Raw genomic sequence first — 72,089 nt, forward strand, 5'->3', positions numbered from 1 at the left:
ATTGATCGTCTTTGCTTCCACTACCCTTGTGGGCGGCGAGTTCCAGGTCATTACCACCTGCTGCATAAAAAACTATTTCCTCATATTCCCTCTGCATCTTTTGCCCAAAACTTGCAATCTGTGTCACCTAGTCCTTGTACCATTTGTTAATGGGAACAGCTTTTCCTTGTCTAACTTATCTATGCCTGTCATAATCTTGTACACTTCCTATAAAATCTCCTCTTAATCTCCTTTGTTCTAAGGAGAACAACCCCAGCTTTTCCAACCTTACCCTGTAACTAAAATCCTACATAACTGGAATCATTCTGGTAAATCCCCTCAGTACCTTCTCATATCCTTCCTGAAGTGTGGTAACTAAAACTGGATGTAATTCTGCAACTGGGGTCTAACCAGGTCTTTATAAAGTTTCAGCATAACTTCCCTGCTTTTGTACTCAATGCCTCAATGTGGATGGAGTCACATGGATGAAGTTTAATCTGGAAGAGAGAGTGCGTGTGAGTGTGGGGGTTAAAACCGGGAAAATGTCAGCGCATCGGAAAACCGGCTCCAACATGTTGACTTCTGATTTGACTTGAGCGTGTGCAATGTCCTCAGGAGAGGTGAGTTGCCAATTGCCATATGATAATTGGCTAGTTAGAGAAATATTAACACATACTTTTGACTTTAATGTCAGGTCTAGGGGTTTTTTGAGATTCCTAAAACTTGTCAGTGAAAACAAGCTGAGTACATGGTGGCAATTGAGGGTAGTGATTCAATATCAGGGAAATATGCCAATACAACTCAGTACTCACAGCTGCTTTCTTACCTTTTGTGGAGAAGGGTTTGTTCATCTTTTTGCTGAAAGGTTACTTTCTGCACTTTGGAGGGTTACTCTATCACATCAGGATGTGCCGCTTATGCTGCCTTAGGTTGGACCTCAGATGAGGATCAAGGTGACCAGCACCCAGACTTGCAGCTCTACAGGAAAGAGGGCAGCAGCAGAGAGCAACCAGCGAGGGGTGCAGCTTGCAGGAGTGAAAAGGCACAAAACAGGGTGTACAGGTAGAAGCTGAGTTGCCTTGACTTGCAACATTTCAGACGTCAGTTTGTGTCAAACATCTTTATCCTCCAAAAAGAAGGCTGGCTGCTTGCTGGACCTGGTGGCCACATGTTACTAGTGGCTGTCAAAGTCACCACCACCCATAACATTCTGCCTCTGGATCCTTCCAGCAATTTGCCACAGACGTATCCAGGATCTGCCAATCAGCTGCCCACAAATGCATAAAACAGGTGACTGATGGGTAGTTTGCCAGGGTTGACAATTGTATCAACTTTGCCAACAATGATGTCAGTCAGGATGAACGAACACTCGGTTTTGCAGCTCTGGCTGGCTTCCCACAGGTGCAAGGCACCATAGACTGCACACGCAATCCAGGGACCTCCAGAACCACCAAGAGTATTCATCAAATGCAAGGACTTCCACTCCATAAATGTGCAGCTGGTGTGCAACCACAAAAAGATCTTTATGCAGGTGCTTGCAATATTCCCAGGGAGCTACCAGGATGCTTTCATCTTGCTGCAGTTCAAGCCCCCGACCTCTTTGTAAGGGGTGGTTGCGATGTGACAAAGGACATCCACTGCAGACCTAAGTTGTGACATACGTCAGAAACCCAACCACTGAAAGCCTACAGCGTGACAGTAGTCAGGAATTGTGGAGGCAGTAAGGCTCCCAACACCAGGCTGAAAAGGTGAGGGGTGGGAGGTGGGGGGGGGGATTCCCCACCTCATCATGCTTGCAGGACTGGCAGCTCAGTAGTATTGGCAGCATCACCAGGAGCAGTAGGTGAGCTGGGGTCACCAGGGCCAGTCCAGAAAGCCCCTGGTGACGCTGCCGATACTGCTGAGCTGCCAGCCCTGCGAGCATGGTGAGGTGGTGTGGGATGGTGGACACGAAGTCCAGGGCGAGGGGGTCCACAGAGGTGGAGGTTTTGCCTGCAGGGGTTATCCATGGAAACAGATTGTCCACGGAGGAGGGACACCCCCACAGTCCCCAAACCTGCAGGGAGTGCCCCTCATTTTACAAGGCATCCTCCCCACATGACGGAGGCACCCCCCACCCCCCCACGCCCCAGCGCTGGTAAGATCCCAGCTGTGGCGGGTAGAGGCCCTTCAGTGGTCAGCCTATCCCATCCCCAGCAAAATTGCTTGGTGATGGGATGGCAATGGGCCCTTGACCCCCCACCACCCATCGCAATTCTATGGCTCCCCTGCCTCTCACCTCGCCTCCGAGGGGCCCATAAAATCCAACGCATTGAAGGCCATATCACCGCCAGATGTGTGATTGAAGATGTGCTTCAGGTGCCTGGACAAATCTGGAGGTGCCCTTCAGTACAGACCAGCCCGGGTGTCCAGAATGGCCGCAGTTTACCGTGCTCTTCTCAACATTGTGCAACAGAGAGAATTGGATCAGCAGGAGGAGCAAGGCAAAGAGTTCAGATACTCCACGGGAAACCTAGAGGAGGAAGAAGAGGAGGAGGAAGGTGCTGAGGGCAATGCATCTCCTTCAGCTGCTCATGTTTCTGCCTGGGATGTCAGGGATGCCCTTGTTAATGCAAGGTTCATTTATGATGCAACACTGGACCCATATCACAAGGAAATGCAAACGTCACTCTTCCTGTAATCACCAGCATACCACCTCTCCCCCCACCACACCATGCTACTGACACAAAGCAGTCCTGCAACCAGCCAACCCCCCTTCAACATCCCCCCATTGATCCCATCAATTCATGTCCTCACATTCATCATCAAACATGTTAGATGACAACTTATCAGCCAGAATTCAAGAATGGATGAGATGGGAACACGGTGAAAAAGAATATTTATATAAATTAAAGAACAGAAATTCATCAAAACAATATTTTCTCAGGCACCCATTTTCAGACCCTTGTACAACTACAAAGCCTTACTATTCTTTTTTTTGCTACTCCTATATGGTGCACACCCTGTGGCTTCAGCAGACGTAGAGGCAGGCTGTTCACATCCCTTCTCTGACTGCTGAATTGTTCTTGGCCAATGTTCTCTGGGTTTTGGAGCCTGTGAGTGCCCTGTCTAAGACTGCTCCATCTGTTTCTGTGCAGGGTAGACTCAGCCATCAGGAAAAGAGGCAGCATGTAGGCTACTGGCTGAGAGGTGACGCTGTGGGTGAGAGGTAAAAGCGCTTTGAGTGGAGACCCCACTTCCATGACCTCTTTCACCATCGTCCCTCTCATGACTCAGCTGCTATTCACTGCGACCATTGTGCTGGAGAACACTGGGTGGAGATCATCGCAGCCCTGTAAGGCTAAGATATATGTCAGTCTATTTAAGATGACAAACTTCTTGGCATGAGTCTGCATGATGGTGTTGAAGACATACATGGACTCATTTGACTGGGGCATATAATAAAAGAAAGACTTGCCTTTCATGGCCACCTTGACAGCCAATAAAATACTTTTGAAGTATAGTCACTGTTGTAATGTAGGAACCATGGCAGCTAATTTGCACAAGGTAAGCTCCCACAAACAGCAATGTGATAATGACAAGATAACCTGTTTTTGTGATGTTGATTGAGATATAAATACTGGCCAGGACACCAGCAGTGATACCCCTGCTCTTCTTTCAAATAGTGCTATAGGATTTTTTGCCTCTTCCAGAGAGGACAGGCAGGACCTCAGTTTAACACCACCTCTGAAAGACAGCACTTCTAACAGTGCAGCACTCCCTCTGTACTGCACTGGCGTATCAGCTTTCATTTTTTTGTGTTAAACCTGCAAACACATGACTTAGGGGCAAGAATACTACTAACTGAGCCACAACACTAGCTACTCTAGGCCTGCAAAAAGACATTATCTCAGTGGTCTGTGACATCGCCCCCCGCAACCCCCCCCCCCCCCCACCCCATGCTTGAGGTGGACTGCTCCATACTCTCTATATTCATCACATCACATCACTTTGAAGGCCTGTCAATGTATTATGCAGTGTCTGCTGCTCAATGATTCTCTACTTCATCAATGGCCCCGACAGCTTCAATAGGGCTGTGCACTCCAACATGGACTCTCCACTGCTGTCCCTGTTTCCACCATTTGCTCTTTCTCAGTTCTGAAGTGTAAGTCAGCAGGTGAAAATCCAAAGATCTGTCTTATTGGTTCCACAGAAGTGGGAAAACCTGAGCTGGTGCATCCTCAGAAGGACTCAGCTCCTCTGAGGACTCATCACCCGCCATATCCACTGACTCCTGCTGCATGTGTGAAGGCGCTGTGGGAGATGACAGACAGGAATTTGTTCTGGCATGGTAAGAGCATGTTGCAAGTTATCATTATGAAGATGATGATGTTTCATTCACTTTTGAATCCAATTCAACATGACTGAGTGCCATATGACATATGGGTGGCTTTTATTTAATTGCGTCACCAGGTGGCTGGGAACTCCCCATCTCCAATAGCCAGACATGCCTCCATGCCTCCTCCTCTACAGCTGTCAGCTGCATGATCTGTGGAGTCCGCTCCTGTTGTCTCTCTCTCCCTGGTGTTCTCTTGCAAGGAGGGAAAGAAGAGATATATGAGTGAGTGTAAAGGCTTGTGTTCCTCCAATTGATGAAGTGCATTTGATGAGGTTACTCTGAGTGAGAGGCTTGACATTGCATTAAGATGAAGGTGAGTGACAGTGGTGGATGAATGGAAGGGGATGTGTGGAAGTGAATACATAGAGAAGGATGGGTTAAGTTAAGTGTATGAGGAGTGACATAATGGAGCAGGCTTGAGAAGGCAGAGTGAAGAGGTTAGTATGATATGCACATCAGGATGAGGTACTGCAATCACCTGTCCTGCACTGCTTAGGTCATTAAACAGCAATTTACATTGAACCCAGGAGTGCGGCACCATGTTACTCTTCTGATCTTCTTGGCAACCTTCAATCATGGCTTCATTGTCTTAGCAGCAAGCTTTTTCCTCCTGCAGCTAAGGAAGACAATCTTCCTCCTGCTCCTCACAGCCAGCAGCAGCACATCAAAGGAGGTGGCTGTGAAGCGGCGTGCAGCCTTTGTCTGGCTTGACTCCATTGCAACACTTCCAGTTCTCTGACAGCCAACTCCAACTCCTGCAACATGCGTGTCTGGAGTGTCCTCTTAAATATTGGAGTTGAGCTTGCGTCCATATCATGTCCACTGCCACAGATTGGATGGGAAATCTGGAAGGAAAATGATAATGACATGGCTGAACTAAGAAACGAATGACAGACATGCTTACTATATTTCAAGGTTTACCACACGCTATTGTACCCCCACACCCCCCCATTCCCACTCCCAGCACGTCTGTACATAAAATCCACCTCATTGTCTTTGTGATGCAGAGCAACTCTAAATAATAAACCTAATTAGGTACTCGCATGCTCATATGCATACATTCATGCAATAAGAACATAAGAAATAGGAGTATGAGTAGACCAAATAGCCCATTGCACCTGCCTTATCGTTCAATAAAATCATTGCTGATATTCTACATCAAATCCACCTTCCCGCCCTAACCCCATATCCATTGATTCCAAGAATCTATCAATCTCAGTCTTGAATATACTCTATCCCTCTGGGATAGAGAATTTCAAAAATTCACAACCTTGAGCAAAGAAATTTCTCCCTAACACAGTCCTAAATGACCCTCATCCAAGACTATGCACTCTGGTTCTACACTCATCAGCATCTACCCTGCCAAGCCCTGTACGAATGTTTTTTTTATGTTTCAATGAGATCCCCATTCATTCTTCTAAATTCAAGAGAATATGGGCCCATTCCACCCAATCTCTTTTCACAGGACAGTTCTCTCATCCCAGGAATCAATATAATGAACCTCCGTTGCACCCTCTCTTAGGTAAGCATATCCTTCCCTCGGTAAGGAGACTAAAACTGTACCCAGTACTCCCGGTGTGATATATATAAGGGGTATGTGGTCAGATGCAATGCATCTCCTGGGTACAGCAAATATTGGAGGTCAGACAGGTTGGAACATCCATCTGCAATTAAATCTGTCCAACATTTCAATATTCACTGCACTCAGGAGATTCATTCACCCAAACACAGACCCTGTTAAAACTTGCCTATAATGTGCAGCGGGGGCATGATTTAATAAGCCTCGTGACTGTCCAGGCATTTTGAAGATTAGATCTAAAGTGGTCTATCTTTCTCTGAAGGTTCCAGCCCACTCAAATGATTTCAGCAGTGCACCTACATAATTACCCCGAAACAGTAGCTGAGGTTTGAAGGATTGAAATAATTGTCAGCTCAATTCAATGGGAGTTTACCGGCATACACGTGACTCAACAAATGGCGCACACCATGCAACAAATATTGTTATCCTTGAACTTGATAACTAAACCTGTGAGCAAACACTAAGCATCAAAAGCGTTCTGTTAAGAAGTTGGGGGTTTTTTTTTGTTGTTTATAAGCATTCCTTTCCAAACTCTTGAACATGGTTTTGAAACTTATATTTAAAACTTAAAACTTCTTTATTTCATTCTCAGTAGAGCTTTTCTCATAGCCCCAAGGTTTTCTCTTCCAATGTCCATGTTGATTGCACAGATATCTGTAATTATAATAATTTATTTATAATAGTCTTTAGCCTTGAAATTACACCGCCCAGGAACTATCATGTGAGTGCTTAAATGTGATCATCTGAAACTCCTTTCTCCATTAATTTATCAGTGCTGTTAACTCATCTATTTTAAACAGGTTAGTGCCTCCACTGAAATAGCAGGGAGAGGAATTCCAAATGAATACATTAAGAGTTCATAAAACAGTATCCCACAGTGTAATTTCAGGGCACTTGTATATTAGTAAAAGGATTAAGCTGGTGATGATTTGACATGTAGATATTAGGAAGTACAGAGAAGAAGCAGCTTGTTGCCAATTTGTGAGCAAGTGTGCACAATGTATGGGTATAATTGATCTTACCCAGGACTCCGGGGGTCAGAATGGTCCTTTCTCCTTGAAGCATTCTTATTCTGCTATCGGGTTTTTTTCTCTGTTTTTGAAAATACATGTTTTTGTAGTTTTTAGAAGCTGCTCTCGGCAGGGATTGTTTCGATTGAGAAATCTCGGTGAAGGGCCGTACTACACATCCCTGATTTTAATTGCTCCAGTATTGGTGGCTGTGCCTTCAGCTGCCTCAAGGATCTCTTACTGCATCTTTCAGCAGTTTGATTGTTATAGGTAGAATTAACAATTTACTACAGTGTTGCAGATTCTCTTTCACTCTTCATATAATCAGCTCTCTGTTGAAAGGTAACAAGGATGTGAATCTCAGTGAACTGGCTCTTAAAAGAAGCATGTTTTTTTAGCATAAATTTGCTGGTGGAAAATCAAGGAATCAAGAACAGGGGGACATAACCTTCAAGTTAGAGCTAGGCCATTCAGGGGTGATGTCAGGAAACACTTCTTCACACAAAAGGTAGTGGAAATCTGGACATCTTTCCCTCAAAAGACTATGGCTGCTGGGGTAATTGGACATCTCACATCAAAGATCAATAGATTTTGTTGTCAAAGGATTTGGAGCAAAGGCTGGTAAAGGAAGTTGAGATGGAGAGCATCCATAATCTAATTGAATGGTGGAACAGGCTCAATGGGCTGAATGGCCTATTCCAATGGCAATGTTTCTATGATTGATTGCGCACGGCATGAGATTGTACACAGGAGCTCCCATCACATGGCTGCTAGTGCGGAGGATTCCACAACCCGCACGTGGGAGCTTTTGATGCACAACTCTGTAGTCTAGCATGGTCAACTCAGGGTTAATGACAGCAGAGCCTCTAACCTGTGACAAAGACTAGAAAACCAGTAATAGCCTCTCACCGGAATGCTCATTCTGTCACTATGCAGGCCCTAGGTTCTACTCTCTCCTCTCTGTTTTTGACAGTCGAGAAGATTGTACAGTTGGAGCTTCACTCAGCTCATTATTCTCCAAGAATCTGCTCAGTAAGCATTCTGAAGTGGAGCCCAATAAGAGATAGCAGATGTGAAATGGGCATGGGAAATCAATGGAATTAAATTTGGATGGGTTATATAATGGGCAGGCAGTCTGCTCCACCAGCTTACTGCCAGATGGTGACAACCAAAATCTGACGCATATTGCCTCCGTCACTGAATCATTTGTTGCAGCAGCAAGCAAAACAATTTCAGAAAATGTCACGTATTGACCAGGTCCTTTTAAACCTTTTCCATTTGAAATAACCACCTGACTTCACCCAATACTCAGGGCTTGGAGGGTGAATAGGACCTGACATTATATGGACAGAAACATGAAATTATATTGACATCTAAATATCCTATTGATCTTATTGAATGATGGAGCAGACTTATCATAAAAGCAAAATACGGTGGATGCTGAAAACCTGAAATAAAAACAGAAAGTGCTGGAAATGCTCAGCAGGTCTGGCAGGATCTGCAGAGAAACAGATTTGATTTTTGAATCAGGTACAACCCTGCTTTCTGAGGAAGAGTCATATCCGACTTGAAATGTCAACTCTGTCTCTCTCTCCACAGATGCTGCCAGACCCACTGAGAATTTCCAGCACTTTCTGTTTTTATTCCTGCTCCTTATCACTTTGCCATGTATATATATATAAATATATCCATAAAGATCCCTCCTGGTTCAGTTAAGTGCATCTAGAATGGACCATAAAACCTAACAAGTATAGAATGGACATAAATTCAGCAGAACAGATTTCTGCCCTAATGTTGCAGCTCATTGGGTGTAGCAGACATCAAAATCAATCCCACAATCGTCTAGTTGAAAGATAAGAGTGTTACCAATGAAGTCAAATTGGTAAATGAGGCAAGTCAAAGAATTTAATTCATTATTGCACATCCTTAGTTGCCTTGAGAAAGTGATGTGGCTTGTTAGGTGAGGATCATGAAGAGTCCTCCTATTCCAAGGAATTTTAAAATCACTTTCCTCTGAAAGGTATTTGCCATTGTTTAAATACAGGGGACGCACTCAATGTTTTAAAGCATTGAGAATATCCCTTTAGCATTGCTTCAATTTTTCTTAAGTAATCTACCTTTGTTATCACAGCAATGGTAGAAAATTTGCCTAAAGTACCGTGAGTGTATCAGCACATTTCCCATGTGGCATCTTATTATGTTTTTGACATTTTGCTTACTTGTCATGCTTCAAGATTAAAAATAAGAACAGATGGTTTTATAATTGAGTACAATCCGCAAAGCCTGCTTGGTGTCAGAATAATAGCTTAATAAAATGAATAACGTTTGAGTAGTTAACTTTGACAAGCCCTAAACACCATCCACAGGCGGTTGATATAGCTTATAAAACATGCATCAGATGGCAAATAGAATAGATAGCTGAAGATAGGATGCATACCAGATAGGTTTGTAGAATTTCAATGAAAGACAGTCTGGAAAGTAGAAGATAAAGTCGGTAGAAATATTCTTCACATTGCCCACCTGAATGTCTCGTAGTATCAGCTACCTGCTGTTTGATGAGTCAATGGCTGCAGCTATGCTAACTGAATCAAGTTAGGTCTGTTTATTGGAGTCGGTTTTGGCTCTTGGGGCATATGAGGGACTGCCCATTCCAGTGGCACAATACATGATTGTGAGGGCCCGAACCTCATTTGAATTTGGCAGGCAGGCTGCAAGCGCTAAACAGGAATCCCAATACAGGTTGCTTTTCTTCAGCCTCAACAACAAAACAAATGGGCACAAACACAGCTACTTTTTTTCATCTGGGAGCCAATCCTGTGTCATAGCTATGATTTTTTTAATGAATTTAATACTCATAAATTCATTTGGTTTATGCTTAATTTACCACACACCTCATGGGAAAGTATTGAAATCTGATGCACAGAACCCTTGAATAAAGCAGACAAAAAAAATTGTTCAAAATTTCAGGACACAATCACATCACAAGAAAGTAAATGGGAAGTATTTTACCCACTACGTCCTGCTTAGAAAATTTCAGCCTAATGGGCAAATAAATGTTATAAGTTTAAAAGCTCAAGCAATGCAAGACTATAACAGAACTGAATTTAGCACAAAATTATCCAGTTTTATACAAAATAAAAATAATTATGTGAAAAAAAATCTTTTTAAAATAGATAGGTGCACCAATGGTGAAATGATCAACTCAAAAGAGATTAACTCTCACTCCAAAAGCTGCTATTTCCACCAATTATTGATGTCTTAAAGGGTTCTTTGTTACCCTAAAAGAAATGCTGCTGTTGAGAAGCTTCTATTTATCTGCAATCATCTCCGCACGAATTTTGCACATTTGAGTAAATATCTCCAGCAGGAATTTCCTCAGGCATTTCCCCCAATTCAGCAAATGTTCAGCAGAATCTTTGTATATGCAATGCGTCCTTGGTAACTGCTGAAGTTACAGTGACCAATCTGGAGATTCTTCAAGGAAATCCTCAGCACTCATTCTGACACTCTGGGCTGGATTTTCCCAGCCCCACGGAGACGGGTTTGGAGGCAGAGGGGCTGGAAAAATGGTGGGGAGCCACATCGGGTCAGCTCCCCGGCGCACCCGCACCACCAGGACACTGTCCCAGGGACAGGCTGGGAACTGGGGCGGCTCCACGGAGGTGGGCAACAAATTAGTCCAATTAAGGCCTCACTTGGGGGCCATTTTGCACCAGCATCAGCATTTTACCAACATCAGAGTGCCCACACACCCCGCCGTCTGCAAAGGCTGCCAGCGGCAAGCCAGGAGGCCATCAGAACCAGAGACTCCATGCCCTAATGTTGGGGCCATGGGGTTGAAAGGCCATAGCCCCATCTGTGAATAGTCGTGCGGAGGGGTTTCCCCTCCAATCCGATGGCCCTACCAGCTTCAGGCCTTATAATTAAAAAATTCTATGCAGTTAGTCTAGGGTGCCTCCATTATGACGTGCCTTCATGCTCGCCTGCCTTGACAGCGTCCACCTGTCCCGGTGGGGCTGCCTGCCTTACACCGCTGCAGGCCCTCTGACTGATAGGACAGCAAGTGCAGAGACAGCCAATTAGGAGGCCCAAAAGGATGGTTGTAACCTTACACCGTTCCTGCCCTGCACCATTTTATCATTACTGACTTTCCAGTTAGTCGAGACTCCCTCTGCAGGAAGGCAGGCAGACAGAAGCCTCAGAAATATTATAATGCCTGGGTCCGATGAATGTAAATGTAACTTACCAATGTGTAGTCACCAGTAAATTGTGCTGTCCGTTAGGATCAGAGCCTGAAGAAACCCTGATATAGAAACAACTTGCATTTATATAGCGCCTTGCATGACCTCGGGTGTCCCAAAGCGCTTTGCAACCAATGAAGTACTTTTTTGAAATCTAGTCACTGTTGTAACGTAGGAAACAACAGATAATTTACACACAGCAAGCTCCCACAAAGAGCAATGTGATAATGACCAGAGAGAGGAGATGGTGGCATAGTGATAATGTCACTGATCTAGTAATCCTGCAGGCCCAGGCTAATATCCTGGGGACATGGGTTCAAATCCCACCATGGCTGCTGATGGAATTTAAATTCAATAAATTAACAAAAATCTGGAATTGAAAGCTAGTCTCAGTAATGGTGTCATCAAACTATCATTGATTGTCATCAAAACCCATCTGGTTCACTAATGTCCTTTAGGAGAAGAAAATCTGCCATCCTTTCCTGGTTTGGCCAACATGTGACTCTAGACCCACAGCAATGTGGTTGATTCTTAACTGCCCTCTGAAATGGCCTAGCAAGCCACTCAGTTGTCAAGGGCAATTAGGGATGGGCAATAAATGCTGGCCTTGCTGGTGATGCCCACATCCCATGAAAGAATTAAAAAAAATAATTTTAGATGTTCATTGACAGATAAATATTGGCCAGGAGACTGTGGGGAACTCCACATGTACTTGAAATAGTATCATGGAATCTTCTATGTCCACTTGAAAGGGCAGACTGGGACTCAGTTAAACTCAGTACAGGGTGAGGCTGGCACTTCCAGTTACCATCAAGGTCACTGTGGCCCTCAATTTTTATGCCAGCAGATCTTTCCAGGCTGGAGCTGGCAACATCAAGACCAGGGGAAGGAAGCATCCGGGACATCATCGCTCCAGATGAGCTGTCCATGAACGTCTCAGCAGAATCGTTTCCCCTGAAAACATCCCTAGATCACTGTTGCTCCACACTTACCCGCATTTCCATCCCTCTGTCATGGACTATCTTAGCGTTCTCTTGGCCAAATTCCTGAAATAAATGACACCACAAAACAACCATTCCATACTAGGTTTATCCAAACAATACATCCAGTAATACATGTAATACTCAACTTGTGCATTTCCTTAGTGCCTGTCTTCCATGTGCCTTTGCCTGCCCAAGTGCTCCTATGCAGTGCACCCGAATGGCTGCATCATAGCTGATGGAAGACTGCTGATTTTCATTGGGGTAGACTGCAGATGGCCTTGTCGGATGCCCTTGAGCAACTCTGGACCTAGAAAAGCTTGTTTCGGATTGCACCGCCTTGGCATGGGGGTATATGTTCTGGGCTGGCTGACAGGCACTGGTGGAGTGGAGTGGTAGGGGGATGAATGTTGCCATCCTTAGAGAGGAGAGCAGGTTTGTGCACCATGGAGCAACTGCCACTTTTCCGAGATGGCACCTCAGCTATCTTAGCAATCTGTTGGAGCACAGATTGAAAACTGGGTGTGATGGCAGTAGTCTGAGCCAGCCTGGCACCAAGATGGGTTTGCATGGCAAAAGGCAGAGCTCTCATGAACTCAGTCTGAGTTTCCACTGCAACAATCAGATGTTGGATGGCTTCTGCCTGTGCTGCAGAGGTTTTCTCTTCTTGTCCTTCATCATCATGGATGGCCAGGCGGCAGGTCTTGGGTATCTGAAAGCACAGTTACACAAAGGAAAGATTGAGGTGAAGGAAGTTGTGGGAGGCAGTGAGGGGAATGGAAAGTAAGAGGGTCCTGGGAGGTCATTGAACCTTTTCCAGAACCATAACCAGGTCCTCAAACTCCTGACCGTGCCTATCATCTCCCTTCTACATGCTTGTCTGAAGGGCCTGCTTACCTCTGCAGAAAGATGAGCTCCCACCACCTTTCTATCCCCTGCACTAAGGCCTCCAGCACTACATCACTGAACCTGGGAGCCCTCTGTCTGGCCTGCTACTCCATTCCTGATATTTCTTCCTGCTCAAAGACTCTTCCATTCACTTCCAGCACCTGTTATAGCTAGAATGCACCTCCCCTGTAAGAGAAGCAGGCTAGTTTTAATAGGTGCTAGCCTCACATGTACCTGAGCCTCCTGCTGAGTGTGTAGCCAGTCAGCAACCCAGGGCTGCACACCACAATCAGGAAGACAACCAGGCAGCACAAAGTTTGCACACTCCATGGGGCGAATTTTACTGGGCTCCTGACATCAGCGGTCATGGCGAGGGGTCTGGAAAATACCTCCGTGATAGGCCTGCTACGGGCCTCAACACCGGGAAGACCCTGCCCCATATTACTGGCAGCGGTGAGGCCTTGTGGTGGCCAGCCTACCACTCAGCGACAGGAACATAAATAAAATATGTTAATGCATGTAAATTTAAGAATTAACACTTACCTCGTCACACTGGCCGTCCCGCTCCCATATTCCGGCCAGTTGCCGGGACTCCCGCGCCTTTAGATCTCCGTTCAGAGGTGTCACACTGGTTGGGAGGCGGGAGCAGGTAAGTTTTCAGAGCGGGGACAAGGGGGAAATCTGTTGCAATTGGTGGAGGGGATGCTGGGAAAGGGTTGAAGGTGAAAGTTAATAAAGTTCATGGGTTGAAAGGTCAGGATCGCAGGGTAAGTTTATTTGGAGGGGAGGGGGCAATTAATAAATTGTTCAGTCATTTGGGGGGGTGGGAGAGGGGCTTGAATCTTTTAGTAAATTTTTAACTTTAAAACGTATAAAACTATAAAAATTTAAATGACGTTGAAGGGCTTGAAGCCCTTTAAAAATGGCATCGGCACCTGTGCAGTGGTGCCAGAAGCCGTTGCTTGGGAAGGAGTGCCTACCCCCTCCATGTCATCGGGGAGGCGGTCCATCCCATTCATTTCAATGAGCCATCGCGCTAAACACCATGGCGGTTCTGCAGAGTAAACCTCGCATGTGCGTCCCGCAGTTTTTGAAGCCCACCGCCGAGATCGACGACAAGCTGGAAAAATTCAGCCCCATGTATCACTTCGATCAGGACACCTTCTTGCCTCCGCTGCAATCATATGTGCGGCGGTGGCGGCGAGGAACAGTCCGCCCACCCCAGGCCAATCAAGGCCCTTAAGTGGCCAATTAACTGTCACTTAAGGGCCTCCTCCCGCCGCTGCTGGTATTTTACCCTTGGTGGCCAGATGACAAAGGCCCCAAGAAAACTGCCAGGTAAAACCAAGCAGCCTTTTTGTGAGCTGGGGGGTCCCTCCTGATCAGGCACCCTGTGCCCCATGAAGTGCTGCCCCCGAAGCCCCAACTGCCCCCAGCACACAACACTCCTACCACCCCCGCCCCCCCCCAGTCGACCCCCTTTGCCTCGCCGAGGCCTGGCCGATTGTCTTCAGCGAGGTCCCAAATACTTAGCATTTTTCGGAAGCCGTCCTTCCTCTTGCCTCCGATGGCTGGGCAAAGTCCCAGTAATGGCCACTGCTCCTGGTGGCACTGCTGGGACTAAGAGCTGCTGGCTTGCCGATTGGCCAGCAGCTCTATTACAAAGGACCTCCTGCCTCTGGAGGTGGAAGTCTTGCCCAATATTAACTTCCAGCCAAGGTTACTGATTTCTTTAAGTTATATCACCCTGCCTTGGTTATTCGACGGCATTACCATCACTGAATCCCTCTCTATTAACATCCTGAGTTTATCATTGACCAGAAGCTTAATTGGACCAGCCACATAAATCCTGTGGCTGTAACAGTAGGTCAGAGGCTGGGAATTCTGTTGCGAATGACTCACCTCCGGTCTCCCCAAAGTCTGTCCAACATCTACAAGGCAGGAGTGTGATGGAATACTCTCCAATTGCCTGGATGGGTGCAACTGCAACAACACTCAAGAAGCTCGACACCATCCAGGACAAAGCAGCCTGTTTGATCGGCACCCCATCTACAAACACTCACTCCCTGCACCACCGACGCACAGTGTCAGCAGTGTGTACCATCTACAAGATGCACCACAGCAACTCACCGAGCATGGGGCAGTTTACAGTCTACAGTAGAAGAATTCCTACTCTGTGCTAGGAAAACATTTGTTAATGGCTCAGAAGAAGGCCAGATGAATGACTTCATCTGCTGCCCCTCCTCATTTGCTTCCATATAAACCCTCTCAGAAGTGTGGAGTGCAGGAGGGAAATCCACAATATCGAGTACGGTTTCCATCAGTAAGTGAAAAAGACAAACAACTTCCTGCAACAAGTACTGAAACAACAAAAACAAAGACCTTTCTTGCTAATACCAACCTGTTTCTTTAAATCAGTTCACGCCTAAATGACAACTGGAAGCGATTTACCCTCAACTACACCCAATACTGTTACAGGAAATCTATGTGCAGAGCGATTTAACATTCATTTGGATGTAATGCACATTGTTACACTGTCTTCAGGCTCAGTCAAGGCTTGATTTTTCAAATTATCTCTGATTCTTTAACATGACCCTTCTTTCATATGAAAATCATCCATTAACAAAATAGCTTTGTTTCTCATTCAGAGGATCATATTCCTTTTGTATGTGTGTGTTTGTGTGTGTGTTTATTCTGGTTTTCATTAGTTGACAAAGCCAGCTGCTTACATCCTTGTCAAATAAGCTTTGACATGAAATCATCAAAATGTCGTCTCTCATTTCAGTGATGTGATCCAGTTGTGTATTGGTTTTATCCAGAACTAGGAATCAAGCTTGTAAGTGACATGTGAAGAAACTTTGTTCACAGCAGTACTAAGCTCAGATGCATAGGAATATAATGCAAGGGAAAACTAGTGGGTGCAGTGGCTTAGCCACTCACCTTTCACCTTTCATCTTTGGGACCTCAATCCAAATCCAGCCCAGACTCATGAGCTAGAAGTCTCTTGGCTTCCAACATGAACAGAGTTTGAGCAGTCTCACTCCCGTTCTGGGTAGGCAGCAGCGTACACCACAAAAGTACACCTAATTTGGTATTAATTGACAATCTCCCTCAGAGAGGCCACAGGATGACTGCTTGTTGGAACTGGTGGGAAAAAAATGTCATATTAATGCAGCAGGAAATATTCTTCAACTGCTGAGGCACTTTGTCAGGACAATGTATTCTATATCTGTTTGTGCGATACCTGACCTCAGGAGTGCATGACACTGGCTTTGGGTGCTAGAAAATGGGTAGAATTCTCTTCCTCAACACTACCATCCCTCACCTTCATAAAACTAGACCTGAAAAAACAAAACCAATACTGTGACATCCGTTCCCCTAATGACACTATAGAATTTAACCAAGGATATATATAAAAAGAGATTTCTCACACTCACACAATAGTTGAGCCTTCTAAGTTGTGTCCCTTCCAATCTTCAGGAATTGTCGATTAGAGCCTAGAGGGAATAGGAGAAACAAAACCATCCCAAGTTCTGGGTAAGTACTATCCAGCTTTTCTTTTTTACTGCTATCGCCTTTCTCACTAACAATCACTCACAAACATACAATTAAACATAAAATCATCACGCATTGTATCTTCTTTGGCTTCCTTGTCTCGAGAGACATTGGGTAAACACCTAAAAGTGGTCAGTGGTTTGTGGAGCAGCACCTGGAGTGGCTATAAAGGCAAATTCTAGAGTGACAGACTCTTCCACAGGTGCTGCAGATAAAATTGGTTGCCAGGGCTGTTACACAGTTGGCTCTCCCCTTGCGCTTTTCTCTTTTTTCCTGCCAACTGCTAAGTCTCTTTGACTTATCACTCTTTAGCCCCGCCTTTATGCCAGCTCTGGCAATCACTGGCAACTGACTCCCACAACTTGTGGTCAATGTCACAGGACTTCATGTCGCGTTTGCAGACGTCTTTAAAGCGGAGACATGGACGGCCGGTGGGTCTGGTACCAGTGGCGAGCTCACTGTACAATGCGCCCTTGGAGATCCTGCCATCTTCCATGCGGCTCACATGTATACTGCCATGTAAATACTCTGTACATAGTGTCCTATAAGCAGCATTGTTAAATATGTTCATCTTCACTTTTCATAGGCCTGGAATAACAGCAGAGACAGTGGCAGAGAACAAACCAGCACCTCAATTAGTCCTTCACTGTGGGAGCACTTATAAGAAATAGTGGGTTACGCTTGAATGGCACACACCATGCACTATTAAAGAGGTGAATCTGGTATGTGTATATGAGCTTAGTGCAAGAACCCGAAACCTATATACGCATATCATAAAAAGGGGAAAATTGGTTGCAAATCATTTTAAATTTGGCCAGAAATTTCTTTGCACTGCTTGATAATGTATACAGGAAATGACAGTTAGTGCAAGAAATAGCTCAGGTATTTAGCTGACAATGCCTTGGTTGAGTGTATGGTGTTATAATTTTCCTGGATGCACTAGTGTTTCTGCAGCAACATCCTCTTGGTCAGTGTCTGTATTCTGCCTTGATTGTATGTGTGTGTTCCTTTGTGGTTAGGTCACCTTGTATAGGGAAGTTACACAACATACATCAGACAGCGATGATTTGAAGACATTGTGAGAGCTGTACTGTAAATCATCTCCGAACCTACTGAGGCATCTAAAGTGCTCCTTCAGGGTGCCAGTGTTCTATAACAATCCTGGTAGTTTCATGGACCTACTTGCATCTATTGTAAGTGGCTGCTGCGAAAGCCTTATGACGCTGAGCAGAAAAGGGTAGCCTTGATCTCTGAGGAGCCATCCTTCCAGTCTGCCTTTTTGTTTAAAGAAGGTTGATATGATGACTGTTGTATGATTGCCTGTAAGAGTGATGTCCCTTTAAGATCTTAGTATGCTAATGAGCTAAGTACCAGGATGCTGTCATGTGACCCAGAGCCAGCATCACTCTGTAATTGTAACATCTGGAAATAGTTATCTCTGTACTGTATAATAGTTTAGCTGTAATAAACCTGTTTGAGATCTTCAGCATCTCATTTATGTTGCAACCTGCTCACTGATGCTCAGTTTGGATTCTGCCAGGGCCACTCAACTCCTGACCTCATTACAACCTTGGTCCAAACACGTACAAAAGAGCTGAAATTCAGAGGTGAGAGTGACTGCCCTTGATAACGAGGCAGCATGAACAAAATAAAAATCAGGCAACATAAAAGAACTCATTACATGGTGGCAATATGGTGAGAAAACAAAGTCTAGGTTTGAAGACCACAGGGAAAACAGCTCTGAAAATGACCTTTCCTACAGCCACTGGAGAGAAAGTTCAAAAAATACTGACTTAAACAGTGAAAAAAGAACTTACCTCAAGCTGTAGAAGACAGAGCACAGGCTGCAAGCAAATCGGGTGATATTGTGCTGACGGGTGAGGGATACTGCTTGAAAGATAAGCCTTGAAGTCCTTCAAAAGATTGTTTTTTTTCAAAAGCTCCGTGTGAAAGAAAACGGAGAAGACCCGACTCCCCTGATCAAGGTCAGCGCCATTACAGTAGGCGTCCGTTAGAAAATACAAGAGAAAACCCAATCACTGCTGAGCCTTCATCCATGCAGCCAACGTTAAAAAAAAATCAAACTTCTTGGGTATGAATAAGAGCAGCCATTCACGAAGCCACAGAAAAAAAACGTTAAAACCACTCAAGTGTGAAGAACATAAACCAGCTCTAGCAGTTACTGTGCAGTTGTGTAAACAGAACAGGCTAAAGTGCTGGAAGCAGGTTAAACACACAGCACTAGCAAACACCTGCTCCTGTCAATCAAAGCAGCTAGTCTGAAGAACAGGCAGTTTATTAAAGGGGAACCAGTGCAGGGTCACAGAACATGTCTTAAAGCAAGTTTTAAGCAAAATAATAGCAGGAAGATGGATACCAAATTTCCCAGCATGGGTCAGAAGGCCATGGATATCTTATCCAAGTTCCAATTGTTCAAACAAAGAATGCAGTTATGCTTGACAGACAAAATAAGTGTAGAACCAGAAAACCAGGCTGTAAAAATACTAATAGCAGTTGGAAATGAGAGATTACACAGAATCAACACCTCTGGAGTATCAGAAGAGGACCAGAAAGATCCCACAAAGATATGGAAAATGCCAGAAGATCAGCTGCGATTATGAGTGAATTTTAGAATTCACCGCCTGTAATTGATGTCGTACAGAAAACAGCCACAGGAATTCATAGACTAGCTCATCAGTTGATTCTGTAGTAAGGGCAATGAATGCGGTTTCTCAGAAACTAAGCTGCCAGACTGAATAATGGAGCTAGTGATTGTATCAGCACCCATTGAAGTGTTTCAGAAAGATCTCTTGGCAAAAAAGAAAGGTCATAGCATTGATGTGCTGCTAGAAGATGGCAGGAAATACAAAACCATTGTAGCTGGACAATGGCACCTGCAAGCACTAGGTGAAGCCAACAGTATCAGCACCATAACCAGGTCGAACAGAGCAAGCAGTCTGTCACACGCACGGCAAAATTGTCCTGCATTTCAAGACCTGTGCAAGGCGTGCGGTGCAGAAGGACCCACCTATGCCGGAATTCTGGCTCCAAAGTTGCAGCCAGAAGTCATGGTAGAACACACACAAACAGAAAACAGGGCGATAGCTGAAAAGAAAGTGCCAGACCTACACAAACGCAAGCCGATATGTTAAGTCCACAGCAAAACAGACCTGAGACAAGACTCAAGGGGGAGTAATTCTCAGCCAGATGATAAACAGACGTTCCACATTGTGAACCTAACACAGCACATTGATGGAGTCAAACAATTGGAAGCTTTCGCTACTATTAACATGACGTGCCAAAGAAAGCTGGCAAACATACACTCAGGATTAAGATTGACACTGCGCTAGTGCAAATATTCTACCAGTCCGAATACTTAAAGATATGTACTGGAGTCGTTGGAAATCAATGATACAACTGATAGCTGCCAAGTCATCTGCATACAACGGGTCACCCATTCCTTGCACTGGCACACTAACAATGCAATGCAGCTATGGCAAGTCAGCATGGAAACCATAAATGTTCTACCTAGTAGACACGAGCAGACCTGCAGTGGCAGGACTACCAGTGTGTAAGGACCTCAACATCATAACTATCCACGAGAGCCTTGCCAAGGGGAAATCTCCAAGGACTGGAACCTGCTCACAGACTTTGACCAGCATCAAATGGTGCAGTCTGGAAATCTAGCAACAGCTCAACTATGCTGTGCCTTCACAACGAGCCAGAACGGACAGGTACCTTCATGAGGCCAAGTACTCTTCCCCCAACAAGTCCTCAACCTTCAGACATGCAGAATGAGGAGAAGTGAAGGACACGCAATGCCCTGAAGAGGCAGAGGAGGAATGAGTTGAAGCATTGTCTGTTGGTTCTTCGAGATGAGGTGTTGGAGCTTTTCAAGAATGACAAGGGCTCAAATGTGGTCATCTTGAGAAAAGCAACAGAGTATATTAGCAAGCTAAAGGCTGAGCAACAGAAACTGAATGCAAAGAGGGAGAAACTTCAGAAGAAACAGCAACAGATGAGACACAAATTTCTTGAGCAAGAGCTGTCAAACCACCAAGACAATATATGGACTTTTGAGCCTCTGTATTTGTAAAGTTCATAATCTCTATCCGTGTGTAAATAATTTTGATGTTATCTAATGTTATGTGCTTTTACTTTTAGCAAACGAGACTTATCTTTGGAAAGAAGAGGGATGTTGTATGATTGCTTTTAAGCCCTTAGTACGCTAATGAGCTAAGTGCCAGGACGCAGTCATGTGACTTGGAGCCAGAGTCACTCTGCAACTGCAACACCTAGAGGCAGGTTCTGTAAATAGTTAGCTCTATACTGTATAATAGTTTAGCTGTAATAACACTGTTTGAGATCTTCAACCAACTGGACTCCACGTATCTCATTGACATTTCATCAGACAGCAATGATTTGGAGACATTGTGAGAGCTGTACTGTAAATCATCTCGAACCTACTGAAGCACCTAAAGTGCTCCTCCAAGGTGCCAGTGTTCTACAACCCCACTGGTAGTTTCATGGACCTACTCGCATCTATTGTAAGAGGCATGCTGTGAAAGCCTTATTAGGCTGAGTTGAAAAGGGTAGCCTTGGTCTCTGAGGAGCTATCTTTCCAGCCTGCCTTTGGCCTTCAAAGAAGGTTGATACGATGACTGCTGCTAAATGAAAGCACATCGACTATAGTGTGATAACCAACTATTGTACTGCAAGCTGCAGTGCTCATGATCAGTGACTGGCTGCACATTGAAACCCTTTGTGTTCACATAGGCCATGACATTGTATCCAATGATCCTCATGGTCTCAGGGGAGGCAGTATTAATGCTTCAAATTTTGCTGAATCCAGTGGTGCGACAAAGTCAGATGTCTGTATGAAGCTGTTGTTATTCGGAGCTCAGCAATGCATCAATCGGCTGGTTGGGACATCTGTGGGCATCAAATTAGCTGAGATTGCAGAAGATCCTGATTCCATCCTCAAAAAATGCAGAAGCAAAGCAGTTAAGGGCAGTGGTCAACTTGACTATACAGACTGTGCTGCCCCTGCGAAGGCAGGTACCCATACAACAGATGACACCACTCTGAAGTGATCTTCATGCTGCCCTAAGTCTACAGAGGCAGTTATAGAATAATAGAATAATACAGCACAGAAGGAGGCCATTCGGCCTATTGTGCCTGTGCCGGCTCTTTGAAAGAGCTATCCAATTAGTCCCACTGCATTGCTTGTTTCCCAAAGCTCTGCAAAATTTTCCACTTCAAGTATTTATTCAAAGTTAGTACTGAATCTGCTTCCACTACTGTTTATAGAGTCATAGAGTTATACAGCACAGAAATAGGCCCTGCGGCCCACCGTGTCTGTGCCGGCCATACAGCACCTAACTATTCTAATCCCATTTTCCAGCACTTGGCCAGTAGCCTTGTATTCAAGTTTCAAGTTTCAAGTGCTCATCTAATACTTCTTAAATGTTGTGCGGGTTCTTGCCTCTACCACCCCATCAGGCAGTGTGTTCCAGATTCCAACCACTCTCTGGGTGAAATTTTTTTCCCTCAAATCCCCTCTAAACCTCCTGTCCCTTACCTTAAATCTGTGCCCCCTGGTTATTGGCCCCTCTGCTATGGGAAAAAGTCTCTTCCGATCTAACCTATCAATGCCCCTCATAATTTTGTATACCTCAATCATGTCCCCCTCATCCTTCTTTGTTCTAAGGAAAACAACCCTGGCCTTTTCAGTCTCTCTTCATAGCTGAAACGCTCCAGCCCAGCAACATCCTGTTGAATCTCCTCTGCACCTTCTCCAGTGCAATCACATCCTTCCTATAGTGTGGTGCCCAGAGCTGTACACAGTACTCCAGCTGTGGCCTAACTAGCGTTTTATACAGCTCCATCATAACCTCCCTGCTCTTATATTCTATGCCTCAGTTAATAAAGGCAAATATCCCATATGCCTTCCTAACCAACTTATCTACCTGTGCTGCTGCCTTCAGTGATCTATGGACAAGTACACCAAGGTCCCTCTGACCTTCTGTACTTCCTAGGGGCCTACCATCCATTGTATATTCCCTTGCCTTGTTAGTCCTCCCAAAATACATCACCTCACACTTCTCAGGATTAAATTAATTTGCCACTGCTCTGCCCATCTTACCAGCCCATTTATATCATCCTGTAGTCTAAGATTTTCTTCTTCACTATTTACAACACAACCAATTTTCGTGTCATCTGCGAACTTACTTATCATACCTCCTATATTCACATCTAAATCATTAATGTACACTACAAACAACAAGGATCCCAGCACCGATCCCTATGGTACACCACTGGTCACAGGCTTCCACTCGCAAAAACAACCCTCGACCATTACCCTCTGCCTCCTGCCACCAAGCCAATTTTGGATCCAATTTGCCAAATTGCCCTGGACCCCATGGGCTCTTACTTTCTTAATCAATCTCCCATGCGAGACCTTTTCAAAAGCCTTACTGAAGTCCATGTAGACTACATCAACTGCTTTGCCCTCATCTACACATCTAGTCACCTCCTTGAAAAATTCAACCAAGTTAGTTAGACACGATCTCCGCCTGACAAAGCCGTGCTGACTGTCCCTGATTATTCCCTGCCTCTCCAAGTGGAGATTAATCCTGTCCCTCAGAATGTTTTCCAATAGTTTCCCAACCACTGATGTTAGACTCACCGGCCTGTAATTACCTGGTCTATCCCAGCTACCCTTTTTGAATAATGGTACCATTTTCACTGTCCTCCAGTCCTCTGGCACCTCCCTTGTGGCCAGAGAGGATCTGAAAATTTCAGGCATTGCATGCCAGATCACAGCTACTCGCTGTGCAAATTAGTTTTTCCCTATGTCGCCTCTCGTTCTTTCGCCAATTACCTTCGATCTGTGTTCTCCGATTACTCATAGAGTTATACAGCACAGAAACAGGCCCATCGGCCCATCGTATCCGTGCCAGCCATCAAGCACCTAACTATTCTAATCCCATTTTCCAGCACTTGGCCCGTAGCCTTGTATGCTATGGCGTTTCAAGTGCTTATCTAAATACTTCTTACATGTTGTGAGGGTTTCTGCCTCAACCACCTCTTCAGGCAGTGCGTTCCAGATTCCAACGTCCCTCTAGGTGAAAAAAGGTTTCCTCAAATCCTCTCTAAACCTCCTGCCCCTTACCTTAAATCTATGCCCCCTGGTTACTGACCCCTCTGCAAAGGGAAAAAGTTTCTTCCTATCTAACCTATCAATGCCCCTCATAATTTACTAACCTCGTTGCCACTAAAAATAGTTGCTCCTTGTCTACCCAGTCAAAACCATGATTTTGAGCATCACTATCAAATTGCCTCTTAACCTTCTCTGCTATAAGGAGAACAACCCCAGTTTCTCTAAAGCCTTGACATCCTTCCTAAAGTGTGGTGCCCAGAATTGGGCACAATACTCCAGCTGGGGCCTAACCAGTATTTGATAAAGGCTTAGCAAAACTTGCTTGATTTTGTACTCTACGCCTCAATTTATAAAGGCAGGGATCCTCTATTCCATTTTAACAGTCTTCTCAATGTATCCTGCCACCTTCAAAGATTTGTGGATGCACTTCTCTATTTCTGCACCCTCTTTAAAATGGTCCCATTTAATTTACATTGCCTTTCCTCACAAATCCTACCAAAACAAATCACTTCACACTTCTCTGTGCTAAATTTCATCTGCCATATGTCTGCCCATTTCATGAGTCTATCTTCTCCTGAAATCTGTTACTATCCTCCTCACTGTTAACTACATTTTCAAGTTTTTGTGGTCATCTGTAAACTTTGAAATTGTGTCCTGTATACCCAAATCCAGATCATCAATATGTTTCAAATAGAGCAGTGGGCTCAACACCAAGCCTGTAGGATATCATTTCCCTCCATTTTGAAAACAACCACTCACTACTACTCTGCTTTCTGTTGCTTAGCCAATTTGTAACCAGCAACCACTGCCCCTTTAATCCCATGGGTTTCAATTTTTCTAACAAGTCTAAGACACGGTACTTTATCAAACACTTTTGAAAGTCCACATACAGAACATCAACATAAGCTTCATCAACCCTCTCTGTTACTTCATCAAAGAAGTCAATCAAGATTAGTCAAACATGATTTGCTTTTAACAAATCGGTGCTGACTTTCATGTAAGTGCCAGATTAATGTCTCTAAATGTTTCACCACCACTGATGTTAGGCTGATTGGCTTGTAATTGCCAGGTTTATCCCTCTCCCCTTTTTTCAGCAGGGGTGTAACATTTGCAACTCCCAGTCATCTGCAACCACACCCATATCTGAGGAGGATCAAAAGATTGTGACCAGAACCTCCACAATTTTGGCCCTTATTTCCCTTAGCAACCTAGGATGCATCCCATCGGGATGGGTGACTTTTCTTCTTTGAGCACTGCAAGCATTTTAAGTACCTCCTCTTTATCTATTTTTATTCTATCCAATTTTTCTACTAATTCCTCCTTTACTGTGGCATTGGCAACATTCTCTTCTTTGGTGAAAACAGATGCAAAGTGCTCATTTACTACTCATTTGGTGACTTGCATCTGCAGCTCACCACCCTGTTTGCCGTGCTCAAGGCATTTCCGTGCATGAACTCTAAACCCATCTTTGTCTGCCTCACATTTTTCCCCTGTCTGATCCTTCTAGTTATCTAATGCTGTTTGTCTCTCACAGTCCTCAGTGCACCTTGTATCTCCTCTCTAATGATTCCTGCTCCCCCTCCCCAAATTAGTTTTAGCTGCCCCTCCACCTCCACCTTACAGCACCAGTTCACCTCCCCATAAGGACATTGGTCCCAACCTTGTTGAGGTGCAACACCTCCATCTTGTAAAAGTCCCTATTGCTTCAGAACTGATCCCAATGCCCCAGGAGCCTGAAGCCCTCCCTCCTGCACCATTTCTCCAGCCACGTCCAACCTGTATTCTCTTACTGCTCCTACACACAATAAATGCCGTCAATCATTGCCAGATAGCTATGGCATTGCCTGCAGATATGATTAGCAGTGTAATGGTGGGTGTAACTTATCTGCCTCCAATATCCTTGGCCTTCTGCCCCACCCCGGACAAAATGGCAGGGGGCCCAGGCAACATCGGGAATGGCACGCCCAACCATTTTGTTTGCCCCGCCTCCGTGCCCGCCTCCAAGGGCAGAACAAAATCCTGCCCCTTGTCTCTGACAAGATGAAATGAGATGTAAGTGTTTCTCTTTGTATGGAGAGCACTGAAAACTGCAAAATGTATCGTATATTTCCAGCAGCAGTCTGAAAGGAGTCAGATGCATAAAAATTAAGAACCACAGTCACCTTGGCAGTCACAGGCAATGCTGTCCTTGCCCTGCTTTGAGGCTACAGTTATGGCAGTCAGCAGTTGGTAGATTTCAGTCATGACCTCTTTAGCCAAGGAATGACATTTCAAGCATTGGTCCCACTTTAGTTGAGATAAGAGAATTGCACCCTGAAAACTCTGGGCAGATATGGCCACCTGTTGAGTGGCCTTCTTCTCCTCTTCCTACTTCTTCCTCTAGCTTGCACTGTTCTGCATGGCCTCTTTTCATTCTCCCATGTTCAATTTCAGAAGAAGACATACCAGGCCATCCATGTCAGGAAGCAACTTATTTCAGCACAACATACGAATTAGGAGCAGAAGTAGGCCAGTCAACCCCTCGCGCCTGCTCCACCATTCAATAAGATCATGGCTGATTTGTTTGTTTCTCGAATTCCACACTCCCATCCACTCCCAATAACCTTTGATTCCCTTGCCTAACAAGAATCTATCTACCTCTGCCTTAAAAATATTCAATGACCCCGCTTCCACCACCTTCTGAGGCAGAGAGTTCCAAAGTCGCACAACCCTCTGAGAGAAAAAAATTCTCCTCATCTCTGTCCTAAAAGGGCAACCTCTAATTTTAAAATAAAAACAAGAAATGCTGGAAATATTCAGCAGGTTTGGCAGCATCTGTGGAGAAAGAAGCAGAGTTAACGTTTCAGGTCAGTGGCCCTTCTTCAGAACTGGCAAATATTAGAAATGTAAAAGGTTATAGGCAAGTAAAGCGAGGGTGGGGCAAGAGATAACAAAGGAGAAGGTGTAGATAGGACAAGGTCACAGAATAGCTGACCAGATGGTTGTGGAGCAAAGGCAAACAATATGTTAATGGTGTGTTGAAAGACTAAGCATTAGTACAGATAGGGTGTTAATGGACTGAATATTGAACAGCTGCAAGTACAAACATGAAAAAAAACAGTGGGTAAGCAAACTGAACAAACTAAGATTAAATAAAATAAAATAAACACAAAAATATATATAAAAAAGGAAAAAGAAAAAAATAACTAAAAGTAAAAGTAAAATGGGGGGCCCGTCATGCTCTGAATTTATTGAACTCAATGTTCAGTCCAGCAGGCTGTAGTGTGCCTAATCGGTAAATGAGATGCTGTTCCTCGAGCTTGCATTGATGTTCACTGGAACACTGCAGCAATCCCAGGACAGAGATGTGAGCATGAGAGCAGGGGGGAAGTGTTGAAATGGCAAGCAACCGGAAGCTCGGGGTCCTGCTTGCGGACTGAGCGGAGGTGGTCCGCAAAGCAGTCACCCACTCTGCGTTTGGTCTCCCCAATGTAGAGAAGACCACATTGTGAGCAGCGAATACAGTATACCTCCTCTCTCCTCATTATCCCAGGCCCCAAACACTCCTTTCAGGTGAAACAGTGATTTACTTGTACTTCTTTCAATGTAGTATACTATATTCACTGTTCACAATGTGGTCTCCTCTACATTGGTGAAACCAAACGCAGACTGGATGACCGCTTTGCGGAACACCTCCGCTCAGTCCACAAGCAAGACCCTGAGCTTCCGGTTGCTTGCCACTTGTGACCTTGTTTCCCCTGCTCTCATGCTCACATCACTGTCCTGGGATTGCTGCAGTGTTCCAGTGAACATCAACGCAAGCTCGAGAAACAGCATCTCATTTACCGATTAGGCACACTACAGCCTGCCGGACTGAACATTCAGTTCAATAATTTAAGAGCATGACGGGCCCCCCATTTTACTTTTATTTTTAGTTATTTTTTTCTTTTTCCTTTTTTTAACATTTTTTTTGTGTTTATTTTATTTTATTTCATCTTAGTTTGTTCAGTTTGCTTACTCACTGTTTTTTTTCATGTTTGTACTTGCGGCTGTTCAATTTTTAGTCCGTTAACACCCTATCTGTACTAATGCTTTGTCTTTCAACACACCATTAACATATCCACAACCTTCTGGTCAGCTATTCTGTGACCTTGTCCTATCTACACCCTCTCCTTTGTTATCACTTGCCCCACTCCCGCTTTACTTGCTTATAACCTTTTACATTTCTAATATTTGCCAGTTCTGAAGAAGGGTCACTGACCTGAAACATTAACTCTGCTTCTCTCTCCACAGATGCTGCCAAACCTGCTGAATATTTCCAGCATTTCTTGTTTTTATTTCAGATTTCCAGCATCCGCAGTATTTTTCTTTTACTCTAATTTTAAAATACTGCCTCCTAGTTCTGGACTCACCCACAAGAGGAAACATCCTTTCAACATCCACCTTGTCAAAACCGTTCAGGATCTCATAAACTTCAATCAACTCTCCTCTCCCTCTTTTAAACTCCAGTGAAAACAAGTCCAGTCTGTCCAACCTTTCCTCATAAGACAACCCACTCATTCCAGGTATCAATCTAGTAAGCCTCCTCTGAACCACCTCCAACGCATTTGCATCCTTCCTTAAATAAGGAGACCAAAACTGCACACAATATTCAAGATGTGGTCTTACCAATACCCTGTATAACTGAAGCATAACATACTTGCTTTTATTTTCAATTCCTCTCGTAATAAAGGATAGCATTCCATCAGCCTTCTTTATCACTTGCTGTACCTGCATAATAAGCTTTTATGATTCATGCACTAGAACACCTAGATCCCTCTGCCCCTTGGAATTTTGCAGTCGTTCTCCATTTAAGTAATACTCTTCTTTTTTATTCTTCCTGCCAAAGTGAACAACTTGACATTTTCCCACATTATACTCCATCTGCCAGATTGTTGCCCACTCACTCAACCTATCTACATCAGTCTGCAACCTCCTTATGTCATCTTCACAACATACTTTCCTACCTATCTTTGTGTCATCTGCAAATATAGCTACCATGCCATTCGCTCCCCTTATCTAAGTCATTGATATAAATTGTAAAAAGTTGAGGCCCCGGCACAGACCCCTGCGGGACTGCATTCATCACATCCTGCTAATCAGAAAAGGATCCATTTATGCATACTCTCTGTTTTCTGCCAGCCAGCCAATCGTCTATCCATGCTAATATGTTATCCCTACATCATGAGCTCCTACTTTGCGCAATAACCTCTTATGTGGCACCTTGTCAAATACCTTCTGGAAATCCAAGTACAGAACGTCAACAGGCTCCCCTTTATCCACAGCACAAGTTACTCCTTTAAAGAGCTCCAATAAATTAGTTAAAAGTGATTTCCCTTTCATGAAACCATGCTGACTATCCCCGATTACCTTGAGTTTTTCTTAGTGCCCAACTATAGCCTCCTTAATGATCAATTCTAACACTTCCCCACGACAGACGTCAAACTAACTGGCCCAAAGTTACCTGTTTTCTGCACCCCCCCTCCCACTTCTTGAATAGAGGGGTTATATTTGTTACTTTCCAGTCTGATGTAACCTTTCCAGAATCTAGCGAATTTTGAAAAATTTACACCACGCATTTACTACCTCATTAGACACATCTTTTAAGACCCTAGGATGAAGCCCGTCTGTACCCAGGGACTTGTCAGCCTGCAACTCCATCAGTTTGCTCAGTACCACTTCCCTGGTGATTGTAATTTCCCCAAGTTCCTCTCTTCCTTCCACCTCCTGATTTACAGCTGTTACTGGAATGTTTTTTGTATCCTCTATAGTGTAGAAGCAAAATATTTGTTCATTTCATCTGCCATTTCCTTATTATCTACTATTAACTCTCCATTCTCACTCTCTAGAGGACTAACAATCGCTTTACTTACTCCTTTCCTTTATAAATACCTGTAGAAACTCTTGCTATTCATTTTTTATATTACTAGCTAGCTTCCTCTCATATTCTAATTTCTTTCTCCTGATTATTCTTTTAGTCATTCTCTGCCGTTCTTTATATTCTGACCAATTGTATGACCTGCCACTCATCATTGCACAATTATATGCTTTTTCCTTAAGTTTGATGCTTTCCTTAACTTCTTTAGTTAACCACAGATGGTGGGTCCTCCCCTTAGAATTTTTCTTTATAGTAAGAATATACTTATCCTGAGTATTCTGAAATATCCCCTTAAATGTCTGCCACTGCTTCAATATTGATCTATCTCCTAGCCTAGTAATCAAATTCACTTCAGCTAGCTCAGCTTTCATGCCCACATAGTTGTCCTTATTTAAGTTTAAAATATTAGTCTTAGATTCACTCTTCTCTTTTTCAAACTGGATATAAAATTCAATCATATTGTGGTAGTTGCTACCTAGAGGTGCCTTTAATTAATCCTGTCACATTACACAAGACCAAGTCCAATATAACCTGCTCTCTGGTTGGTTCCAGAACGTGCTGCTCTAAGAAACTATCTCGAAAGCATTCTATGAACTCCTCATCCAGGCTACTATTGCCAATCTGATTTTTCCAGTTTATATGTAGATTAGAATCACCCATGATTACTGCCATTCCTTTATCATAAGTACCCAATATTTCTTCTTGTATACTTCATCCTACATTATGGTTTCTGTTAAGGGGCCTGTAGACCACTCCCACTAAAGGCCGACTACCGACCCGAACCTGATGGGACCCGACGACATGTGACAGGTTCGGGTCGGACACGCTCTATCACAGATAAGTGGCTCCAATGTTAATTTAATTTTTGGACTAGAAAGGTAGTTTTGTTACAGTTACTTTAAGCTTGTGCAGATCAGCAACAAAGTGAAAAACGAAGGTAAGTTAATTGATGGTCAGGTCAGGTCGGGCACGAGAAACAATGGAAGGACTCGGGCCGAGTCGGGCTCAGGTCGGGTTTTTTTTTGCAGACCCGAGCAGGCCTTTCACTCCCACTAGTGACTTCTTTCCCTTATTTTTCCTCATCTCCACTCAAACTGATTCTACATCCTGATCTCCTGAACCAAGGTCATCTCTATCTATTGCACCAATGCCATCCTTGAATTTCAGTGCTACCCCTCCACCTTTACCTAGCTTCCTATTCTTCTTGAATGTCATATACCCCTCAATATTCAGGACCCAATCCTTGTCATCCTGCAGCCATGTCTCCGTAATGGCTATCGGATCATATTTATTTACTTCAATGTGCGCTATCAGTTCATCTACTTTGTTATGAATGCTACGTGCGTTCAGATATAGAGCCTTTAGTTTTGTCTTTTTGGTATCTTTGTAACATCTAGTCTCGACTGTTGGTGTGTTGGTAGGTTTTTTTTCTCTCTGTCCCTTCCTGCCATTCTCATACTTTCATTTCCCATATTACTATTCTCTCTCCTGCCTTGACTCTACTCCTTGGTTTGCTACATCTACAGGCTTGATCCCCCTCCCCCCATGTCTATTTAAGAGCTTTCTTCCACATACAGCTTAGCTTTAATTGTGAATGGGTGAAATAAACACTGAGCAGGACTTTGCCTGAAGATTTGTAATGCTGGATGTTATATAAACATGCACATGCAGGCTGCATGCATAATAAAGCATTCTGTGAAAGAGTGCTATATTCTGGTATTAGGGCTAGCTGAATATTCACAGGTGAGGAAGCTTCCCATAGGGATTAGGATGATTTCCAAATGGAAGATTTTCCAGTCACCAAATGTTCAATATATTGAACATTAATGTAACAATACAATCCACATCATTCAGCCTTGTCTGATTGCTTTCCATAGAACTTCCATGGTCACGGCTGCACGAAAACCATTGTCTTCAATGATATATTTAATTACCTCTGTTTACACTTATGCATAAAACCTTCATTATCAGATATAAATCCCACTCCTTTTTAATCACTGGTTGCACTAGATGAATCAACCTGTCGGGCTGTAATTTTTCACCATGGGACACTTACATCTATATTTATCTGTTCGACTTCAATTCCCTAGCCACTGACTCCATTGCTGTCCCTGGCAACTGAATGAGGCTGAACCAGACTGTTCGCAAACCTAGTATCATATTTGACTCCGAGATGAGCTTTCGATGGCATAGCCATGTCATCACTAAGTCCGCCTATTTCCACCTCCGTAACATCGCCTAACTCTGCCCCTGCTTCAGCTTATCTGCTGAAACCCTCATCCATACCGTGGTTATAACTAGACTTGACTATTCCAATGTACTTCTGGCCAGCCTCCCAAGTTCTAAAGTCATTATACCTGAGGACATCCAAAACTCTGCTGCCGGTGACCTAAGTAACATTTGCACCACACAAGTGCCAAGCAATGACCATCTCCAACAAGAGAGAGTCGTACCATCTCCCCTTAAAGTTCAATGGCAGTATCATCGCTGACTCCCTCACCATCAACATCCTGAGGGGTTACCATTGACCAGAAACTGAACTGGGCCAGCCATATAAATACTGTGGCTACAAGAGCAGTTCAGAGGCTTGGAATTCTGTGGTGAGTAACTCACCTCCTGACTCCCCAAAGCCTGTCCACCATCTGCAAGACACAAGTCAGGAGTGTGATGGAATACTCTCCACTTGCCTGGATGAATGCAGCTTCAACGAGAAGCTCAACACCATCCAGGACAAAGTAGTCCGCTTGATCGGCACCCCATCCACCACCTTCAACATTCACTCCCTCCACCACCAGCGCACAGTGATGGCAGTGTATACCATCTACAAGATGCAGCAACTCACCACAACTCCTTCAAAAGGACCTTCCAAATCATGACCTCTAACCCCTAGAGGGACAAGGGCAGCAGACGCATGGGAACACCACCACCTGCAAGTTCCCCTCCAAGTCACACACCATCCTGACTTGGAACTACATCACTGTTCCTTCACTGTCACTGGGTCAAAATCCTGGAACTCCCTTCCTAACAGCACTGTGGATGTACCTGCACCAGATGGACTGCAGCAGTTCAAGAAGGTGGCTCACCACCACCTTCTCAGGGGCAATTAGGGATGCGCAATAAATATTGGCTTTGCCAGCAATGCTCACTTTCCATGATAGAATTTTTAAAAATCGCACCAAGTCCCGTTCATCCTTTACCACTGTGCTCGCTGACCTACATTGGCTCCCAATTAAGCAATGCCTCGATTTTAAAATGCTCGTCCCTGTTTTCAAATACCACCATAGCCTCGACCCTCCTACTTCTGTAGTTTTCTCCAGTACTACTACCCTCCGAGATATCTGCACTCCTCTAACTCTAGCCTCTTGAGAATTTCCAATATTAATTTTTCCACCATTGGTGACCGTGCCTTCAGTTGCCTAGCTTTGGATTTACCTCCCTAAACATCTCTACTTCTCTTTCCCCCTTTTTTTTCACTTACCTGGGAGCAGAGTGGAGAGGCGACTGGCGGACCTGCGAGGAACCTGATCCGGTGTGGCGGCTGGCGGACCTGCGAGGAACCTGATCCGGAGCGGCGGCTGGCGGACCTGCGAGGAACCTGATCCGGAGCGGCGGCTGGCGGACCTGCGAGGAACCTGATCCGGAGCGGCGGCTGGCGAACCTGCGTGGAACCTGATCTGGAGTGGCGGCTGGCCGACCTGCGAGGAACCTGATCTGGAGCGGCGGCTGGCAGACCTGCGTGGAACCTGATCCGGAGTGGCGGCTGGCGGACCTGCGAGGAACCTGATCCGGAGCGGCGGCTGGCAGACCTGCATGGAACCTGATCTGGAGCGGCGGCTGGCGGACCTGCGTGGAACCTGATGCAGAGCGGCGGCTGGCGGACCTGCGTGGAACCTGATCCGGAGCGGCGGCTGGCGGACCTGCATGGAACCTGATCCGGAGTGGCGGCTGGCGGTCCTCCATGGAACCTGATCCGGAGAGGCGGCTGTCGGACCTGCGTGGAACCTGATCCGGAGTGGCGGCAGACTCCCTGTGTCTCTCAGCGCACGCTGAGACTCGAAAAAGAGGGGAAAAAAACTTAGTGACATCACGGGAATTCTGCAAGGTGATTGGTTGGGTAAGTAACAGCTGTTAGTGCATTTAAATGGCATTTAAATTAAAAGTGCATTAAAAAATCCTCAAATGATAAGGTGAGTAGTACTACTTAAATTAGAGCAATTTATTAAGGACTTTAGATTGTAGTGGGTAGTGTTTGGAGTAGAACAAGACCACTAGTGTAATTAGTTTTTTCAAAAAAGAGTAACTAAATTAATTTAAAGGTAAGTCATGGCAGGAGAGCTCTCACCCGTGATATGCTCCTCCTGCACTATGTGGAAAATCAGGGATGCTTCCAGTGTCCCTGACAACCATGTGTGCAGGAAGTGTATCCAGCTGCAGCAACTGACTACCCGCATTACGGAGCTAGAGCTGCGGGTGGATTCACTGTGGAGCATCCGTGATGCTGAGGACATCATGGATAGCACATTTAGAGAGGTAGTCACACCGCAGGTAATGGCAGCACAGGCAGAAAAGGGATGGGTGACCACCAGGCAGAGTAGTGGGTACAGGCAGGTAGTACAGGAGTCCCATGTGGCCATCCCCCTCTCAAACAGATATACCACTTTGGATACTGTTGGGGGGATGGCGTCCCAGGGGAAAGCAACAACAGCAGGTCTGTGGCACCAAGGATGGCTCTGCTGCACAGCAGGGGAGGAAGAAGGAGTGGAAGAGCTATAGTGATAGGGGATTCTATCGTAAGGGGTACAGATTGGCGTTTCTGTGGCCGCAAACGTGACTGCAGGATGGTGTGTTGCCTTCCTGGTTCTAGGGTCAAGGATGTCACGGAGCGGCTGCAGGACATTCTGCACGGGGAGGGTGAGCAGCCAAAGGTCGTGGTACATAGTTTTAAGGTGCGAGGGGCAAAGTTTAGAGGGGATGTGCGAGGCAAGTTCTTTGCACAGAGGGTGGTGAATGCCTGGAACTTGCTGCTGGGGGAGGTGGTGGAAGCAGGTACGATAGCGATGTTTAAGAGGCATCTTGACAAATACATGAATAGGATGGGAATAGAGGGATACAGTCCCCGGAAGTGCAGAAGGTTTTAATTCAGGCAGGCATCAAGATCGGCGCAGGCTTGGAGGGCTGAATGGCCTGTTCCAGTGCTCTACTGTTCTTTGTTCTTTGTTCTTTGTACTTGCCCATAGATCACTGAAGGCAGCAGCACAAGTAGATAAGGTGGTTTGGAAGGCATATGGGATACTTGCCTTTATTAGCCGAGGCATAGAATATAAGAGCAGGGAGGTTATGATGGAGCTACATAAAACACTAGTTAGGCCACAGCTGGAGTACTGTCTACAGTTCTGGTCACCACACTATAGGAAGGATGTGATTGCACTGGAGAGGGTGCAGAGGAGATTCACCAGGATGTTGCCTGGGCTGGTGCATTTCAGCTATGAAGAGAGACTGAAAAGGCTAGGGTTGTTTTCCTTGGAGCAGAGAAGGCTGAGGGGGGACATAATTGAGGTGTATAGGATTATGAGGGGCATTGATAAGTAAGATAGGAGGAAACTTTTTCCCTTTGCGGAGGGGTCAAGAACCAGAGGGCATAGATTTCGGGTAAGGGGCAGGACGTTTAGGGGAGATTTGAGGAAACATTTTTTCACCCAGAGGGTGGTTTAATCTGGAACATGCTGCCTGAAGAGGTGATGGAGGCAGGAACCCTCACAACATTTAAGAGGTATTTAGATGACCACTTGAACCGCCATAGCATACAGGGCTATGGGCCAAGTGCAGGAATATGGGATTAAAATAGTTGGGTGCTGTATGGCCGGCACAGACACGATGGGCCGAAGGGCCTGTTTCTGTGCTGTATAACTCTATGAATCTAAGATGCTCCTTAAAACCCACCTCTTTGACCAGACTTTTGGTTATCTGCCTTAATATCTCCGTATGTGGCACAGTGTCAAACCTTTCTGAAGCGCTATGAAGTGTCTTGGGATGTTTTATTATGTTAAAGGCACTGTATAAATACAAGTCATTATTGTAATATAAATACGGGGCAAGAATTGTGCTGATTGCTACATGTAGTGACATTATAAACAGATTGATGAAGCTCTCCTTTGATCAGTGTTTCTGGAGAAATCATAACCATGTTAAAAAAAGACTCTTCCAATTTCATTAGAAACACTGAGCAGAGAAGATCTTCATAAACAAAGTTAATGATAATGCTATACAACCTTTCCCTCAATGATTATTATAGTGTTTGTGATTAAGGGAGGAGCAGCAGTGTTCTGAGTCATTAATTTACATTGTGGCTGGCTAATGATGATCCTCAGAGAAACAGGTGAAATCTCATGCAGCACAGGTAAGCACACCTTGCAGTAACTTTATTCTGTGGCCTGAGCTGAGTGATATATATTTTATGATGTGCTGGCAGCTTGACAGAGCAACATGTACATCTGATCATTTCCTGGTGCGGTTATCTTTATCCAACATTTATGTAGCTATTCCTCATTCCTGCAGTTTCAACACAAACCTTGGTATGTACGCCACCTCCTACCCATTGCTCAGTAACAACAGCTGCAATCAGTTAATTCTGGTTTGCACGGAAATATAATTGAAAAATACAACCTTGTAAAATCTCTTTGTAATTATCTTTGATCAATGAGGGGCAGAAAAGCTTCACGGCATGTATCAACCAGTGTAAGACAGGAAGTGTTCATTTGCTGGATTTGTTTAGGATTTCTCTAATAAAGAGCCACCACAGATACAATGGCTGAATAGTCTCCTTCCATGCTGCAAACTTCTATGGGTTTTTGTTGGGAGCACACATTTATGCACATTCCTATTAGGCTGTATGTCATAAACCTAGTTTTTTTTTTTAAAAGTGCGATGTTCTAAAGTAGCAAGGTGCAGTTGTGCATTCTGTGCAGTGACTGAAACAATTAGATATCTGCCTAGCATGTTTGCACTAAGAACAGTATTATTTTGCCCAATGTCCAACTTTTCAGTCAAGCACGCCTAGGGAAAGATATTGCTTTTCACAATATTTTGCCAGAATATTCCCAGTTGGTTCCTACGGAAATCAAGCAATACAAATAGTGAAGAACAAAGCAATTGAAGTGCTAATCCCTCTAGGATAAATAAATCAATCACTTGGATCTATCAGCTTGGTTATTAATGACTCATGGAGCCATGGGGAAGCAGCAGCTTCCAGTCACCTCCTCAGTTTTGCGCCCCCCCCCCCTGCCCCCAGGCAATTCCTTTGTCTTTATTTCAAAGCCCTTCAGATGGTTACCTTCTTTTTTGTATTCTCTATGAAGTGCTAATCATTTTTTTTGCCTGGTCTTTCTTTGAGATAATAAGTCCTAGCTCTGTGGTGTCGAATGGCACTCCCTCAGGGTCTGTTAAAACTAATGAAACAACACCTCTCCTCAGTCCCATTGTCCTTTAATAACTTGGTTGTAATTGGGTTGTCCAATGTCATTTGGGAAACCCTGCAGTGCTGAAGTTTGGAGTAAATAGTGCTGTTACTTACTGCTTTTTTGATGAGGTGAGTTTACTCTCATAAGGCATCTATATTCATCTCCATGAACAGGTGCAGTCCCTTCCCTATTCGCTTTGCAATCTTCAATGCTGTCTTGCACAAAGATCCAGTATTCTAATGCCACAAACTTGGGGACTTGTATTAAAGCATGACCAGAAAATGCCTGCATTCAGTCTTCACAAATTAATGGTCATTATTTAGTGATAGAATTTCTTATTTTGATCACCTGGGACCTAATCCACAAAATTTGATTGCAGACATGGCACTTGAGGTTAATCTGTCATGACTCACTTTTTCTGATTACACAATAAATATGCAGCAAAACACCCAAGTGCAGAAGAATGATGGCAATCAGATAGTACATTTATAAATAGAAATTGATCTCACTAATATTAGCAATTAATTAACCAAGTAAACAACCATCCTCTGTAACACTCCAGTATATCAATTCAGACATCATTGCTGTCATGTTGTCAATATTACATGACATGCAAATGATAAGATATTTTTCCTCTTAATCAGGAGATCTACAACCTTGCAAGCCATAAATGCTGATAGGATTTTCTAGGAGGCCATTAACATAATAGATGCTTAATGCACAAGGTTCATTCTATCACTTGGTGCAACATTTTAGCCATACAGCAGCCACTTGGGATAGACACTGAAGAGAAGACTCCAATTCCAAAAAAACCAAAACAGTCCCCTGCCTGCCACTGTCTCCTGGTGGCCACGTCACCCATGCTCCCATTCGCATGTGCCAGGGTGGTGGAATTTCTATGGGTTGGGGAGTTTCCCTTGATTTCCCATCATAACTTAGGTGGAAGATGAGTGGAAACCATAGAGATATAGCATAAACAAATGCTTACAATGTCACTCCAACATTTCCACTGATGTCCTCGCGATTACTGTTAACATTTATGAATTAGAAAAGCCTATTTTGTGAAAAGTTAAATTCAGAAAAGTGGCATCTCGGACTGTCCGTGTTAGAATGAATCACTCCTGAATGCTGAGCGTTGGATTTAAATTGCTATTTTGTGATCACTTCTCAGAGCAAACTGATGGAAATATCTTTCAATAGCATAGTGTATGTAGCTATCTCGCTGAACACTGCACATATTAAACTGAATCATTTCTATTCTAAAGTGTGGATTTAGAACTTGAAGCTTTACAGTTTTCCCTTTCAACAGACTTGGCTGAATTTCATCCTGCACCATCCATCCACCAACTTGCACGTTCTGTCAGGCAACAGCAAGCAAATGAAACAAATCAGGTTGTTCCTTTCAATTTATCGCAATTAAATTTTAACAACAGTTTTGTTTGATTTAATTTAAGAGTAGTAAAACACAGCTACGTATAGAGCTTCTTACACAGACACCTGCTCAAGAAATGCTAAACAACTGAGATTACAAACAGCCAATGGTTTCACCACTTCTGGTTCACTGTTATGCTCAGGTATTCAAATTGGAAAACCAGACAAAATATGGAGTCAGTTAGCAACAATGAATGCGGTGCATTAGGCAGCAAAATTTAGGCCATACTTCGCCATTGCAGGAAAATATGGGCCATTTAATTATCTCGTAAACTCATTTATATTATTTGCATGAATGGTTTTCCACAAATTCATCACAGTTTAGGTGAAATTATGCTGTGTAATTTAGTAACAAATCTATTGTTATATTTGAATGAAATTCATACATCTGCCATTCCAATGATCTAGTTAACCTGTTTCTGTTAACTGGATTATTTTCAAATAATATTGTATTATTAATATTGCACAGTGCAATTTCATGCTTTTTGTGATAGGATGGTGGATACAGATTCAATAGTACCCTTCAAAAGGGAATTGAGTAAAAACCTGGAGGAGAAAAGAATTGCAGGGATAATGGAAAAAAACAGAGAAGTGAGATTAACCCAATTGCTCTTCGAAAGAGCTGACACAGACTTGATGGGTTGAATGGTCTCCTTTTGTCCTGATCTATGATTCTATTACAAGCACCCTATTTAACCCTAAACTGAGCTACAAATCCAAATTCCTCTCCATCACATTCCACTCTTGTAATATTATATATTTCTGCATTTGTCTTAGCTCATTTGCTGTCGGAACCCTTTTCCATGCCTTTATCTCCTCCAGACTTGACTATTCCGATGGTTTTCTGACCAGTCTCCCATCCACCTCTCTCCAAATGCTTCAGCTCATCTGAAACTCGCTGCCCCTATCCTATCCTGCACCAAGTCCTGCACACCCATCAACTATGTGCTCACCAACCTATTTTGGCTCTTGATCCCCCAATGCCTCAAATTTAAAATTCTCATCCTCATGGTCAAATCTTTCCACGTCCTCATCCACCCCTATTGTACCCTTCCCTATCTCTATAACTTCTTCCCAAACTACAACCCTCTGAGATCCTCCAATTCTCCTCTAATGGATCCCCATTCCCTTCACCTCACCATTGACAGCCACACCATCAGCCTTCTTGGACATAAGCTCTGGAATTCCTTCACTAAAGCTCTGCAATGCCCTATCCTCCTTTAAGACCGTTCTTAAAAGCAACCTTTGACCCAAGTTTTTAGTTTCCCCTCCTAAAGTCTCCTTCTTTGACTCAGCATCCATTTTCCTCTGATTGTGCTACTGTGAAATGCTTGAGCACATTTTTATCCTATGTTAAAGGTGTAATACAAATGCTTCTGTATTTATTCCCAATTTCCAAATTTCCAAATGACATCTCCTATCTTTTGATCATAGTTAATGTGAATGAAGCCATTCAGCACGAGTCAGCTCATAAATATTTGCTGCCTCCAAACCAGTGGAGAAGTCAGTAATAAAATAAACTGAGCATTACATTCATCCAGTAAATGGCAACCTAATCAGGAGGAGAAATAAAAGATTTTATAAAGCACTCACAAAATATGATCCTTCCATTACTGAATTAAATGGCATGTTTTCCTGGATACTTAATGGGAGTGGGAAATAAAATGAAGCGAGGGAAGGGGAGTGCCAGCACTTTCTAAATGACATCATGCTAATCAAAATACAATTTTTCTTTTTTACAAACATTGTCATGAGTGAAATAAAATCTATTATTTTGTTCAGGAGTTAAACTCTCTCATTGTTGGTATGTACGTTAAATTGAGCCATGGAGAACAGAACATTTCAGATTTGACCACCAGTCAGTGCTGAGGATGGTGATATTCAACCAGGGTGGTAATAGAGACATAGAATTGGCCATAGAACTCCAGGGTCAGGGAGTGCAGCTAATGTCAATTTGTTTCAGTTGGTAGCCCTCTTGCCTCATGTGGGTTCAAACCCCCTTCTGGACTTGAACTTATCAGACTGGATTTCCCTCTGCTCTCCTACCCAGAATCAGGTCGGATACTGGTGAAAAACCAATCAGAATTGAGCAGTAAGGTCTACACAAGAACAAGGAGCAGAAATAGACCATAGGGCCCATTGAGCCTGCTCTGCCATTCAATACGATCATGGCTGATCTTGGGCTTCAATTCCATTTTCCTGTCCACTCCCCATATCCCTTGATTCCTTGCAAGACCAAAAATCTATCTATCTCAGCCTTAAATGTATTCAATGATGGAACATCCAGAAGCCTCTGCAGTAGAGAATTCCAGATTCACAACCTTTTGAGTGAAGTAATTCCTCCTCATCTCAGTCCTGAATGATTGGCTCCTTGTCCTGAGGCTGTGTCCCCGTGTTCCAGATTCCCTGACCAGTGGGAACAATCTCTCAGCTTCTACCCTATCGAACCCTTTCAGAATCTTGTATGTCTCAATTAGATCACCCCTCATTCTCCTAAACTCCAGAGAATATAGGCCCAATTTACTCAGCCATCATAGGATAACACCCCCATCCCAGGGACCAATTTAGTAAATCTTCGCTGCACCGCCTCATGTGCAAGTATATCTTTTCTTAAATGTGGAGACCAAAACTGCACACAATATTCCAGGTGCGGTCTCACTAAAGCCCTGTACAATTTTAGTAAGACTTCTTTATTCCTGTACTCCAATCCCCTTGCAATAAAGGCCAACATGCCATTTGCCTTCCTAATAGCCTGCTGCACCTGCATGTTAACTTTGTGCGTTCCTTGTATGAGTACCCCCAAGTCTCTCTGAACATCAACACTTACCAGTTTCACACCTTTAAAAAATATTCTGCTTTTCTATTTTTAAGATCAAAGTGAACAACTTCACACTTCCCTACATTATAATCCATTTGCCATCTCGTTGCCTTCAGTTAACCGATCTGTATCTCTTTGCAGCCTCTCTACATCCACCCCGCAGCTTACCTTTCCAACGAGCTTTGTATCATCAGCAAACTTAGCTACATTACTCTCAGTCTCGTCATCCACATCATTAATACAGAGTGTCAATAGCTGAGGCCCCAGCACTGATCCTTGCGGCACTCCACTATTCACTGCCTGCCAACTTGAAAATGCCCCATTTATGCCCACTCTCTGCTTCCTGTCTTTTAACCAATCAAAGAACAAAGAACAGTACAGCACAGGAACAGGCCATTCGGCCCTCCAGGCCCGCGTCGATCTTGATGCCTGCCTAAACTAACACCTTCTGCACTTCCGGGGACTGTATCCCTCTATTCCCTTCCTATTCATGTATTTGTCAAGATGTCTCTTAAACGTCGCTATCGTATCTGCTTCCACCACCTCCCCTGGCAGCAAGTTCCAGGCACTCACCACCCTCTGTGTAAAAAACTTGTCTCGCACATCCCCTCTAAACTTTGCCCCTCGCACCTTAAACCTATGTCCCCTAGTAACTGACTCTTCCACCCTGGGAAAAAGCTTCTGACTATCCACTCTGTCCATGCCGCTCATAACTTTGTAAACCTCTATCATGTCGCCCCTCCACCTCCGTCGTTCCAGTGAAAACAATCCCAGTTTTTCCAACCTCTCCTCATAGCTAATGCCCTCCAGACCAGGCATCATCCTGGTAAACCTCCTCTGTACCCTCTCCAAAGCCTCCACGTCCTTCTGGTAGTGTGGCGACCAGAATTGCACGCAATATTTTAAGTGTGGCCTAACTAAAGTTCTGTACAGCTGCAACATGACTTGCCAATTTTTATACTCTATGCCCCGACCGATGAAGGCAAGTATGCCGTATGCCTTCTTGACTACCTTATCCACCTGCGTTGCCACTTTCAGTGACCTGTGGACCTGTACGCCCAGATCTCTCTGCCTGTCAATACTCCTAAGGGTTCTGCCATTTACTGTATACCTCCCACCTGCATTAGACCTTCCAAAATGCGTTACCTCACATTTGTCCGGATTAAACGCCATCTGCCATTTCTCCGCCCAAGTCTCCAACCGATCTATATCCTGCTGTATCATCTGACAATCCTCATCATTATCCGCAACTCCACCAACCTTTGTGTCGTCCGCAAACTTACTAATCAGACCAGCTACATTTTCCTCCAAATCATTTATATATACCACAAACAGCAAAGGTCCCAGCACTGATCCCTGCGGAACACCACTAGTCACATTCCTCCATTCAGAAAAACACCCATCCACTGATACCCTCTGTCTTCTATGACCGAGCCAGTTCTGTATCCATCTTGCCACCTCTGATCCCGTGTGACTTCACCTTTTGTACCAGTCTGCCATGCGGGACCTTGTCGAAGGCTTTAGTAAAGTCCATATAGATAACATCCACTGCCCTTCCTTCATCAATCATCTTCGTCACTTCCTCAAAAAACTCAATCAAATTAGTAAGACACGACCTCCCCTTCGCAAAACCATGCTGTCTCTCGCTAATATGTTTGTTTCCAAATGGGGGTAAATCCTGTCCCGAATAATCCTCTCTAATAGTTTCCCTACCACTGACATAAGGCTCACCGGCCTATAATTTCCTGGATTATCCTTGCCACCCTTCTTAAACAAAGGCACAACATTGGCTATTCTCCAGTCCTCTAGGACCTCATCTGTAGCCAATGAGGATGCAAAGATTTCTGTCAAGGCCCCAGCAATTTCTTCCCTTGCCTCCCTCAGTATTCTAGGGTAGATCCCATCAGGCCCTGGGGACTTATCTACCTTAATGCTTTGCAAGACACCAAACACCTCCTCCTTTTTGATAATGAGATGACTGAGACTATCTGCACTCCCTTCCCTAGGCCCATCATCCACCAAGTCCTTCTCTTTGGTGAATACTGATGCAAAGTACTCATTTAGCACCTCGCCCATTTCATCTGGCTCCACACATAGATTCCCATCTCTGTCCTTGAGTGGGCCAACTCTTTCCCTGGTTACCCTCTTGCTCTTTCTATATGTATAAAAAGCCTTGGGATTTTCCTTAATCCTGTTTGCCAATGACTTTTCATGACCCCTTTTAGCCCTCCTAACTCCTTGCTTAAGTTCCTTCCTACTGTCTTTATATTCCTCAAGTGCTTCATCTGTTCCTAGCCTTCCAGCCCTTACAAATGCTTCCTTTTTCTTTTTGACGAGGCTCACAATATCCCGTGTTATCCAAGCTTCCCGAAACTTGCCAAATTTGTCTTTCTTCCTCACAGGAACATGCTGGTCCTGGATTCTAATCAACTCACGTTTGAAAGACTCCCACATGTCAGATGTTGATTTACCCCCAATCTAAATTCTTCAGTTCCTGCCTAATATTGTTATAATTAGCCTTCCCCCAATTTAGCACCTTCACCCGAGGACTACTCTTATCCTTATCCACAAGTACCCTTAAAACTTATGGAATTATGGTCACTGCTCCCGAAATGCTCCCCCACTGAAACTTCGACCACCTGGCCGGGCTCATTCCCCAATACCAGGTCCAGAATGGCCCCATACCTAGTTGGACTATCTACATATTGTTTCAAGAAGCCCTCCTGGATGCTCCTCACAAATTCTGCCCCATCCAAGCCCCTAGCACTGAGTGAGTCCCAGTCAATATTGGGGAAGTTAAAATCACCCACCACCACAACCCTGTTACCTTTACATCTTTCCAAAATCTGTCTACATATCTGCTCCTCTACCTCCCACTGGCTGTTGGGAGGCCTGTAGTAAACCCCCAACGTCATGACTGTACTCTTCCTATTCCTGAGCTCCAGCCATATTGCCTCGCTGCATGACCCCTCTGAGGTGTCCTCCCGCAGTACAGCTGTGATATTCTCCTTAACCAGTAATGCAACTCCCCCACCCCTTTTACATCCCCCTCTATCCTGCCTGAAGCTTCTAAAGCCTGGAACACTTAGCTGCCAATCCTGCCCTTCCCTCAACCAAGACTCTGTAATAGCAACAACATCATATTTCCAAGTACTAATCCAAGCTCTAAGTTCATCTGCCTCACCTGTTCTACTTCTCGCATTGAAACAAATGCACTTCAGACCACTGGTCCTGCTGTGCTCAGCAGCATCTCCCTGCCTGCTCTTCCTCTTAGTCCTACTGGCCTTATTTACTATGTCCTCATTTATTTCACTCGCTGTCCTACTGCTCTGGTTCCCACCTTGCCACACTAGTTTAAACCCTCCCGATTGATGCTAGCAAACCTTGCAGCCAGGATATTAGTGCCCCTCCAGTTTAGATGCAACATGTCAATCCTCTATACGAACATTCGAACATATGAATTAGAAGCAGGAGTGGGCCACTCGGCCCTTCGAGCTGGCTCCGCCACTCAATAAGTTCATGGCTGAACTGATTACTCCATATTTCCACCTACCCCTGATAACCTTCCACCCCCTTGCTTATCAAACTCTGCCTTAAAAATATTCACAGACTCTGCTTCCACCACCTTTTCAGAAAGAGAATTCCAATGACTCACGACCCTCTGAGAGAAAAAAAATTCTCTTCATCTCTGTCTTAAATGGGTGACCCCTTATTTTTAAACTGTGAACCCTGGTTCTAGATTCTCCCACAAGGGGAAACATCCTTTCCCCATCCACCCTGTCAAGACCCCTCAAGATCTTATATGTTTCAATCAAGTTGCCTCTTACTGTTCTAAATTCCAGCGGATATAAGCCTCGCCTTTCCAATCTTTCCTCATAAAACAGCCTTCCCATTCCAGATATTTGTCCAGTAAACCTTCTCTGTACTGCCTCCAATGTGTTTACATTCTTCCTTAAATAAGGAGACCAGTACTGTCCACAGTACTCCAGATGTGGTCTCACGAGTGCCCTGTATAGCGGAAGCATAACCTCCCTACTTTTATATTCAATTCCCCTCGCGATAAACAATAACATTCTATTAGCTTTCCTAATTACGTGCTGTACCTGCATACTAACCTTTTGCGATTCATGCACTAGGACACCCAGATCCCTCTGCATCTCAGAGCTCTGCAATCTCTCACCATTTAGATAATATGCTTCTTTTTTATTCTTCCTACTAAAGTGGACAATTTCATACTTTCCCACATTATACTCCATTTGCCAGGTCTTTGCCCACTCACTTAACCTATCTATATCCCTTTGTAGCCCCTTTATGTCCTCTTCACAAGTTACTTTCCTACCTATCTTTGTGTCATCAGCAAATTTAGCAACCATACCGACAGGCCCTTCATCTAAGTCATTTATATAAATTGTAAAATGTTGAGGCCCCAGCACAGATCCTTGTGGCACACCACTCGTTACATCTTCCCAACCAGAAAATGACCCATTTATGCCCACTCTCTGTTTCCTGTTAGCTAGCCAATCTTCTATCCATGCCAATATGTTATCCCCTACACCATGAGCTTTTATTTTCTGCGATAACATTTGATGTGGCACCTTATCAAATAGCTTCTGGAAATCTAAGTACAATACATCCACCAGTTCCCCTTTATCCAAAGCACATGCAACTCCCTCAAAGAACCCCAATAAATTGGTTAACCATGATTTCCCTATCACAAAACCATGTTGACTCTGCCTGATTCATTGGAATTTTCCTAAATGCCCTGCTATAACATCTTTAATAATAGCTGCTCACATTTTCCCTAAGACAGGTATTAAGCTAACTGGCCTGTAGTTTCCTGCTGTCTGTCTCCCTCCCTTTTTGAATAAAGGAGTTACATTCGCTATTTTCCAATCTAATGGAACCTTCCCTGAATTTAGGGAATTTTGGGAAATTAAAACTAACTCATCAACTATCTCACTAGCCCCTTCTTTTAATGCCCTAGGATGAAGACTTGTCAGCCCGCAGCTCCAACAATTTGTTCAGTACCACTTCCCTGGTGATTGTCATTTTCTTGAGTTCCTCCCTCCCTTCCATTTCTTGACTTACAGCTAATACTGGGATGTTACTTGTATTCTCAATAGTAAAGACCGATGGAAAATATCTGTTCAGTTAATCTGCCATCTCCTTATTATCCATCATTAATTCCCCAGACTCACTTTCTATAGGACCAACACTCACTTTGTTAACTCTTTTCTTTTTAAAATATCTATAGAAACTCTTACTATCTGTCTTTATATTTCTAGCTAGCTTTCTCTTGTACTCTAATTTTACCTTCCTCATCAATCTTTTAATCACTCTTTGCTGTTTTTTATATTCTATCCAGTCTTCTGACCTGCCTCCCATCTTTGCACAATTATAGGCTTTTTCTTTAAGTTTGATACTATCTTTAACTATTTTAGTTAACCACGGATGGCTGGTCCCACCCTTGGAATTTTTCTTTCTTGTTGAAATAAATCTATTCTGTGTATTCTGTGAAATAGCCCTTAAATGTCTGCCACCGCATCTCTATTGACCTATCTCTTAACCTAATTTGCCAGTTCACTTTAGCTAGCTCTGCTTTCATGCCCTCATAACTGCCCTTATTTAAGTTAAAATACTAGTCTTGGACCCACTCTTCTCTCCCTCAAACTGAATGTAAAATTCCATCATATTATGATCGCTGCTACCTAGGGGCACCTTAACTATGAGGTCATTAAGTATGGGGCGGCACAGTGGCGCAGTGGTTAGCACCGCAGCCTCACAGCTCCAGCGACCCGGGTTAAATTCTGGGTACTGCCTGTGTGGAGTTTGCAAGATCTCCCTGTGTCTGCGTGGGTTTCCTCCGGGTGCTCCGGTTTCCTCCCACAGCCAAAAGACTTGCAGGTTGATAGGTAAATTGGCCATTATAAATCGCCCCTAGTATAGGTAGGTGGTAGGGGAATATAGGGACAGGTGAGGATGTGGTAGGGATATGGGATTAGTGTACGATTAGTATAAATGGGTGGTTAATGGTTGGCACAGACTCGGTGGGCCGGAGGGCCTGTTTCAGTGCTGTATCTCTAAAAAAAAAATGTAATCCTATCTCGTTGTACAGTACCGGGTCTAGTATAGCCTGCTCTCTGGTTGGCTCCAGAACGTACTGTTCCAAGAAACTATCCCGAAAACATTCTATGTACTCCTGATCTGCCCATCTGATTTTTCCAGTATATATGTAGATTAAAATTCCCCATAATGATCGCTGTACCTTTCTGACAAGCTGTCATTATTTCTTCCTTTATACCCCATCCTACAGTGTAGTTAACGTTAGGTGGCCTGTACATAACTCCCACAAGTGACTTCTTGCCTTTATGCTTTCTCATCTCTACCCAAACTGCTTCTACATCCTGGTTCCCTGAACTTAGGTCATCCCTCCCTACTGCGCTAATACCATCATTAATTAACAGAGCTACCCCTCGACATTTTCCTAGCTTCCTGTCCTTCTGAATGCCAGGTCCTCTTCAATGTTCAGTTCCCAATCTATGTCATCCTGCAGCCATGTCTCTGTAATGGCTATCAGTTCGTACTTATTTATTTCTATTTGCGCTCTCACTTAATCTGATTTGTTTCAAATGCTACGTGCATTCAGATACAAAGCCTTTAGTTTTGTCCTCCTATTATTTTTGTAACCTCTAGCCTTATCTGTTGATTTACTCTTAGATTTGTATGCTCTGTCCCTTCCTGTCACAATCTGTTTATCATTTCCCATATTAATACACCATCCACGCTAATATATTACCCCCAACAACATAAACCCTTATCTTGCCTATTAATCGTTTATGTGGCACCATATCAAATGCCTTTTGAAAATCCAGGTATACTACATCTACTGGTTCCCCTTTATCTACTGTACGAGTTACATCCTCAAAAAACTCTCATAAATTTGTCAAACAGGATCTCCCTTTAGTAAAACCATGCTGACTTGTTCTAATCATACTATGCTTTCCAAGTGCAATATTGGGACTTTCTTAATAATAGTTTCCAGCATCTTCCCAATGACTCATGTTAGGCTAACTCCTTTCTTGAAAAGCAGCGTAACATTTGCCAACTTCCAATCTGACGGGACCATTCCTGAATCTAAGGAACTCTGGAAAATCATAGCCAGCGCATCCACTATCTCTGCAGCTATCTCTTTTTGAACTCTAGGATGTAGGCCATCTGGTCCCAGGGACTTGTCAGATTTTAGTCCCTCAAGTTTCTCCAATATTTTTTCTCAACTGATATCAGTATCCTTAATTTCCTCACTCTTTGTAGCCCCTAGGTTACTGCCTATTTCTGGTACGGAACTTGTGTCTTCTACTGTGAAGACAGGCATAAAATATTTGTTCAATGCCCCCGCCATTTCCTCATTCCCCATGATGATTCCTCCTGTCTCTGCCTCTAAGGGACTAACGTCCACTTTAGCTACTCTCTTCCTTTTTATGTACTTATAAAAGCTCTTACAACCTGATTTTATATTGCTGGCTAGTTTACTCTCATTCTATTTTTTCCCTTTTTATCAACTTTTTGGTGGCCCTTTGCTGGTTTCTAAAACACCGTCAATCCTCAGACTTGATACTATTTTTTGCAACATTGTAAGCCGCTTCTTTTAGTCTAATACTCTCCTTAACTTCCTGTGTGAGCCACGGATGGGTCTTTCTGGATGAATTTTTATTTTTGAATGGAATGTACTTTTGTTGAACCCTTTGAATTGTTTCTTTAAATGTTTACCACTGATCGTTTACCACTATACCTTCCAGTCTATTTACCCAATCCACCCAAACTGATTCTACTTCATGATCTTCTGAGGCCAGATCCTTTCTTATTAATGTCCTTATGCCACCTTTACTATCAGGGCTACCCCTCCTCCTTTGCCATCTTGTCTATGTCTCCGAAATATTGTGTACCCTAGAATATTTATTTCCCAACCTTGATCTCCTTGTAACCATGTCTCAGTAATGGCAATTCGATTTCGATCTACAGTGCTGCATTCCCACCCTGAGCTAAATATCCCTCCCCTTGCCATTGCCAGGAATACTGCTGGCTTACCCCTTCACTGTCTACTGGATGTAAATGCTGGTGGGATAATGGGGCAGACCCAGCTTCCCATCGCCTTTCCCTGCTGTCTGCTCTATCATCAGCACTGCTCCTGGGGGTCAAGATAGTGACAGACCCAGGCTAGTGGTGGCAATGGAATAAAAGCAGATGATGCTGGAAATATTCAGCAGGCCAGGCAGCATCTGTGAATTGAGGAAAAAAGATAATGGGCTGAATTTTGCCAATCCTAGCATCGACCTCAATTCTCGGGAACCCCAAAGTAGCTGTGGCAGGAGGATGTGATCTCCCTGGAGGCAGCCAATTAAGAAATAACCTCTGGGATCCCCATCCAATTAGAGATGGCAGTCGGGTTCCAGTGTCGGAAGTCCATTCAGCACAGCTCATGGGCAGGGCTTGCCAGCCTCCTTCGTAGTGTGGGTACTGCTCAGGGGCCAGCAACATGAATGGCAATGGCACCATGGAAGCACCTTCAGTAGGAAGGGAGCAGCTGCCATTGCAGCAGGTACAACATTAGCAGAGACATCAGTCTTCATGAAATGGCTGCTTGGGGAGACCTGAGCATTACAATTTACTGCCGGCAAATTACTAAAAGGCCTCAAATGTTTTGCATTTCGGACCTTCCGCTGTGAAGCCGCCTCTGCTGCATTATCAAGCTTCTGACACAGCGGCAGGGTTGCGGGGTGGGGAATTGCCTTGCGCCATTGGGAAAATTTCAATCCATTGCCAGAATAGGGATTGATTGCCCTATTAAGGACCCTAAATGGCTACTTGCTGCTGCCTGGTGGATATCTGTCGCCACTCGGAGCCCGCATCAAGGAAAAGTGCACGGAGGCGGGAACATGTTGCAGAGCTGGCTCAACAAGATTCCATCGAAATTTCTATGCCCTCCTGCTTCCAAAGCCGCTTCTGCAGGGCTAGGAAAATTCAGCCCAATGTTTCAGGTTGAAGATCTTTCATCAGTGATGGTAATGGCCCTGATTTCCACAAATGTAAGAAAAGGGTCTAGTCACTACTTCGAATCTGGCCATCAGGCAGCTACCTTTGTATCAATCTTTGCTGAGGCTTACAAAGCTGGAGCTCCTGCTGTCTATCGGGATTTTTTGATCTTTTAATGTCCCTCACTACATCTTTGAAAGCTGCAGTTGCATTCAGATATTGCTTTGTGATACTGGGTGACGGGAGGGCTGGGGTTATCTCATGATAGTAAAAGTTCCCATAGCACTATTCTTGGAAGAGTAGAGAATTGTCCAGATAAGGGGGGTGAAATTGGTCTTTGACCTGAGCATAAAGCAGCAGCCCTTTTCATATTGAAGCCAATGGGGCAAGAAAATTGGGTGAGGTGTAAAACAGGATGCCAATTTATTATTGCCCAATTTGTGCTACCATCGATTACCAACCTCAAATCCTTATTATTAATGATGCCATTTGTCATCACTCCAGTACCATCTTGCACCCAAGATGATGACAGATGCAATGTTAACTACAGTTGCTGTCTTGAGGTAATCCCATCATACTGAATGAGTTAATACATTCTATCATATTCAAAAAATGTTACAGCACGTAACTACCTGACATATACACTCAGATGTTAATAACTTTGCAAAGTGTTCAATTTCAGTTCAAATGCATTATCGGACAAATCAATTGTAATTCTATCAGTGTGCATTTTTCCTTCCATTTGTCTGCATCTGCCTCCTTGGCATTGCTATCTATAGCTTGAACTTTATTGTTCAAACAATGGTCAGAACTATTCTGTTACTTACCACCGAGTTCCTGATGGAGGCAGGTACTTATCAACTGCTGCCATTAAACTACAGAACTGGACAAAGCCTGATTAATTTATACCTTGAACATAAATGTCATTTTATGTGATGCTCTTAAGAAAAATTTATTATCCTATTTCCAGCTTACCTTGCAGACACTTAAAAACATACGAACCTAAGGATTTTTAGGAACAGGAAAAAAGCATTAGACCCAAAGAATTCCTGCCTATTTGATAAATCAACTAGCCATCATATCTTCATTTCCCTCAATTACTTCTTTCACCAGAAATAGATCCAATTAGTCCTTGAACCCATTTATGCCATTTAACTCATAGAATCATATAGAATTTTGCAACACAAATGGAGGCCATTCGGTCCTTTGTGCCTATGCTGGCTCTTTGAAAGAGCTATCCAATCAGCCCCACTTCCCTGTTCTATCCCTATTGCCATGCAACTTTTTCTTTTTTAAGTATACATCCAAGATCCTTTTGAAAGGTACTATTGAACCTGTTTCCACCACCCTTTCAGGCAATGCATTCCAGATCATAACAAACCATTGCTTTAAAAAAATGCCTTCTTGTATACCCCTGACTTTTTTGCCAATTTTATTTAAATCTGTGTCCTCTGGTTACTGACCCACTTGGCAATGAAAACAATTTCTCCCTATCTACCTATCAAAACCCCTAGTAACTGATGTATGTAAATTTATCTAACCACCTCAATATTTCTGGGTAACTTTTAGGTAAGCATTGTCAGTGCAGGAGGCACACAGTATTCTTTCTATTTTAGTCTTCCAGGCATTCCCAGGTCAGTTATGAGGCAAATGGGTGCCTTAGCTGCTGGCAAAAGCAGGAACGTTAAACTTACCACAGAGAAGGAATAAAACAGCAAATAGATCTACTTGTTTTAACTAGTGACGCACCTGGTTTACAGCAGGCAGACAGTGTTAAAATTCTCCGTTTTGACTCTGAGTGGGAGCCCAGCATGTTCCTGACAATGCACCAACCTCTTTAAGGTTGCTGTCAATACTTGGAGATGCACTGCTGCAGTATTGATCCTGACTGTATTTCGTCCAAGTCTTTTCCACCTTAGGAAGGAGCCCTCAGTTGTTATCCATGTTGTGAACTGCCAATTGAGGGGTGTGGAGGAAAAGGGGCTTCCAGTGATGAAGTAGACGATTAATGATGCGACTGAGATCAGAACTATATGCAATTATAGTGCAATATCAGATAACCAAACAAACCTGTACAACCACATGAACAAATTATTTGGATAATAGAAGAAGGTTAAGCTTACAGCAATTGTATTTTTATTACAATTAAAGAATGACTTGCCATGTTTTATGCATAAAAAGTTTGTACTGAAGTTGCCACAATTTGGTGACTCTTTTGTATGTAAAAACTGCATCTGCATCAGCCAAAAGCCCACAGATCAGCAGCTGGACGGTATCAGCTAATCAATATGGATACCTGCATTTTGAATAAGAGACAATATGTTATTGTCTGGTGACCATTCAGATTAGAAATACTGACAGAGTATATTGACATATGTAAATACTTAGCAAAGAAACTTACTATTTTAGCACTTGAAAACCTGAACACCAATATATTTATAGGGTAGGTAGGTCTATTTGGTGTTACGTTGGTTCCAAAATACCATGTGTGCTGATGGGAGATTGAAGCTAAATTGATCCTCTTTGGGAAATGTGTAAAGACTTGAAGGGACAACATGAAGAACAATTCTGTTATTTGAATTGGAGTCACAACTCAAGCCAAGGAAAACTGATCCCACCATTTCCCTCTTAAGGTGTAACAATTCTGTTCTAGAGCAGGTTCAGCACTTTAATACCTGATCCAGGTTGCTATGGATTGCTCTAAGGTGCTGTTACTGACTGACCTACCAGCTTAGTTAATGTCGGGACTTGGACGAGTAAACATTTCTTTGGCAGTTGAAATTTACAACTGTGTCCACATGACAACATATCAGGAATTGTGATGCTTACAAACTACTCGAGCTTTTATGTGTTTGATGAAATCATCTGATCAGCAAGATAGATTGCATGTAGTTTGTTAGCTCATGACTTCTTGTTGGGTTGTATTTTTGAATGTTAAGTACTTGGCTGTGATTGAAGTGAAAAGAAAGACTTGCATTTTAGTGATCACTTTTTATCACGTCTTTCTGAGACATCTCAAAAGCACATTGTTACTACCGACCGCTCCAGTCAAAGCTCCCAATCAAATAAAATGATTCTGATTGTGGTGGGAGTAACGCACTGTTAATTCAATCCCGTCCCTCCACAGGTCGTCTAACATATCATTTAAAACTTTCCAAATTAAAGAAAGAACCAGCCAAATTGTACCATCTATTAACCCCCGAATGAGGCTAACCAAACCATGTGTCTTTAAATCAACAAATTAACTGTTTAATTAGAAAATCTTAATTCTTAAACACTATGAAGATATAAACAACACTTAAAATAGAAAAAAAAGAGTCCTTGCAAATTTACAGTCCAGTGTTGCTTGAAGTCCTCACAGCTGTCCGATGGGGAAAAGAGGTTCTTCCAAAGTAGACTCCAGCAGTAATTGATGCTTCCTTCTTCAGCGATGGATTTCAACAATTAACAACTTGCGAACACTTTCAATAGAATCAATCTGACTTTAGAGTTTTTGAGGGATAAAAGATTGTCACAGTCTAACTTCACCTATTTCAGTTCAAATTATCAGAGATCTCTGTGTTGGTTTGACTTTTTTTTTTAGAATTTTGAGAGACAATAATTAAGCAGACTAAAATTCTCTTCCTTCAGTTTAAATGGCTGAGAGCTCTTTTTTCAGGTGCTAACACCACAGCTATATGTCTGTGTGTGTTCTGTTAGAACAAACTGTCTTCAACTAAAAAGCCAGTTCAAAATGGAATTGCAACAAATGTATCACTTGATACTCACTCTAAGTGTCTGTATCCATGGTAATGAGAATCCAGTCTTTGAATCGTCGTTTCCAAATGGTTGTATCCAACGGCAACCAAAAATGCATTTTCTCTAACTCCTGAGGCTTGCTGATTCTTAAAGCAGTACTGATCCTTTGCAAGCCTTAAAGGCAAACCGCATAGTCCCCAGAGGAAAAAAAAACTACAGGACCATGACACACATCATATAGAATGAATTACTTTGAAATGCAGAGCCCAAAAGCAGTAAAATGATGAAAACCTGCTTTTGATGGTATTGGCTGAGGGAGGAATGTTGGCCAGGGCACTGCTGGGGGGGATGGTGGGGCACCTGTTATGACTGAGGCAAGAGGAGTGCACTGTTTATTCTAGTTCTACTTCTCCAGGGGTCTCAACATATATTTTAATTTTTTCCCACTTACCGATATGGTCAATCATAGACTCTATTTTTATCCCAGAATAAAACACATCAACCAGGTTTCTTTCATAAACAACAAAATTATCAGTTTATTATAAAAAAAAGTCTTAACTAGTAATGCTGGTCTGATTAGTAAGTTTGCGGACGACACAAAGGTTGGTGGAGTTGCGGATAATGATGAGGATTGTCAGAGGATACAGCAGGATATAGATCGGTTGGAGATTTGGGCGGAGAAATGGCAGATGGAGTTTAATCTGGACAAATGTGAGGTAATGCATTTTGGAAGGTCCAATGCAGGTGGGAAGTATACAGTAAATGGCAGAACCCTTAGGAGTATTGACAGGCAGAGAGATCTGGGCGTACAGGTCCACAGGTCACTGAAAGTGGCAACGCAGGTGGATAAGGTAGTCAAGAAGGCATACGACATGCTTGCCTTCATCGGTTGGGGCATAGAGTATAAAAATTGGCAAGTGATGTTGCAGCTGTACAGAACCTTAGTTAGGCCACACTTAGAATATTGCATGCAATTCTGGTCACCACACTACCAGAAGGACGTGGAGGCTTTGGAGAGGGTACAGAGGAGGTTTACCAGGATGTTGCCTGGTCTGGAGGGCATTAGCTATGAGGAGAGGTTGGAAAAACTGGGATTGTTTTCACTGGAACGACGGAGGTGGAGGGGCGACATGATAGAGGTTTACAAAGTTATGAGTGGCATGGACAGAGTGGATAGTCAGAAGCTTTTTCCCAGGGTGGAAGAGTCAGTTACTAGGGGACATAGGTTTAAGGTGCGAGGGGCAAAGTTTAGAGGGGATGTGCGAGGCAAGTTCTTTACACAGAGGGTGGTGAGTGCCTGGAACTTGCTGCCAGGGGAGGTGTGGAAGCAGATACGATAGCGAAGTTTAAGAGACATCTTGACAAATATATGAATAGGAAGGGAATAGAGGGATATGGGCCCCGGAAGTGCAGAAGGTGTTAGTTTCGGCAGGCATCAAGATCAGCGCAGGCTTGGAGGGCCGTATGGCCTGTTCCTGTGCTGTACTGTTCTTTGTTCTTTGTTCTAAAGCATACGCACACAGGTTGAAATATTAAAGTTCCCTTTTTACCTGAGCCCCTCACACTCACACACGTACACATACACCGGTTAATCGGAAAAATAAAGGGATTTTTACTTTTAGAACTCTATTGCAGACAAAAACACACTTGGGGTGAATAGTTGCTCATTGTTGAAGAAACAGCTGAGGAGATATGTTGTGTTCCAACCTGGCATACAGTTCGGTACATGTAGACAGGTCACTGGGATCTTTTAGAACAGTTCTTCTCAGGTGGCATTGAGAATTAATTTAGCAGGCTTTTCTTCAAAGAGACGAGCTGAGATGAGTTGACACAGTTAACTTCTCAGGGTCTTTTGGAGAGGTGCTGGAAAGCTGAGATGAATTGTGGTCTTCTCTACTTCCTTGGAAGTTCTCTTCTCTCCTTGGAAGTTCTCTCCCTTTTTATACAGTTCAACCCCAACTCAAAACAATTCAAAAGCGAACCCAACAACAGGAGGTCAACCTGTTGACCTCCATCAATCTTGACCTGTCACTTCTTTGTAAACAACTTCTCTAGGTGTCCAAAGTTCTCTGTTGTTTATTGAGCTGGAAGTCAGGTGGTTTCCTGAAAAGGCTTGTTTTCCTCACAAGACCTCTCACTGCTCTTTTTAAAAAACATTTCCAGGGACTCTACATGACCCCCTTTGAAAACCCCAAAGTTTAACATTTCTCCAATCTTTCAAAAATGAATCTTCAAAAAATATATTTAACAAAACGCAGAGGCACTTTCATAACAATGGCAACCCCCACAGAACAAGTTATCCCCATTGGAGCACCAACACCCCCCCCCCCCACAACCACCCCACTCTCTGCATTGCCGGGGCCCAGCCCATTGTCCTTGGCAAGGCCTGACACACTTAACTCAATTATGGGGCTTCTTCAGTGCTGCTCTTCTTGCTGGGTGCAGTCCCAGCAGTAGCCACTGTTCCCAGTGGCGCTGCTGGGACTGAAGATCTGCCGGCCCACTAATTGGCCGGCAGCTCTTGAAGGCAGGACTTCCTGCTTCAGAGGGGCGGAAGTCCTGCCCAAGGACAATTAAGGTCCGAGGCCATGTAAAGTCACAGCGTGGTTTCCAGGTGCGGCGGAGGTGTGCTAGCCCCTAACATTTTGGCTGCTGGACGGGGCCTCTGCCCCGACGTAATATTCTAGCTTATGTCTGTCTTGGTCCAATGTCTAACAATGGTGTAACTAAATTATAACTATAGCTTGAAAAGTAAACATGAAGCCCAATTAATTGATCAAATATTTTCATATTCTATATCACCCACCTATTTTGAAAAAAAATTGCTCGTCTCATACAAAGCAATAAATGCTGAACATGTCTAGTTCATGCTTTGTTTGACTAACTTAATTGAATTCTTTGATGACATCATGGAGAAGGTTGATGAGGGAACTGTGGTTGATGTCATGTACATGGACTTTAAAAAGGCAGTTGATAAATTATCATGTTATAGACTTGTTAGCAAAATTGAAGCCGATGGGATTAAAGGGGAAATGCCTAAGAGGTAGAAAGCAGTGGTGAGCAGTTGTTTTACAGACTGGACATAATACTCCGCTTGAGGTTGAACCAGTGTTTTATGTAGATTTATCATAACTTCCTTGTTTTGGTACTCTATGCCTCTATTTATAAACCCAGGATCCCATATGCTTTATTAACTGCTTTCTCAACCTGTCTGTAACCTTCAATGATCTGTGCACATATACTCCCAGGTGTCTCTGCTCCTGCACTCCCTTTAGAATTGTACCCTTTATTTTATATTGCCTCTCCGTGTTCTTACTACTAAAATGAATCACTGCACAGTTTTCTACATTAAATTTCATCTGTCACTTGTCTGCCCATTCCACCAGCCTGTCAATGTCCTCTTGAAGTTTATCACTATCCTCCTCACAGTTTTGTGTCATCTGCAGGTTTTGAAATTGTGCCCTGTATGCCCAGGTCTAGGCCGTTAATATATATCAAGAAAAACAGGGGTTCTAACACCAACTACTGGGGAACCCCATTATATACCATCCTCCAGTCCGAAAAACAAATGTTCACAACTACTTTCTGTTTCATGTCACTCAGCCAATTTCATATCCACGCTGCTACGGTCCTGTTTATTCCATGAGCTCTAATTTTGCTGACAAGCCTGTTATGTGGCACTTTATCAAATGCCTTTTGGAAGTCTATGTGCACCACATCGACTGCATTACCCTCATCAACCCTCTCTGTTAACTTATCAAAAAAGTCAAGCAAGTGCATTAAACATGACTTGCCCTTAACAAATCTGTGCTAGCTTTCTTTAATTAACCCACATTTATCTGAGTGACCATTAATTTTGTCCCGAATTATCGTTTCTAGAAGATATCCCATCACCAATGTTAAACTGACTGACCTGTTGTGGCTGGGCTTGTCCTTACACCCTTTTTGAACAAAGATGTAAGATGTACAATTCTCCAGTCCTCCAGGAGCACACCAGTATCTAAGAAGGATTGGAAGGTTATGGCCAGTGCCTCCGCAATTTCCACCTTTACTTCCCTCAGTACCCTTGGATGCATCTCATCCGGTCCTGGTGACTTATCAACTTAAAGTACAGCCAGCCTATTTAATAACTCCTCTTTATCAATTTTTAGCCCAACCAGTGCCTCAACCATCTTTTCATTCACCATGACTTGGGCAGCATTTTCCTCCTTGGTAAAGACAGATGCAAAGTTTAATTTAATACCTCATCCATAGATAAATGTCCTTTTAGTTCCCTAATCGGCGCCACTCATTCTCTTACTACCCATTTACTATTTATATGCCAATAGAAGACTTTTAGATTCCCTTTTATGTTAGCAATGAGTCTCTTCTCCAACTCTCTCTTTGTTTCTTTCACTTCCACTCTGAACCTTCTATATTTAGCCTGGTTCTCACCTGTATTATTAACCTGACATCTGTACCTTTTTTTTGGTTATTTTTTTAATTTAGAGATACAGCACTGAAACAGGCCCTTTGGCCCACCAAGTCTGTGTCAACCAACAACTACCCATTTATACTAATCCTACATTAATCCCATATTACCTACCACATCCCTACTCTTCTCCTACCATCTGCCTACACTAGGGGCAATTTACCTATCAACCTGCAAGTCTTTGGCTGTGGGAGGAAACCAGAGCACCTGGCAGAAACCGACACAGTCACAGGGAGAACTTGCAAACTCCACACATGCAGTACCCAGAACTGAACCCAGGTCACTGGAGCTGTGAGGCTGCAGTCCTAACCACTGCGCCACTGTGCTGGTTGATGGAAGCTGATTCAGTAATAACTTTCACAAAGCAATTGGATAAATATTTGAAGGGGGGAGAAATTGCAGGACCATGGGGAGTGGGACTAATTGGGTAGCTGTTTCAAAGAGCTGGCACAGGTATGATGGGCTGAATGGCTTCCTTCTGTGTTGTATTATTCCATGAATCTATGATTTGTTCTCCTGGCTTATAATGCATTGTAATTTGTGGGGCAACATCCCTTGCTGGCTGTAACAATGACACCCTTCCTCCTGAATGGAGGATTCAAGATGGTAAACAGCAGTAGGGCTGCACAGGGTATCGGTTTTTGAGAGGGCAAGGAGATAGGCCTTGATAAAGGACTGAAGTCAAGATGGTCATTCTTCCAGTCAGAGTATTGCAGCTTGCCAACACTGATCAGGTTTATATTAGAGACCAATAGAGGCATATTTTTTGAAACCAAAGAATGGGACAGATTTAATTTAGGGAAATGTGAAGTCAATTGTGATTAGATTTAATAAATGTATAATTAAATGTTTTTTTTAAAAGTGCTGGAGTAGGCAGAGGAATTCTTCCGTTTCCGGTCCTTAATGAAACTCCTGAGTACAATACAACGGATTTTCAATGTTTCTCACAAAAAAAATCATTGTACAATAGAGATGTGTGTTCCTTGAGGTATATTACATAAATCATGATCACATTTTAAAATAATAAAACTCACTATGTCCCTTCAGTAAAGGTATGTGGCTATATTGGATCTTCATCACCATTGAAATTGCTTCCGCAGACATTCAATGTTGGAAGATGGTTAGTGAATATAAATTACTAATGAAAAAAATTGCGTATGAATCAAAGAATATCGGTGGGGATTAAAGGGATAGGATTTATTGTTTAATACAAGTTGTGATACTGAGTCTATTTGTGGTTTATTGGCAAATTATCAGGTATTGGCTTCCTTTATTGCTGCCTCTAATTACTCTAATTTTACAGTCATAGAGTCACAGCGTATTAGGGCTAAATTTTAATCGGCCCTTGAAGATGGGAATGGAGGCAAGGGAGAACTTAAAATCAGACCAGAAGTCTGGCTTTGTAATGTCCCATCCCGATTTTATCGATGGTGGCCAACATGGAGGGCAGAGATCTGACATTGATGCTGCTGGCAGGCAATTAAGGTATTAAAGAGGCCTAGTGACAGATTTTATTCTCAGTTTTCAATGTATTGGGAGGCCCTCAGGAGAGGCAGCATCAGTTGCCAGGCAGGGTGAAGAGGGAAGGGCATCAGGAATCAACTGAGCACTGGGGGCAAAGGTGCCAACACTGCGAGGGAGTTATACCTGGGGACAAAGGGCAAGAGCCACCTCATCAGAGCTGACAAGTGAGGGAAATTAGATTAGATTAGAGATACAGCACTGAAACAGGCCCTTCGGCCCACCGAGTCTGTGCCGAACATCAACCACCCATTTATACTAATCCTGCACTAATCCCATATTCCTACCAAACATCCCCACCTGTCTCTATATTTCCCTACCACCTACCTATACTAGTGACAATTTATAATGGCCAATTTACCTATCAACCTGCAAGTCTTTTGGCTTGTGGGAGGAAACCGGAGCACCCGGAGAAAACCCACGCAGACACAGGGAGAACTTGCAAACTCCACACAGGCAGTACCCAGAATCGAACCCGGGTCCCTGGAGCTGTGAGGCTGCGGTGCTAACCACTGCGCCACTGTGCCGCCCGAAAGTGGGGTGCCGGGAGGCCATTGGCAGGTGGTACTTTGGGAGAGGCCACCTATCATGGGCCTCATTCATCCAGGCTTCAGGGACCCCATTGAGGAGGAGGTGCAGCAGAGCGGGAGGGAGGTCCAGGCACCGGCAGTGGCACAGCAGTGACCTGTCAGCCCACTCTTAATTCTAATTCCCTTACTGTTACACTTACTCTAATTGAAATGTTATTAATTAGTTTAACTAGTCAAGCTACAAATTTAATACTGTACTTTATAGTTTCCTGGTCCTAGTATAAACCATTTCTCTAGTTTAAACAAAAACCAAATACACACCAACCAATAAATTACCTGCTGTGCTCTGATGTCACTCCTTACTTTTTTGGAAATATACCTGACTGGTCCTGCTGTTCCCCTGCTCTCTCTCTCTCTCTCTCTTTTATCCTCTACCGCCACTGCTGTTGTTTCTGATCAGGTCTGTGCTCTAATCTTATCTTATTTCTTCCTAATTTAACAATAGAAAACCTTATTCTTACTGTGTGAATGTTATAGATCGGTTGTTTTCAAATACATGAAGCATGGTGACATAATTTTTTGTATCATAGTCGCACTCAAGGGGGGAGGAAGAATTCCTCTATTTCTTTTCTGTTGCAATATCATAACCATGAATATAAAAACAAATTCATATTTTTGCTACAAATAGAAAACAGAAGAATCATAGAATCACAAAATCAAACAGCACAAAATGTGACCAAAATAAAAGCAAAATACTGCCGATGCTGGAAATCTGAAATAAAAGCAAAAAGTGCTGGAAATACTCAGCAGGTCTGGCAGCATCTGTGGAAAGAGAAGCAGATTTAATGTTTCAGGTCAGTGACCCTTCATCAGAACTGCAGCCATTTTGCCATCATTCCTGCGCCAGTTGTCTGAAAGAGTTACCAATGAATCCCACCCCCCTACACTAGCCCCATAGCCCTGTACATTTCTCCTTTTAAGTATATGTCCAATTCTGTTTTGGAAGTTACTATTGAATCTGCTTCTACCATCCTTTCAGGCAATGCATTCCAGATCATAATAACTTGCTGGGTAAAATAAATTTTCCTCATCTCCTCCCTTGCTTTTTTTTTGCCTTAAATCTGTGTCCTCTGGGAAACAACTCCAGTGGAAACAGTTGCTTCCCATCTTCTCTATCAAAACCCTTCATAATTTTGAACACAAAATTGAACAGAGGAAATTTTCCCCCAAGATCTTCCACTGGTTCAAAGAACAAAGAACAAAGAACAGTACAGGACAGGAACAGGCCATTCGGCCCTCCAAGCCTGCGCCGATCTTGATGCCTGCCTAAACTAAAACCTTCTGCACTTCCGGGGCCCATATCCCTCTATTTCCTTCCTATTCATATATTTGTCAAGATGTCTCTTAAACTTCGCTATCGTATCTGCTTCCACCACCTCCCCTGGCAGCAAGTTCCAGGCACTCACCACCCTCTGTGTAAGAAACTTGCCTCGCACATCCCCTCTAAACTTTGCCCCTCGCACCTTAAACCTATGTCCCCTAGTAACTGACTCTTCCACCCTGGGAAAAAGCTTCTGACTATCCACTCTGTCCATGCCGCTCATAACTTTGTAAACCTCTATCATGTCGCCCCTGCACCTCCGTCGTTCCAGTGAAAACAATCCGGGTTTATCCAACCTCTCCTCATAGCTAATGCCCTCCAGACCAGGCAACATCCTGGTAAACCTCCTCTGTACCCTCTCCAAAGCCTCCACGTCCTTCTGGTAGTGTGGCGACCAGAATTGCACGCAATATTCGAAGTGTGGCCTAACTAAGGTTCTGTACAGCTGCAATATGACTTGCCAATTTTTATACTCTATGCCCCGACCGATGAAGGCAAGCATGCCGTATGCCTTCTTGACTACCTTATCCACCTGCGTTGCCACTTTCAGTGACCTGTGGACCTGTACGCCCAGATCTCTCTGCCTGTCAATACTCCTAAGGGTTCTGCCATTTACTGTATACGTCCCACCTGCATTGGACCTTCTAAAATGCATTACCTCATATTTGTCTGGATTAAACTCCATCTGCCATTTCTCCGCCCAAATCTCCAACCGATCTATATCCTGCTGTATCCTCTGACAATCATCATCATTATCCGCAACTCCACCAACCTTTGTGTCGTCCGCAAACTTACTAATCAGACCAGCTACATTTTCCTCCAAATCATTTATATATACTACAAACAGCAAAGGTCCCAGCACTGATCCCTGCGGAACACCACTAGTCACATTTCTCCATTCAGAAAAACACCCATCCACTGTTACCCTCTGTCTTCTATGACCGAGCCAGTTCTGTATCCATCTTGCCAGCTCACCTCTGATCCCATGTGACTTATCTTTTGCACCAGTCTGCCATGCGGGACCTTGTCAAAGGCTTTACTAAAGTCCATATAGATAACATCCACCACCCTTCCCTCATCAATCATCTTCATCACTTCCTCAAAAAACTCAATCAAATTAGTAAGACACGACCTCCCCTTTACAAAACCATGCTGTCTCTCGCTAATAAGTTTGTTTGTTTCCAAATGGGAGTAAATCCTGTCCCGAAGAATCCTCTCTAATAGTTTCCCTACCACTGACGTAAGGCTCACTGGCCTATAATTTCCTGGATTATCCTTACCACCCTTCTTAAACATAGGAACAACAATGTATTCTCCAGTCCTCTGGGACCTCACCTGTAGCCAATGAGGATGCAAAGATTTCTGTCAAGGCCCCAGCAATTTCTTCCCTTGCCTCCCTCAGTATTCTAGGGTAGATCTCATCAGGCCCTGGGGACTTATCTACCTTAATGCTTTGCAAGACACCCAACACCTCCTCCTTTTTGATAATGAGATGACTGAGACTATCTGCACACCCTTCCCTAGGCTCATCATCCACCAAGTCCTTCTCCTTGGTGAATATTGATGCAAAGTACTCATTTAGCACCTCACCCATTTCCTCTGGCTCCATGCATAGATTCCCATCTCTGTCCTTGAGTGGGCCAACTCTTTCCCTGGTTACCCTCTTGCTCTTTATATATGTATAAAAAGCCTTGGGATTTTCCTTAATGGCAAATGAACTAGCCAGTGTGGTACCCATGGAGACACATCCCCAAGGATCATGCTGTAATGTGCTAGTCAACTGATGTTCCTTGAAAGAGGGCTAAAATCAGCCAAGGGCTTGGGAAATGGTCAAAATGAGGCAAGACTTTTACATCATTGTCAGCTTGGCCAACTTTCTTCTCTGAATCTTATGGGTTCAAGCCTCACTACATACTTATACAAACAACCTAATAGTGTCTTTGAGATGATGTACTAAAGTAAGGTTCCATCTACTAGGTGAGATTGATATCAAAGGTGCCACAGCACTATTGGAAAAAGAGCAGGGAGGAATTGATCCAGCGCTATACAAATAAAAGTCTTTTATTTCTTAATGGTGATCCAGATTGCTGCCAGCAAGGAAGCAAGTGTATGTGTGGGCCCTGGATGAGAACAGGACCAACCTCAGCTATGATGCCTCTTAAAGTTCAGCAGCTTGCTGAAACTCACTTTCAAGGCACACCCATGAAAAATGGCCAATTGAGCAAAGTACCAGAGGAAAGCCAGCACTTCAGCAGCCAACACCTTCAAGAGAGGATGGAAGAGATTGGAAGTGGACAAAATAATGAGCACATTCTAAGGTCGATAATTATATATAATTGACATAAGGCCCTCGATTTTGCGATCACCGATGAAGGGACAATACTCGTCATTCATCTCGCTGACAGCTGCACACAATGATTTGTTTGACTTTAGACCAGAAACTTCCTGCCGTTAGCATCTGATCTAGTGTAGTGCCCTCTACAAGGAATATGTGCTGTCCATGAGCAGGACAAAGACCAGCAAGGCTCTTCGACCAAATATGGCTGACAATACAGAACAAGGCATGTCTGCAAAAAGGTCATAAGCTGTAATCTTTCTGGGTTAGGTCACACATTGTTTACACTTAGAGCTTAAGTTATCCGTAATTCGCCATAATAATGCCTTTCTAACCCTTAGCTTTGGGACGATGGACCCCAGATACAGATATATGTTTGGCTTGCCAGGAATTTGTTAATAATGGGTGGTGGATTTTTTTGAGGACTTTGTTAGATTGGCAAGAGTCTATATGGACTTGGAGAAGGCATTTGATAAGGTTCTGCACAAGAGACTGTTATAGCAAAAATGACAGTGCCCTGAATTGGAGGTAACCCTGTTAAGTGGGATATCATGGTCCTAAGGATTACTGTTTTTTTTAATATAAGCCTCGATAGAAGACAACAGTAAATTGTTTAACAAATGGTTGACACTACAAACAGGAAGGAAGGAATTACATTCCATGGAGACCATATTCATTTATTTCGTTTCAGTCATCTTAGATCATAATTCATCATAATAATATGGCAGTTTCTAACTTTTTTTGGATTTATCCAACAGCATTTTGTCAAGCCAAATCTCTTCAGAAGTTCTTGAAACTAAAAATAGTACAGCGACGAGTAACTTGTTAATAGGTAAGGGTTTAATGTTTTCCACGCTATTTTTGATGCTCTTGTTAATATATTTTGCCCTAAGTTCCTTTCTGTGCTATTTTAAGGATGATAACCTATTCATTTTAAACAACTGCATTAAAATAGTGCAGAGAGGAATTTAATGCAAATCTGTTAACCACCATGCTAAAAATAACACACAGGCAAAATTAAACCCTGTTGTGTGCTCAATTTCATTTCCTTTTTCTACAAGAACCCACGTACTAATTCTGACAGACAGCATGATGGATTCTGCTCTCAGGTGGGCCTTGATGAAAGGCCATAAGTGAAAATTGACATTCTCAACTAATTTTCCACTAGGTGTGTGCCCAGAGTACAAAACTGCCCTGAATTATTGTCATTAAGTGGCACAGCAAAACAAATTCTAACAGATAAAGTGGAAGGGTATACTGTAGTTAAACAGATATCCCAAAAAGTCATGTGCAGTTTTATAAAAAAAGTTGATATCTCAAAAAAACATACAAAATAGCAGGTAGAGGAATGCTAAACAAAGATTCATCTGCTGTTTCAATCTACATAATTTCTAATCAGTATCATTCTTTCGACCCTGTTAAAAGATTTATTTTCTTGTGCCAGAAATAAATATCATTACACACAATTTTTAACAAAAAATAAAATGTACCAAGCAATAGTGTGCAGGAACAAAAACAAAAAGTGTTGGACATACTCAGCAGGTCTGGCAGCATCTGTGGAGAGAGAAGCAAAGTTAACGTTTCAGGTCGATGATCTTTCATCAGAACTGGCAAAGGTTAGAAAGGAATTAGATTTTAAACAAGTGAAGGGGAGGGGGTGGGGGAGAGAACACAGGGGAAGGTGTTTGAAAGGGCAGGAGAGATTAGATAACAAAGCTGTCCTGGGACAAAGGCAAAGCGTGTGTTAATGCTTGTGGTGAAAGAGTCTGCAGGAACTGGCACAGGAAACGAAACTGTGCTCTCAAGTGGATCTGATTGACTGCCTCTCATCTTGGATTTGAACTCTATTATACTTCTATTGACCATTAATAGCTCTCCTCATATTGCCCCGTAGATGCTGACTACTCTAATAAAGACTGTGAGGGCCTTCTCCCCATATGTTAGTAAACAAATTGAAAACAGCTAAGTTGCAGAACATAACCAAACTTACAAACAAGCTAAACATCCAGATTGCACAACAGCACACTGCAGCAAAATCCTACATGTGGGATTCTCTGGAATTTGTTTCAATACGTGTAATTCATCTCCATTCCTTCCTTTATTTCCAATGTCCCACACTCCACAATTGTAACGGGAGGAATGCTCCATAAAGTCAGTTACTACATTCGTACAAAGACCAGCAAGGCTCTTCGACCAAATATGGCTGACAATACAGAACAAGGCATGTCTGTTCGTACCTGCTCTGAAAAGAAATTGCTATGATTTTTCTTGAAGAAATTAAACCTTCCCATAAGATAGTAGCCAGGTGTATTTGCAGTAGGCTCCACTGAGAAAAAGAAGTTTCTAAAAGCTGGATGTTACCAGCTTATTTGTTATATACAACTTCTTTGGGGATTAACATCTAAATAAAAATATCTCCAATTGTGAAACCATTAGCTCATTTTAAACCATTTCTGCCCTAAGTTTATGTTCAACCAACAACGGGAGAAAAATAGTTCTCACAGCCTCCAGTTATGTCCTCTAACAATCTGATTCATTCATATTGACGATGTATTTTACCTATCAAAAACTTTTTTTTTTGTGGAACACTGATATATGGATTGAAAAGCTAACTGTCAGCTTAAAAGGTTGATGGCTTGCATGTATGGTTGAATGTTTTCTTAAGGCATTTGACAGTACATACCATTACAAGCAATTAAGTGCAATGGGCACAGCAAAGGCTTATGGGCTGTAACAACATCCCAACTGAAAAGCTAGAACTAGCCCATTCCCTTAGCCAAGCGATTCCCATACAGATATGACATTGGCATGTGAAAGATTGCCCAGTTATGTTATTCACTGGTTCATTCCTCAGGGCAATGCCTTGACCAATCAGAGTCAAGCTGCCTGGTTTAAATTTCAAACAAAACTTGGCAGTTAACTGTCAGTCACCGTAAACTGGTGTATTCCCCATGGTAATGCCTCTACCAATCAGAGTTCACTTGCCAACCAATCAGCACTCTCTTTTCATGCAGTATAAGTTGTTGTTTTCCCTTACATTGGTATTCTTGCGGATGGTCCTGATGAGTGCAAGATGAAAAGCTTCAACAACATGTCTCTATTTTCAGCAAAACTCAAGTTCTGCACTACTAAGTGACCATTTATTTTATTACATTAAAGGCGCTATTTATAAATTGCTGTCATTATTGTTACAATAATATTGGCTGATCCATAGCCCCAGATTTACACCAGTGTGGCAAGTTAAAAATCTGGCCCAATATCTCCAGATTTGGTTTCAGCCGAGCTTAAACTAGAATTCTCTGCTCCTGCACAGTTGCTAGATTCTCACCATTTAGAAAATACTCTGATCCACCTTTCTTAGAAAGTTCCTTCTACCTTTCTATATTTCTCAAATGTAGGGCTGAATTTTCTATTGGTGATGGGGGTCCTAGCATTGGGCTGGATGGTGGGGTGGCAACCCCACCTCGGCCCTCCATTGGACCCTGGCCGAATTCAGTGTTAGGCAGGCAAATAATTGCCTGTCATCATGGACTCCACGCCTGTAAGGGACAAAATCCCACCCCTAGAGCTGCAAGGCAATCGAAGGGCCAGCAGCTCAGCAGCACCAACAGCGTCCCCAACAGCAGTGACCACTGTCGGTACTACAGGAAGCCGAGAGCAGCAAAGAAGGAGGAGGCCCAGAGACCAAGGTAAATGGGGTCAGAGTTGCCAGGGCCTGCTTTTGGCCCCAGCGAGGGGCGGGGTGAAGGGTGGTTGGTGAGAGCAGGGAGTGTCTTGTCATGGGGGAGCGTCCATTGCCACTTGGTGCCCTCGGTGGGCTATGAATTGCTCCCAGAGGAGAGAAGCCCCCCGAACTCACTAGGAGGCTGCCTAGTCTCACCTGGCAGTGTTGTCATATAGCAGCAAACTCTTCCAACTTTGGATAAATGCCAGCGGAGGCTGGAGACAGCCCTTAAGTGGCCATTTTGTGCGATGCCCCCTCCACCTCCCAGCCCGTCAACATGGGCCAGATAAAATACAGCCCTTAATCTCTAACACGAGTGAAGAGGAATGTCCTTAGAATGAATTAAACTTTTGTACACTAATATCATTAACAGTAATTTCTAGACATTTAAGCATTAATTCCACAAACTTACACGTTCAGTGGGCAAGACATTGGAGCTCAAATTTATAAAATTGTTTTTATATTCTCCTTATATTTTATATTCAAACCTTTTATCTCATTAGTGCTCTTTACCCCTCTTTGATCATCTTTGTATTGCTTACAATGGATGGCTCGCTTTATCTTTCTAACTTAAAGTGATAAAGCAGTTCTGATAAATGAAAGGTGCTCATTTGAATGAAGTGACATTTACTACAAATGAGCTGCTCTATAAGTGGCATTTAGACCTCAGCAATTGAGCTCTGTGATGGAAGCACATAGAATAGCTTTGGATTGCTACAATGATTAGCAATCTCGTAGACTCCATTTATACTCTGTGTGTCATCCCAGCTCAGAGAACTACTAAATGCCGGCATTTGTCACAAACTGCAACTTGCCTGCAGCAGAGGTTATACGAAGTTCAGTATTCATGAAGGAAAACATATTTAGTGAGCATTATGATACAGTTACGAAGTAGGATGCAATCTCAAAATGCTTCAGGTTTCATAAGTAGAATAGTCGCTTTAAGGGAATGTGTCAATTTGCAAGCCAAAACTCCACTTTCAAACCACGAGTATCTGATGTGGCAACTATCTGATTATGTGGTAACCTTATTACTAATGATGCTAATTGACAATGAGACTTTTTGGAAATATCGTATGCTGTCGCATTTTTTAATTTACTTCTCTGTGTACAGCTTTTGTGCTCGTTAAGGTGAGTGATACTGATGCTGGGGAATGGAACAATTAGCTCTTTAAGGGATTTGGCAACGTCATCAAGCACTCCCAAGTCAGGTAAAGCACAGTCAGATGCAGTTAAGCTCCCTCCATTCAACGCCAATAATGGGGAAAATTTTTTTTGGTCTGGTCGCTTAATGCATGGTAACTTCATAAATGTCTTACATTCATATTGTGCCCAAGGCACTTTACAGCCAATGAAGTATTATTTGAGCTATAGTCACTGTTGCAATGTAGGAAACATGACCGCCAGTTTGCTCACACAAGCCCTCACAAACAGCAATGTGGCAAAGATCGGATAATATGTTTTTTTTTAATGCTGTTGTTTTAGGAATAAATGTTGACCAGGATACCAGGCAGAATTCCCTTGCTCTTCTTCCAAATAGTGCCATGAGATCTGTTACATTCACATGCAGACAAAAAAGGTTTGTTTTTTACTCTAACGCTGGTATATAATGGATGGTAAGGGATTGGTTGCCCATTTTATACCACATTTTGTTTTCCTTTATATTGACTTCAATGGCAAAAGGATCTGGTAGGATGTATAATGGACATCCAATCTACCACCTGCCACGAGTTTCGAAACTATTCCCAATGCATTACACTGTCTCTGCCAGTCTATTTTTTCCATAGAAATAGGAGTAAGCCATTTAGCCCAACAGACATGCTCTGTCATTCAATTTAATCATGGCTGATTTTTAACTCAACTCCATTTACCTGCCTTAGCTCCATACCCTTTGATAGCCTTACCTAACAAAAATCTATTGATCTCAGTATTGAAAGCTTCAATTGGTCCAGTATTCACAGCCTTTCTGAGGGAGAGAATTCCAGAATTCTAGTACACTTTCTGTGAAAGATTGTTTCTGTTCTTGCAATCAATTTGGTGATGGTGCTCAACAATAGTTTAGGTTGGAAGCTCCGGGATAGTGACCCAGTGACAATGAAGGAACAGCAATATACGCCCAAATCAGAATGGCCCACGACTTGGAGCTGGGTATATAATAAATTGCTTTGATATGCAGTATCTGTAGCAACTGTTATATCAGCAAATGTAGAAATTAAATTGCACACAATAGATCCTACAAATAGTAATTGGATGAATGATCAGTTAATTTTGTTTTTTTCTGGCATTGTGATTTGAGGAATATTGATAGTGCCATAGAATCTTTAACACAAGAATATGCCAACTGGAAATATGTTTAATGTCTTATCTAAAATAGGGCACTTCTGGCAGCGCAATACTCCACTGGACCATCGATCTAGTTTCTTTGACTCAAGTTTCTCAACACTAATTTAAGCAAGGTTACAATGACTTATTTTCTTTATGGTCAATTCCTGACAAGAGGCAAACACTGAAGTTGCTATAAAATTGGGTTGAGTCCAAAGCCAACCATCCCATCATTTTCTTGTTTGGTTGAAAAAAGATTCAAATGTGATGGAGAAAATAATAAATGGCAAAAATTCAAATAAAACCCAAATTTACACTGGTATGAAGGTGCTCTGTTCTTAAAATGTTTGAGGACTTGTGTTAGCGATGATGGACATTGGTTCATTTGGAAAACTGAAAAGATTCCACGGATGTGTGTTTTTTTTGCAAGGTTCACTGGGAAGACACTTGAGCTTTCTGTTTAAAAACACCTTTACTGGATGTCACATGCCTCAAGCTAAATAAACAACAGGAATCTTGGTGGCCAGGGGAGTTGTTTACAGAGAAGTAACATGTCAAGAAGTTGAAGCGCTTGTCAAGAGGAAGAAGAAGGCTTATGTTAGGATGAGACGTGAAGGCTCAGTTAGGGCGCTTGAGAGCTACAAGCTAGCCAGGAAGGATCGAAAGGGAGAGCTAAGAAGAGCAAGGAGAGGACACGAGAAGTCATTGGTGGATCGGATCAGGGAAAACCCTAAGGCTTTCTATAGGTATATCAGGAATAAAAGAATGACTAGAGTTAGATTAGGGCCAATCAAGGATAGTAGTGGGAAGTTGTGTGTGGAATCAGAGGAGATAGGGGAAGTGTTAAATGAATATTTTGCGTCAGTATTTACAGTAGAGAAAGAAAATGTTGTTGAGAATACTGAGATTCAGGCTACGAGGCTAGATGGGATTGAGGTTCACAAGGAGGAGGTGTTAGCAATTTTGGAAAGTGTGAAAATAGATAAGTCCCCTGGGCCAGATGGGATTTATCCTAGGATTCTCTGGGAAGCTAGGGAGGAGATTGCAGAGCCTTTGTCCTTGATCTTTATGTCGTCATTGTCGACAGGAATAGTGCCGGAAGACTGGAGGATTGCAAATGTTGTCCCCTTGTTTAAGGGGAGTAGAGACAGCCCTGGTAATTATAGACCTGTGAGCCTTACTTCGGTTGTGGGTAAAATGTTGGAAAAGGTTATAAGAGACAGGATTTATAATCATCTTGAAAAGAATAAGTACATTAGAGATAGTCAGCACGGTTTTGTGACGGGTAGGTCGTGCCTCACAAACCTTATTGAGTTTTTCGAGAAGGTGACCAAACAGGTGGATGAGGGTAAAGCAGTGGATGTGGTGTACATGGATTTCAGTAAGGCGTTTGATAAGGTTCCCCACGGTAGGCTATTGCAGAAAATACGGAAGTATGGGGTTGAAGGTGATTTAGAGCTTTGGATCAGAAATTGGCTAGCTGAAAGAAGACAGAGGGTGGTGGTTGATGGCAAATGTTCATCCTGGAGTTTAGTTACTAGTGGTGTACCGCAAGGATCTGTTTTGGGGCCACTGCTGTTTGTCATTTTTATAAATGACCTGGAAGAAGGTGTAGAAGGGTGGGTTAGTAAATTTGCAGATGACACGAAGGTCGGTGGAGTTG

At 43.3% G+C, this 72,089-nt stretch overlaps 1 protein-coding gene across 1 annotated transcript; it reads right to left on the bottom strand.

Moving 5' to 3' along the window:
• Nucleotides 1-12,333: 12,333 nt before the first annotated feature.
• LOC137371563 (uncharacterized) lies at nucleotides 12,334-39,858 on the bottom strand. The gene is made up of 4 exons (XM_068034400.1): nucleotides 39,691-39,858; nucleotides 38,417-38,482; nucleotides 33,147-33,695; nucleotides 12,334-12,879 (listed from the first exon to the last, which is right to left on the bottom strand). The coding sequence occupies exons 1-4, from the start codon at nucleotides 39,856-39,858 to the stop codon at nucleotides 12,478-12,480; spliced, it is 1,185 nt and encodes a 394-aa protein (XP_067890501.1). The 3' UTR covers nucleotides 12,334-12,477.
• Nucleotides 39,859-72,089: the final 32,231 nt, after the last annotated feature.

The sequence above is a fragment of the Heterodontus francisci genome, chromosome 6 (assembly GCF_036365525.1).
Source record: "Heterodontus francisci isolate sHetFra1 chromosome 6, sHetFra1.hap1, whole genome shotgun sequence".
In the NCBI taxonomy this organism is placed as follows: domain Eukaryota; kingdom Metazoa; phylum Chordata; class Chondrichthyes; order Heterodontiformes; family Heterodontidae; genus Heterodontus; species Heterodontus francisci.

Excerpts from the sequence above, each read along its gene's own strand:
- LOC137371563 (XM_068034400.1), bottom strand. The coding sequence starts at position 39,858 with ATGGATGCTGAGTCAAAGAAGGAGACTTTAGGAGGGGAAACTAAAAAC. Across the intron at positions 38,483-39,690 it reads GTGTGGCTGTCAATGGTGAG|AACGTGCAAGTTGGTGGATG; the intron begins GTGAAGGGAATG and ends GTTGCCTGACAG. Across the intron at positions 12,880-33,146 it reads CCTCTCCACTCTGCTCCCAG|ATACCCAAGACCTGCCGCCT; the intron begins GTAAGTGAAAAA and ends CTGTGCTTTCAG.